The sequence below is a fragment of the Desmodus rotundus genome, chromosome 1 (genome assembly GCF_022682495.2).
Source record: "Desmodus rotundus isolate HL8 chromosome 1, HLdesRot8A.1, whole genome shotgun sequence".
Classification (NCBI taxonomy): Eukaryota; Metazoa; Chordata; class Mammalia; order Chiroptera; family Phyllostomidae; genus Desmodus; species Desmodus rotundus.
In genome coordinates this window covers 80,999,795-81,071,001 of record NC_071387.1, presented here as the reverse complement: position 1 = coordinate 81,071,001, position 71,207 = coordinate 80,999,795, and the positions used below count along the sequence as shown (strand labels likewise).

The 71,207-nt window shown below is 49.0% G+C and overlaps 1 protein-coding gene across 1 annotated transcript; it reads right to left on the bottom strand.

Annotated features, from left to right (window-relative positions):
* Positions 1-54,165: 54,165 nt before the first annotated feature.
* On the bottom strand, positions 54,166-57,817 carry BARX1 (BARX homeobox 1). The gene is made up of 4 exons (XM_024558297.3): positions 57,393-57,817; positions 55,377-55,668; positions 55,208-55,292; positions 54,166-54,847 (listed from the first exon to the last, which is right to left on the bottom strand). Exons 1-4 carry the CDS (start codon positions 57,613-57,615, stop codon positions 54,683-54,685), a joined length of 765 nt encoding a protein of 254 aa, XP_024414065.3. The 5' UTR covers positions 57,616-57,817; the 3' UTR covers positions 54,166-54,682.
* Between the last annotated feature and the right edge of the window lie 13,390 nt (positions 57,818-71,207).

Here is a 71,207-nt window from a genome sequence, read left to right as displayed (position 1 = left end):
TTTGGTGTGTTCATCCTTGGGTCCAATTTCTTTGGGACTGACTGAGCTTCCTGGACTTCCTGGAAGTCTATTTCCTTTGCCAGATTGGGGCAGTTTTCCTTCATTGTCTATTCAAATAAGTTTTCCATTTCTTGCTCTTCCTTTTCTCCTTCTGGCACCACTATGGTTTTGATGTTGGAACACTTAAAGTTGTCCTCAAGGTTCCTAAGCCTCTCCTCATTTTTTTGAATTATTATTTCTTTCCTCTGCTCTGGTTGAATGTTTATTTCTTCCTTCTGCTTCAAGTCATTGATTTGAGTCCCAATTTCCTTCCCTTCACCTTTGGTTCCCTGTATATTTTTCTTTATTTCACTTTGCATAGTCGTCACTTCTTCCTTTATTTTGCAACTGTACACAGTCACCTCTGTGAGCATCCTGATTACCAGCATTTTGAACGCTGCATCTGATAGGTCAGGGGTGTCAAACTCATTTTCACTGGGGACCACATCAGCCTTGTAGTTGCCTTCAAAGGGCTGAATGTAATTTTAGGACTATATAAATGTAACTACTCCTTAACAGTTAACTGAGAGCTTAGCGCTGCCGCCTGGTAGAAACAAGGTGCCAGGATGATAAGGTGGAGGGTGGGATTCTACCCGACTGCCTTGCATTTGCCACCTGTGAAATAGGTTGTCTATCTCCTTGTCGCTTAGTTCTTTTTCTGGAGTTTTGATCTGTTCTTTTAGTTGGCCATATTTCTTTTTCTCAGTGCACCTGTTACATTGTAAGGGGTGGAGTCTTAGGTATTCGCCACAGCAGGGCAACCCATTTCACTACCTCATGGTACTATATGTGGGGGAGGGGTCAGAGAGGAAACAATGCAACTTTCTGGGTTCTTACCCTGATTCCAGTCACTTCCCCTTTCTTTGAATGGACTGTCTTTACTCCATTCTATGTTCTTGCCTTCTCTGTCAAATATTAATTGACCATCTAAACTTGGGTTTATTTCTGTCCTCCCTATTCTGTTCTATTCATCTATATGTCTGGTTGTATGCCAGTACCATGCTGTTTTGATTACTATGGCCTTGTAGTATAGTTTCATATCAGGTAGCATAAGTCCTCCAACTTTGTTCTTCTTTCTCAATATTGCTGAGGCTTCAGGATATTTTGTGGTACCATATATATTTTTGGATTTTTTGTACTAGTTCTTCAAAATATGCTGTTGGTATTTTGACAGAGATTGTGTTGAATTTCTAGCTTGCTTTGAGTAGTATGGATATTTTAATAATATTAATTTTTCCTATCCATGAATGCAGTATATGCTTCAGTTTATTTGTGTGTATTTTTTATTTTTTTCTTCAGTGCCTTATAGTTTTTTAAAGTAAAGATCTTTTACATCCTTGGTTAAATTTATTACTAAGTATTTTATTTATTTTGAAGCAGTTGTGAATGGGATTGTTTTCTTAGATTTTGTTTCTGATAATTCATTCTTGGTTTACGCATATAAAAATGTAACTGATTTCTGGACTTCCAGTCAAGATGGAGGCATATGTAGATACACTGTGTCTCCTCGCAAAGTCAAAAGAAGGACAACAACAAATTTAAAAACCAAAAATAACCAGAACTGCCAGAAAATTGAACTGTATGGAAGTCTAACAACCAAGGAGTTAAAGAAGAAACATTTATTCACTCCGGTAGGAGAGGCAGAGAGGACACATGGCAAGGTGGCAGCTGGGGGAGTGGGCAGTTCCACATTTGCATGCAGATAAACTGGGAGGAACAAGGGAGGATCAAAACAGGCCCTGTAACCCAGGATTCCAGTGTGTGGGGGGGAAAGCCTTAAAAACCTCTGGTTGCAAAAAATTGCGGCAGTAGGAAAAACTCCCAGCCTTACAGGAGAGTTTGTTGGAGAGACCCAGAGGGTTCTGGAATATACACATGCCCACTCACCCAGAAATCAGCACCAGAAGGGCTCAATTTGTTTCTAGGTAGTGGGGGAAGTGATTGAAAGCCAACCAAGAGCTGAGCAAGTGGCATTGTTCCCTCTTTGACCCTTCCCCTATGTACAGTGCCACAATGTAGTAACATGGGTTGCCCCACCCTGGAGAGTACCTAAGGCTCCATGCCTTACAATAAAACAGGTGCACCCAGACAAGGAAATACAGCCCAAATGAAAGAATAGGTAAAATCTCCAAAAATAGAACTAAGCAATGAAGAGATAAAAAACCTATGACATGTAGAGTTCAAAATGCTGGTAATCAGGATGCTCACAGAGGTGACTGTGTACAGTTGCAAAATAAAGGAAGAAGTGACGACTATGCAAAGTGAAATAAAGAAAAATATACAGGGAACCAAAGGTGAAGGGAAGGAAATTGGGACTCAAATCAATGACTTGAAGCAGAAGGAAGAAATAAACATTCAACCAGAGCAGAGGAAAGAAATAATAATTCAAAAAAATGAGGAGAGGCTTAGGAACCTTGAGGACAACTTTAAGTGTTCCAACATCAAAACCATAGTGGTGCCAGAAGGAGAAAAGGAAGAGCAAGAAATGGAAAACTTATTTGAATAGACAATGAAGGAAAACTGCCCCAATCTGGCAAAGGAAATAGACTTCCAGGAAGTCCAGGAAGCTCAGTCAGTCCCAAAGAAATTGGACCCAAGGATGAACACACCAAAACACATCATAATTGAATTACCCAAAATTAAAGACAAGGAGAGAATCTTAAAAACAGCAAGAGAAAAGGAGAGAGTTACCTACCAAGGAGTTCCCATAAGACTATCAGCTGATTTCTCAAAAGAAACCTTGCAGGCAACAAGGGGCTGGAAAGAAGTATTCCAAGCCATGAAATGCAAGGACCTACATCCAAGATTACTCTATCCAGCAAAGCTATCATTTAGAATGAAAGGACAGATAAAATGCTTCCCAGATAAGGTCAAATTCAAGGAGCTCATCATCACCAAGCCCTTATTATATGAAATGCTAAAGGGACTTATCTAAGAAAAAGAAGATCAAAACTATGACCTGTAAAATGACAACAAACTCACAGCTATCAACAACTGAACCTAAAGAAAACAAAAACAAAAACACACTAAGCAAACAGTTAGAATAGGAACAGAATCACAGAAATGGAGATCACATGGAGGGTTACCAGTGGGGAGGGGGAGGGTGGAGAATGGGGGAGAAGGTACAGGGAGTAAGAAGCATAAGTGGTAGGTAGAAAATAAACAGGGGGATGTTAAGAATAGTATGAGAAATAGAAAGGCCAAAGAACTTATATATATGACCCATGGTCATGAACTAAGTGGGGAGAATGATGGTGGGAGGGGTGGTGCTAAGTGGAGGACAATAAAGGGTAGAAAAAATAAGACAACTGTAATAGCATAATAAATAAAATATATTTTAAAAAACAATAATTAAAATGTAACTTATTTCTGGATATTTATTTTGTGTTCTGGTGGTTTGCTGAACTCATTTATCAGTACTAGTAGTTGTTTTGGTGGAAGCTTTAGTGTTCTCTATATACAGTATTATGTCATCTGCAAATAATGAAAGCTTTACTTCTTTCCAATTTGGATGTCTTTTATTTCTTCCTCTTGTCTGATACCTGTGGATAGGACTTCCAGTACTATGTTGAATAAGAGAAGTGAAAGTGAACATCTGTATCTTGTTTCTGATCTTAAGGGATTTTAGTTTTCAGTTTTTAGTTTTTTTAGTTTTCCCCATTGAATAAAATGTTAGCTATGTGTTTGTTATATATGGCTTTCATTATGTTCAGGTATGTTTCTTCTATGCCCACTTTGCTGAAAATTATCATAAATGGGTGCTGGACTTTATCAAATGCTTTTTCTACATCTATTGATATGATCATGTGGTTTTTATTCTTCATTTTTGTTATGTGGTGTATCACATTTATTAATTCACAGGTATTGTACCAATCTTGCATCCCCAGAATGAATCTCATTTGATCATGGTGTATGATCTACTTAAGGTATTCCTGGATCCAGTTTGCTAATATTTTGTTGAGGACGTTTGCACCTATGTTAATCAGGGATATTGGCTTATAATTTTCTTTCTTGTTAGTGTCTTTATCTGGTTTTCAAATTAGCATAATGCTGACCTCATAAAATGAGTTTGGGAGTCTTGCTTCCTCTTGAATTTTTTGGACTAGGTTTAGAATAGGTGTTAGTCTTCTCTGAATGTTTGGTAAAATTCACCTGTGAAGCTATCCAGTCTAGGACTTTAGTTCGCTGGGAGATTTTTTAATTAATTCTTCAATATCATTAATTGTAATTGGTCTGTTCAGATTTTCTAATTTTTCCTGATTCAGTTTTGAAAGATTGTATGTTTATAGGAATTTATCCATTTCATCCAGGTTTCCCCATTTGTTGGCATATGCACATAGTTGTTCATGGTATTTTCTTACAATCCTTTGTATTTCTTGGTGTCAGTTTTTACTTCTCTTTCATTTATGACTTTACTTATTTGGGCTTTCTCTCTCTCCCTCTCTCTCTCATCTGATTAGACGTTTCTCAATCTTGTTTAGATTTTCAAAGATCCAGCTTTTGGTTTCTTTGTCTTTTTTTGTCTTTGTATTTTTTAGTCTCTATATCATTTATTTCTGCTCTAATCTTTATCATTTCCTCACTTCTACTCACTTTGGGATTTTTTAATTATTCTTTTTCTAGTTCCTTTAGGGAAAAAGGTAACTTGTTTGTATGAGATTTTTCTTGTTTCTTGAGGTAATCCTGTATTGCTATGAATTTTCACTAAGAGGGAAATTTATAGCTGTAAATGCTTACATTAAAAGATAAGAAGGATCAAAAATCAATAACCTAAGTTTATACTTTAAGGATCTAGGAAAAGAGAGCAAAGCAAAGCTAATAGGAAAAAAAAAAGAAAATAATAAAGTTGAAGCAGGGATCAATGAAAAAGAGAGTAGAAAGACAATAGAGAAAAATAAATGAAAAGAAAAGTTGGTTGCTATGAAATGAATTATGCCCTCCCCAAATTTCTTATGTTGAAGCCTTAACCCTGTCCTGACTGTATTTGGCAGTAAGGCCTTTCAGGAGGTAATTTATGTTAAATGAGGTCATAAGGGTGGGGCTTAATAACAGAGGGCTAGTGTCCTTGTAAGAATAGGAGCAAGCACACAGAAGAAAGACCATTTCCTTTTCTTATCTAATTGTTCTGGCTAGCCCAAGTGCAAAGTTGCATAGTAGTGGTAAAAATGAGCATTTTTGTTTTGTCCCTGATCTTAGAGGGGGTACATTTTCAGTCTTTCACCATTGAGGTTACCAGAGCCAAGACTGCACAGGAAAAACTTCATTGCTAGGTAGAAAAAGCATTTGGGGGCTGAGGCTATTTTCCTCAAGAGTAACCAGAGCCCTGGCTGGTGTGGCTGAATGGATTGAGCAGTGGCCTGGAAACCAAAGGGTTGCCAGTTCAACTCCCAGTCAGGGATCATGCCTGGGTTGCAGGCCAGGTCAGGTCTCCAGTAGGGGGCAAGCCAGAGGCTACCACACATTGATATTTTTCTCCCTCTCTTTCTCATTCCCTTCTCCTTTGTTTAAAATAAATAAATTAAAAAACAAGAGTAGCCACAGGCCTGTATTTGGGTAAAGCCACCAGCTTCTGTTTCCTTTATTTTTCTCTCTCAACAAATGATTTTCCTGTCCAGTGATAAAGTTCAAGTTGCTTCGTTAAGAGGACTTTCAAGACAGCAACAGAGTAAGTGGGGAGTAGGCACTCACCCCCTCCCAGGACCAAACTGGAATTACAACTAAATTATAGAAAAAACATCCTGAATAACCAACTGAAGACTAGCTGAAGAGAAGTTTTATAACCAAGGATTTACAGAGGAAGGTACATCAGGACTGGTAGGAAGAGCAGATGTGAAAAGGGCTGGCCCCACTCCCAAGAGCAGTGGCTGAGATTCTGGAGTGTTATCTCAGCTGCAGGGTTTCCCTATAAAACTGGGGTCTACACTCCAAACCAGGCTCTCCAGCCCAGAGCACTAGATCTGGGAAGAGGCATCCATATAATACCTTGCTGCGAAAAGCAGTGGGGGTTCTATTCAACATATGGTGTTGGGAAAACTGGATAGATAGCTGCAAAAAAAATTGAAGCTAGACCGCTTTCTTACACCGTACATGAGAATAAGTTCAAAATGGATTAAAGACTTGAATGTAAAACTCAAAGCCATAAAAATCCTAGAAGAAAACATAGCCAGTAAACCTCAGACATTTCTCTTAGCAATATTTTTTCTGATATACCTCCTCAGGCAAGGGAAACTAAAGGAAAAATAAACAAATGGGACTACATCAAACTAAGAAGTTTTTTCACAGCAAAGTAAACCATCAACAAAATGCAAAGAACCCACTGAGTGGGAGTGCGTATTCACCAATGATACATCTGATAAGGGGTTAATATCCAAAATTTGTAAAGAACCTATACAACTCAACACAAAAAAACAAACAATTCATTTTTTAAAATGAACACAGGACTTGAATAGACACTTCCCCAAAAAGGACATACAGATGGCCAATAGACATATGAAAAGATGCTCAACATCACTAGTCATCAGAGAAATGCAAATTAAAACCACAATGAGATATCATCTCACACCTGTCAGAATGCCCATTATCTATAAAGTAACAAACAACAAGTGTTGGCGAGGGTGTGGAGAAAAGGGAACCCTCACGTGCTGTTGATAGAAATGAAGATTGGTACAGCCACTGTGGAAAACAGTATGGAAGTTCCTTTAAAAATTAAAAATGAAACTGCCTTATGACTCAGCAATTCCACTTCTGGGTATATATCTTAAAAACTACAAAACACTAATTGGAAAGAATATATACACCCCTTTGTTCATTAAAGCATTATTTATAATAGCCAAGATTCGGAGGCAGCCAAGTATCCAACAGATGATTGGAGACAGGGGAGAGTAATGGCAGGGGGTGGGGTGGGAAACGGGGGCAACTGTAATTGAACAACAATAAAAAAAAATCTTTGGTACATTTACATAATAGAATACTACTTGGCCATAAACAAGAAATAAATCTTACCTTTTTGACAGCATAGATGGACTTGGACAGCATCTTGCTAAATGAAATAAGCCCATCAAAGAGAGACAACTGTCATGGGATTTCACTCATAGGTTGAACCTAATGAACAAAATGAGTAAGCTAAATAGAGACAGACTCATAGATTAAGGGTAAACTATCAGCTGATAGTCAAGGGGGTTAAAGGATTGGGTGGTAGATGTTGTGGAGGGATTGAGAAAAAAGAGAAAGAAAATAACTCAAGGACACAGACAACAGTGTGGTGATTGCCAGGGGGAGGTAGGTGAGGGAAGGTGGAGAAGGGTATGAGGGGATAAATGGTGATGGAAGGAGACTTGACTTGGAGTGACAAACACACAATACAGATATGTGTCTTGGAATTGTGCACCTTAAACCTGTACAACTTTGTTAAGCAGTGTCACCCCCAATAAATTCAATAAAAAGGAAAAAAGAGTCCTGGCCACAAGACTCAGTTAGTTGGACATCATCCCACAATGTGAAAGGTCACCAATTTGATTCCTGGGCAGGACAAATGCCTGGGTTGCGGGTTCAGTTCCCGGTCGGAGTGCATACAAGGGGCAGCCATTCGATGTTTCTTGCTTACATTGAGGTTTCTTTCCTTCTCTTTCTCCCTCCCTTCCCTACTCTCTAAATAAATAAATAAATATTTTTTTTAAAGAAAAGAAAAAAATGTGATCTATTACACAAATTGATTTTTTTATGTTTGAACCAATTTGCATTCCCAGGATACAGCCTAATTTATCATAGTGTATAGTCTTTTTACTGTTCTGTTGGATTCAGTTTGTTACTTGCTATGGATATTTGTGTGTGCCTCCCCATTCATATATTAAACCATTACACTGGCAATGTGATAGTGGAGCCTTTGGGAACTAATTAAGTTTAGATGAGCTCATGAAGGCGGGCTCCTTATGATTATACTAGTGCCTTTATAAGAAGAGAAAGACAGATCTCTCTGCGTTGTGGTTTCTGCAGGAAAGACAAGACAGAGTGAATGGGCTTAGGATTGTCCCATTTGAATCATTTTGGTGAGCTTTTGGTCACAGGGCTGTCCCAAGTTGTCTGGTACTTGGGGGCCTAGGGTGACAAGGGCAAGGAAGGAAATGGTGATTCATGCAGGGAAATTTGACTGTCCAATAAAGGAGCTGGTGGGACATGTGAATCTGGCCACAATAAGGGAAATGAATTGGAAGAGTTATCAGTTAGCTAATGCTGTATAACAAACTACCCCATAACTCAGAAAGCATTTGTCATTGCTCACAATGCTATGAGTCAGGTGGTAGTTTGTCGGTCTTGGCTGGACTAACTAGATGTCAGAAGAAAGTGTGGGCTGAGCAGGCATCTCCGCCGATCTTGGCATTTCACATGCCCAGTGTCTGACTGGCTGGAAGCTGATCTCAGATAGCCTCAGCTGGGGTGACAACTCTCTACTCCATGTGACTATCACCATCCAGCTAACTAGTCCAGGATGTTGTGATCAGTGCTGAGAGAGGTGGAGTATGCCAGACTCTGAGGCTTGGATCCAACACATTTTTAACATTTCATTTTGTCGACCAAACAAATGGTGAGCCTAGCCCAGATTCACAGGGCAAGACACTACCCACCCCTCCATGGGAGGAGCTGAAAGTCACTCTACAGAGGGCATGGATGCAGGAAGACCTAACAAATATTTCTGTAATCAATCTTGCACTGAACTTGGTGAGACTACACACTTATTTTATAAATAAAGTTTTATCAAGACACAGCCATACCCCTCTGTTTACAGTCGTCTCTGGCTACCTTCATGCTACTATATAGCAGGTAGAGTACTTGTGACAGAGATTTTAACTCACAAAGTGCTTCACAAAATTGTGCTGGCCCTGCTCCAACACAAAGAGAGAAGGACCAAAGGCACAGAGGCCTGTGGGATTCATGTAGAATGGCACAGGAGGCAGCTGAACCAGTCCAGGGTTAGCCTGGCCACACTGGGAAGGAAATCTGAGTCTGGGTAAGAGGCAGAAATCAGTGGCAACTCTAACTCCAGTGTCCCCACCCTTTCCTGGCTGTGTGACTATGGGTGGGCCACCTGACCAACCTGAGCTCAGCATCTGGGCATCTTTGGGCTTCAGAGGGAGAACCTGTAAAGCACCCTCTCCAGAACCTAGCCAGGTAAGTGCTCAGCAGAGCTCAGTCCACCAGGGTCTCCAGGGCCTCCAGGGCTGGAGTTCTTCAGGCTATAGGCCCCTCTCACCAACCTCTGCTCTACTGGGAGGGTGCATTCCTACATCCGCATCTGTGGGGAGATCGCCTTTCCTGTCTGTGTTCTGCTAATAAAGAGTAACACACTTGGCGAGGTTAGACAAACAGCGGGAGTGATTGACACCACCACAGCCCTTGGCCCAGTCACACGGCCGTCCAGCAAGCTGCTGAGAAAACACCATGCAGCTCCACATCCCTCAATGTTAGCTTTCAATTAGCCTCACTTTCTGCCCGTTAGTCACACTCTGTCTATCAAGGCTAGTGGGGAGGAGCCTACTCCCTGAAAGCCAGCCACTATGGGGCAGCGCTGCAAGACTCAGTGTCCCTTAATGTGCCCTAGTTGGTCCCCATCATCCCACTGAGCTGTGAGTGTGACTTCCTAAGACCCCACACTTAGGGCTCTGAGCCTACCTCTGCCTGGAGTCACAACCAGCCATCATGGGAGTTGAGGTGAACTGGTCCAGAGCCTGGATTTAATAGCTTCCTGGACATGTTCCATATGCCTCTGATCAGATAGCTACCTGGAGCCCAAGAGGAGTCCAGACTAGAGATGGACAGGAGGCAATCTTGTCTCCTGGCAAAAGGTCCAGCACACCAACTTGGCCCATTTCTATAATGGTCCTGCCCAGGATAGGAGGCCACACCCCTTACCCCTTGCTAGGGAGAGAATGAAAGGGCCCTGGGCTCTGCCTGGTCCTTCCCTCTCCCCCATAGTCAAAACGGTCACATGTCAGGGACATAAAGGGTGTGAACTCCAAACCCCATGCCCTTCCTGCCTTTCCCATGGGGCTTCCCTCTGCCTGCTCCCACCTCAGGTGCCATCTCTTCAGTTCCAGACCCTGGTCCTATTTATGTCACACAGCACTCTCCCAAGGGCTGCATACAGGCTGTCCATAGTCACTTCCCAAGCATCTTTGGAGGTGATACTCTGCAAAGCTGTGAGCAGGGTTCAAGGGTAGTGAGAAAGCAGGCATGGAAAGGTGTCCCAGAACTAAAATCTTAGTGTCCCAGAGTGGTGGGAACCTCATGGTGGTCTGATTCACCCCAGCAAGGCCCACCTCCTGTCTGTGAAACACATCTTTGTAAAGGTAGAAAAACTGAGGTTCAGTGTGGGCAAGCCAGCTGCCCAAAGCCCTTGAAGGTGAGCCAGTAATCTGACCTAGCCTCCACTCTGTTTTTCACCCACTAGTGAAATGGTTTTGCAGCCTTTGTGGCCCTCTTGGTCTTTCTATCCCATGCCCTCTTGTTTGGTGGCACGGTTGACAGCTTAGACTCATACAATGCTGGGCCCTGGCCACCCACTGAGTGTCTTTGGCCAAGGCACAGCTTGTTCAGGCCTCAGTTTCTCCATCTGTCCATGGAGATCCTGGTGGGAAGGGGCTGAAAGGCTCCAGATGGAAGGCCTCATGCTGCCTGCTTTCCCGACAAGGCTCTCTTCTCCCTCCTACCACTGGAGGGGAAATTACCCATTAATAAGAGAGAATTACAAACGCAGAGTCTGGCCCCACGCCCAAGGTCCTTGGGCAAGCAGGGAGGGAGGGAGCGTGCTGGAAGGGGAATTGGAAACAAATGCATGGGTGTTTTCTTTGGTGGATCCATAGTCCTCTCCCCACCCCCCGCTTCTACCGCTGTCCCAAATTTGGACTTATACGGAAACGGATTCCATGCCTGGGCTTCCCATGAACTCTCTTAATTCAATTGAGGGGCCATTATCAGCACCGGGTGTAATGGGCTGTTTCCGTAGCCTGGGGGAGGCCTGTGGAGGCAAGGGGTATGTTCATCTCTCCTCTGCAGGGGGAGAATAGGGGGACTGCTGGGCTGAAGTCTCTGTCCTGATAGGTGCCTAGAGGGCTGGAAGGGGAGTATGAAGCTCCTTTGGGTGGAGGGCACTAAACCCACAGGGGCAGAAGGCAAAGTAACAAACAGCAGGTGAGTCTGTGGCCAAAAAGACCACATAGGGTGGGGGTGGCCAGGGGTTCCATGGGACTTGGTGGGAGGTGTTGTCAAGGCCATGGGTGAGAGGATCCATGTGCCAGTATGCAGGGTCCCTCTTCCAGGAAGCACTTTCCCCATGCTCTATCCTAGTCTAGGGATTCTGTCTCACCTACCCAATCCCTGTACAGTGGCGCGTCTGCTCATTCTTTGGCTAATCCCCTCATTACCTCTTCCAGCAAGCCTTCCATGGGTCCATTCCAAAGTTCCCACTTCTGCCTTCATGGCAGAACCAGGGCAGGACCTGACTCAATACCAGATCCGGGAGGGAGAGGCTGAGGTACAGAGAGGGAAGAGGGGACTGGGTGGTTTCTCTTAATGGTGGGGAGTGCTCCAGGCTGGGGTGCCTTCTCCCAGATGGACAGCAGGGACCAAGCTCTGTCCCCAACCTCTCAGCCTCTCCTGAGTCCGTATCTATCAGAGGGGTGCTCATAGTCACCCTCGAAGACTGGGAGCAGTGAGAACATGAGCAGAGCTTAGCTAGGTTACTCTATGATGCTTTGTTTCTGCAGAACAGGTTCCCAGTCCATCCATAAGTACCAGCAGGAGGGACAAGTGGACCCCAGCACCAGCCCCATAGCATTCCCTCCAGAAGTGCAACACCGGTCCATATCCTGTCCCAGCAGAACCACGTCCCCCTGCCCCAACGGAAGCCATTGCCTCCTGGTCTAAGTGGGGAACCTGGTGAAGTTAGCGGTGGTGGGCAGCCCAGGCTTCAGAAAGCAAACCAAGTGGGGGTCTTTCTCCTGAATTGGATCTAGAGCAGAGGCTCCCATTGGCTAGGGGTGATGCCCAGAAGCCAAGGTAGGCTGACAGGGTGGGAGAAGTGCAGCTTAGGCCTGATATATGCTGGGCAGGTGCAGAAGAGAGGCAGCCACCCCAGTGTCCTCCAGGCTCCAGCATCTGTGGACATCTCTCTGGTTTTTCACACAAAATGGCTCAGCTCAGTAAACGCTCTGCATTCCCAGCCTCCTTGAAACCAAGTAGGGCTGCAGGACTAGTTTTGGCGGAAGGTCTATGGGCAGAGTGAGGGGTCTTTCTGCCAGGCTGGAGCAGAGAAGAGCCAGGTTCTACCTCCCCACTGGGGCCACAGGTGTCGCTGCAGAATGGTGGAGTTGCTGGAAGCCTGAGGCCCTGATTTTTTCTGTGGGGTGCAGAATCCCAGCCAATTTTTGCAAGATGGAGTGCATGTGTGAGAAATGGCCTTCTGGGTGTTAAGTTTGAAAATCAAGTCATTTGTTTTTGTAGCAGAACCTGACTTATCCTAACTCATACCAAGGATTGGGTCAGTACCAGAAATGGGGAGGTAATGGAAAACAACTGCAATGCGTGGCACTAGGGTGCTGGCAGTGGTGAAGGGCTTGGGCAGAAGGTGGGGTAAAATCCATATCAGAGATTGGAAAAACAATGGCCCACGTGATTACAGTGACATATAAGACTTTGAATGAGCGGTTCTAGGAGAAAAGGTGAGAAAAGCAGATGTTGGCAGTGTGTTAAGTGGTTACAGAAAAGATACGAACTTGGGAGAGAACTGGTTGGATTGCTAGCAGAACAGAAAGGAATAAGAGAGTTTCCAGAATGTCTGGTCTGGAAGAAATAGAAGACGAACTGCCTTCCGAACTCACAATACAAGGTGAGCCTGAGAGGTGTTTGAGGGACCATGCCTAGAAACATTGTGTAATCCATCAAATTTCCTCAGGCAAGATCAGGGTAAAAGTGCATCCATCCAGGGTAGCTCTATCCCCACAGAAGCCAGATAGCACAGAGAGAAATTATTTCCTGGGGCTAAATAATAAAACATCACAACCTGGGCAGTTTAAACAACAGACATTTATTCTTTCACAGTCTGGAGGCTGGAAGTCTGGTATCAAGGTGTCTTCAGGGTTGGTTTCCCCTGAGTCTTCTCTCCTTGGCATGTAGATGGCCATCTTCTCTTTGTATCTTCACATGGTCGCCCCTCTGTGTGTGTCTGTGTCCTAATATCCTTCTCTTTTAGGGACACCAGCCATGTTGGATTATGGCACACCCCAATGAACTTGTTTTACCTTAATCACCTCTATAAAGATCCCATCTCCAAACAGTTACATTCTGGGGTGCTGGGGGACACAATTCAGCCCACAGCACAAAGGGGACAGTGGGGGAGGAGGGATAAGTCTGAGGGCCAGAAAGCAAAGACATACAGCAGAGAGCTGAGAATTGTGTCTCAAAAGCTGCTGTGGTCATAGCAGTTGCATGGGTGCTGTTTGCACTGCCAAAGTCACAAGGCAAGTCCTGGGCTCCTAACCTTCCCCAGTGGAAGGAGGCCTGCAGGGGTCTACAAAGCAGCCAAAGAAAGCCCATAAGGCCAATGGAAGAGCAGACCCTCCTTGGGCAAACGGCCAGGGCCCAGGGCACCCAGAGGAAAAGGGAACTGTGTCCAGAGAGCAGAAGCAGGACCTGCTTAGGGCACCACACTCCCCACTTGGTGTGGGGCCCTGACATTGCTGTCGCCAATAGGACATACTCACTGGGAACCCCAGGAAAGAGGCCCTCTTACAAAGGAGGGACCTGAAATCCTGGAGGGCTACAAACGTTCTGAGGCTCTAAGTTTCTGTCACTCTATTAACCTGAGAGTACAAGTCTATTCTCAGGTGTTCCTGTTTCCAGATTTGGAGCTGGGTTCCCCAGGGGCAGAGCTGAGGGCCGGGTAGAGCCAGGCTGGGGACCTGAGTCCGAGCCCGTTCCAGCCCAGCCCACGGGGAAGGCAGCCAAGACCGGCAGAACTTCAAATGTTTGGAGGTTATTTTATTTTATTTTACATAAGTGGAGACAAAAATTGGTTTCTTATGTGGTCTTATGCTTTCCAAGTCATCACATCACTCCCGGCTCCTGCCACTCTGGATGGAGTCTGGATGGAAGAGGAGGGGTAGGTGGTGGGCTCTAAAGTTCCCTCCTCACAAAAAGCCACCTCCAGGGACAAGGCACAGCAGTATCAACCTGGCCATCAGTAACAGGCATTCTCCAGTCCAACCCCTCTGGGCCATCTGTTTGAATTGGGCAGGTTATCCAACCTCCCTGAGCCTCAGTCTACCAACTATTATTTAAGCTGTTTGGGATGTGAGTTTCTCACCACCCAGAAGTAATAGAGATACGTTATAATCCTACTTTATAGCTCACCTGGGCTTGGCCTGTTCCAGCTGGAGCTGGACTGGCTTCCTGTAAACCAGGATCCCTAAGGCAACCCTCTCCCTGCAAGGAAGCTCAGCCCACCCTGAGCAGGGGTCCTGATGGCCCAGGCTGGGGAACCAGTGTGTGTCCCCTGCTGCCCAGCTCTCCTTCTGAGGGGCCCTCAGTCACTGCCTCCCCTCCCTTTTCACCACCATCTGCTCCCAGCACTTGCCCTCAGTTTACCACTGATGTCCCCAGGGCCCCTGGAGAGAAGGCTCCCAGGGTGAGTACCCCAAATCTTTTGACTGTTCCCCCTGTTCCACTGTGTCCCCCGGATGGCTTTGTCCTCATGCTTTGCAAACTGCTGCCCTCAGGACAAATCACCCAAGGCCGTTGAGGTCCTGCCCCTGCCCACCCAGCAGCTTCATCTCCCTCACCCCTGATCCTGAAAACCTGTGCTCTATACGCTACCCCTCTGCCAGAAATGCCCTTCCTTCCTGTCTACTTTTCTTCCTCCTACCTTCCCTCACTCCCTCCCTCCCTCTCTCCCTCCTCTCCTCCTTTTCTTCCTTCATTACCTGCTTAGCTCAGGCACATCCCTGAATCTTCCAGACCCCCAACCCTATCACTCTCCAAGTCCCCAGAGCTCCCTGTGCTGTGTCTCTCAGGCCTTTCTTCCTGGCTTGTAGGTGTTGACAAGCCATATCAGTTAGCTCCTTTTGTATAACCAAGTACCCAGAACTTGATGGTCCAAATCCACAAGTGTTTGTTTTTGCTCATGAGTCTACTGGTCATCTAGTTCTCTCAATTTCTACTGATCTTGGCTGAACCCATGGAGGCATGTGTGGTCAGCTGGAAGTTTGGCTGGGAACTGGCTTGTTTAGGACAATCTCTGTACTCACTTTGTATGCTGCATAAAGAATTACCCCGCACTTATTGGCTTAAATAGCACCCATTTGTCAGCTCACTTCTGCAGTGTGGAAGTCCAGCATGGCATGTCTGGGTCCTCCATCCACTGTCTCACAAGGCTAAAATTGAAGTGTTGTCCAGCTGCATTCTCATCAAAGGCTCTAAGATAAACCCACCTCCAACCTCATCCTTTTTGCTGGCAGAACTGAGCTTCTTGAGACTATGGTCCTAGGGTCTTTATAAGTGGGACATCTACTGCCACAAGCAAGTCCCAGGCAGCTAAACCAAAAGGCCAAGAACTAGACTCCACATCTTGGTGGGAGGAGCTTAGTGGCCCCTGGGATGGGTATCCATTGCTGCCATCTCCCCACACTGGAACGGCCTGTTTCCGTGACCTCCACAAGCATTGGTCAGGGGCTGCTAATGAGATCAAGGGGCCATGGGGCTGGGCATATATCGCTTTCAAGGCAGGTATGTCAAAAGATCCTGTGGCCCCCTCCAGGCTCCCTTCATGGCCCTCCAGGGCAGAGGGCAACTGGGAATCATGTCCAGTCAGTAGCCCCAAGGGCATTAGAGCCCCTGCCATAATTGCTGGGACCACACAAAGGATGTTCACCACTGGTAATACAGCCTCCTTGTCCCAGGTACCCAGTAAGAGAGAGGCTGGCAGCGTGCCTGAAAGGTAACACCCCAGGCCTTCCACAGCTCTACCACATTCCCTTCTGTCTCATCTGCCAGCTAAGCAGAGAGGTGGGAGGGGTAGCCAGATCAGAGTTAGGCCAAGCCTCAGTGGGAAAGGAGCAGGGGTTATGCTGACCATGTGGGGCAGAGCTGGCTCAAGCTGCAGTACGGCTCCTGGGAAGACATGCCTGTGCCTACCACGCCTGCTCCTGGGCCCAAGCTCAACCATTCCTCATGGGTCAAACTAGCTTGAGACCCCTGGAGATCCACAAGGGAGCTTCACCATATACAGTGAAGCAGCCCAGGAATGCTGTTCAGCCATGAGGAATTCTGAGTCCAAGAGTGGGGTCATTTCAGAAGACTAGTTGTGGGGGGATATAGAGAGGGAATAGGAAAGAGGAGGAAAAGAAGGAGTGTAGGTTGAAGAGAAGGAATAACACATAGAGAGAAGGGAAGTAGCAAGAGGAATGGGCCACGCCAGGAAGGTGTCACCTTGCCAAGCATACATTTGCCTCAGGACCCTGGGTCCACAGGCCTCTGCTATTTCTACCACAGAGGGTCACAGGCTCAGGAAGCTCTTGGGCCAAGGCAGAGATGGGCAGGAGCATCCCTGTATCACAGGTGAGCTTTGAGGCCCCTCATGTGTGGCATCTGGTCTCAGAGGCTGACTTTTCCCTCTAGACCACTAGAGTCAGGGAAGCTTCTCTCCCCATCACAGGCAAGATTCAGATGCTGAAAAGGCCACCTGAACTTCCCTGTTTTGCCCTAGTCCCCTCAAGAAGACACATCCCTCATGGCTAAATGGACACATTTGGGGGCATTACCCAATGACACAACCCAAACTCTTCCCTAACCAGGGCTGCTGTCTGCCTACTTTGCAGTTATATACTAATCCAGTCAACAGACATCATGAGCACCTAGCAGCCGGGCTGCCTCAGTTTGCTCATCTGCAAATGGAGAATGGCAGTGCCTGCCTAGGGGACTTCCAGAAGAAATCAGGGACAACAGGGTGGTGCCAGGGTGGTGTGTACTCAGGGTTAGAGCCTAGGGTTTAGACTCTGGTCTTCTCTGTTTCCAGTTAGGTGACTTTTGCATGACAGTCAGAGAAACAAGGCCATTGGGAACAGGATGGTATGAGTATACCACGAGACCAGGGAGCCACCCTGAGAAGGAGCGATGACAGATGCCCAGCTATTACTGCGTCTGGAGCTGGGGCCTTTCCACTCACTGGGGGCAGAGGCAGTCCCAGCAAGGATTCACCCAAGGCGCTGCTGCTGTCGGGCCTGTCATTCAGACCTAATCCCTGCCCTTTGTCTGCCTGCCAAGGGGCTTTGGGCTGCCACCTGCCTGAGTCAGGTGATGTCACAGGGAAAGAATGTGGTGGGTGGGGGCAAGTGAAGGGAACTGGAGAGGCGCCAGTTTCCCACCTCGGGCAGGCAGTGGGCTTTTGGAGACAATGTAGCAACTCAGAATACCCCTTCCCACTCCAGGGGCCTTGAGTGTAATCCTGTTCTGCAGGTGGCAAGGTCTCCAAGAGGTCAAGGACTCAAGAGTCACAGAAACTTCCAGAGCCTTGGGCCACAAGCAGCCAGTTTATGGTTACCAATCCGTGCATGATACTGAACAGCAGGGCTATCTGTTTCCAGGGCTCTGTCAGCCCTGAGTTGGATGCAGAACCACATGGGCATTTTCTAAAAGAGCGTGGTGTTGGCTCCATGGGATTCGCAGGGAAGTGGGGGCCTGCCATCTTGTGGGATCAAAGTGGCAGCTGCCTCAGTCCTCCCTGAACCTCAGTTTCCCCATCTCTGAAGCAATTTTGATGTCTCCTATTGCTCTCCCACCAGCCCAGGAAATCCTGTCCAGTTTCCTTAATCTCCTCTGGTCACTCTTGGTCATCTCATTCTTGCAATATACCCCACCCCCTGCAGGGGTGGGACTGGCTCCCAAAGAGAAAGGGAGAAGAGGCTTCACATGCTCAGGTACAGGTGCTCTGTTCCTTGACCTGACGACTTCTCCCCTACCAGCCCCTCAGGGCTCTTCTCCAGAGGCTTTTGGGACCTTCCTCATGTAACCTGCTGAGGTTTTCTTCCCTCAGTCGTGTGATGACTGGTCATCCAGCCTCATTCCACATGGGGACTCCACCATTTCACAGGGCCTCAGCATTCTCAGTTGGGTCTTCTGCAAGCACCAAGAGATGATAAAAGATAGAGAGTCCAGGAGGTTGAGGGTCAAGCCCAGAAAGGCACGCATCTCTCCCCTTGCACTGCCAAAAACATTCATCCAGTCCTGGGATTGCAGGGAAAGGCACTCCTCTCACATTCCAAGGAAATGAAATGGGACACGTGGACTCTTCTCACCACACTTGGTGCATCCCATAACTCCTAGTCATCTTTTAGGAATGGAGATACTTGGTTGTAAATGAGTCTTATTTCAGAAATTAGAGTGTCTTATCCTGCAGAAAATGAAAGCTCCAAACTTGATCTGAATCACACCATCTCCCCTCCCCAGGAGCCAGGGCGGATTCCCTTCCTGGTCCCCAGTTGTCCAGTCTGAGCCTACCTGAGGGGGTAGGGGTGGGGGCTGTGAGTTCTTCTGCAATTGGTCTCACTCCTCTGAACCTGGCTGTGAGTGAGGTCAACTCTCAGAGCACATCTGTGGATGTTTGGGGGATGCTCTTGCTGCCTTCTCTCTGTGACTTCTCTGACACAGGCAATGCCACCTCTTTCCTTGACTCCCCTGTCTTCTCCCCTCAGCTCTCACTGCTGGTTTCATTGTCCAGTGTTGTGGACAGGATCCTGAGATGGGGCAGGGCCCACCCCAGAGGTCTTCTCCCCTGACTGTGACTGTAAACATCAATCAGTCAGTCCTGGGGGGACTTGACCTAATCGGGGATGGGAGACTTTAAAAGAAGGTGAATTGTCAGAGAGATGCACTCCTAATGGCCTGGGAGGGCACAGGCAGTAATGGTTTAAACTGTTTCTGGGGGCCATGCAGCCACATGGGTGGGCTCTGGGGACACCAGAAGCTGGAAGAGGCAGTAAGGACCTTCGTGAGAGTCTCTGGGAGAGCACTGCCTTGCCGACAGCATTATTTCAAAATCTGGCCTCCAGACCTAGGGGAAGACACATTTCTGTTTTAAGCCCCTAGATTTGTAGATTTCCCATGGAAGCCACAGAAACCAGTACAGACCCTGAGGTCTCATCAGTCGGCACCTCTTCTGTCTCTGTGGTCTGCCCTCCTGGAGGAGTCCACCAGGCAAGACTAGGTGAGGCCAGACAGCAAACAGTCCAGGCCACAGAACAGAGCCCAGCTGGATATGTGATTCTTGTTTCTGAGACCCTGTCTCTTGGATGCAAAGCACCTTCTCTCCTTCCACAGAGAAAAATGAAGATTCGGGTGTATGAACTCAAGGAGTCCAACAGAATTTGGGCATTCCTCCTCCTGACTAAGGAGAGATCGAGGCTCAGAGAGGGGAAGTGGGTTGCCCAAGAGCCAGCCATTATCCCCAGAAAACACTCAGAGGGTGCAGAAAGAGCAGGACAAGAATGTTAATTGCAGCCATGTTTTTGTAGCAAAACCCCAGACCAGCCTAAATGTGTCTTCGTCAATAGAGGTGTGACTAAATAAATTAGGAAGCCCTCTGAGGCTTTCTGCAGGTTTGGACAGGACAGGTCCCCAAGACACAGGGGGGAGTGGAGGAAACGACCTGCACAGGGAAGCACAAAAACATGATCCTGGGGAGCCTTTGACAGCCCCATAAATCCCGAGTCAAACAAACCCATCCCAGGAAGACATTTTTGAAACAATTGGGGAAATGTGAAGACTGATGGGGCATTAGATGTTATTAAGGAACGACTACTGATTTTGTTAAGTGTGCTGATGGAATGGTATTAAAGGAAGAAGGAGCCTTACCTCAGGGAGATGCTTGCAAATGAGACAGTGATGCCTGGGATTTGCTTGGAATAATCCTTTGGGAGAGGGGCATAAAGAATGGTCTTGAGAGGAGATAGGTGGGGCTTTGAAATGGGCACACATTTTGTTTATTTGAAAATTTCAACAAAAAAGTTAAACCCCATAAAACAATACTATATGTGTTCTACAGGTACACATGCAGATAAAACCAGACATGTTTTAATATCCAAAAGGATGTGCTCCAAATAGGCAAAGGTGGACCCCTGTGGAGGTGGGACAGGGGATTGGGAGGGTTGGCTATCCATGTAACTGTGAATCTTAACTTTTGAGCTTTTTAATTTTTTTACAAAAAGCATGCAGGAGATTTTATTCATGTACTTGAATGCTGCCCCAACCAAATAATCTAAGAGAAGAGAAAAGACTGGAGGTACAAAAGTTCACTTATAAAATGAGCTAGTTTTTGCATCTGCTGTACAGCATGGTGACTTTAGTTAACAATACTGTAATGTAAATTTGAAATTACCAGGAAGGTAGATCTTAAACATTCCACCACCACCACCACCAACAACAAAAAGTAACTATGTAAGGTGATAGATATGTTAATTAGCTTGATGTGGTAGTCATTTCACAATGTATACATATATCAAAACATCATGTTATACACCTTAAATATATGTAATATTCACTTGTCATTTTTTTTTAAAAAAAGAAAAACCTGGCGCTATAAGACTCCATGCTGGCTTGAGAGCAGGGCGTCCCCATGGACCCAACCACCGGCACTAGGTTCCTGAGAGGCAGCTGCCCCTTCAGTGCCTGCCAGTATCCATGAATCCACCTCCACCACTCCAGGGACAGGCAAGCACAAACATGGAGTGAAGAGTAGGGTCCCCACCAGCCATTTGGTTTTCAGTAACTCCAAGGGCAGAGGAGGGAAGTTCCCTGGGCAGAGGGGAGTTGGGGGAAGGCTGTGCATAGAACCAATGTGAATGCCAGGTTTGTTGCCCAATGATGTAGCTGGAGAGCCACTTCTGGGCTCAGTCTTCATAGTGGATGCGATAGTGTCCCTAAAAAGGTATATCCACTTGACATCCAAGAACATGACCCTATTTGGAAGTAGAATCTTTGTAGACGTGATTAGTAAGGGAGATCATACTCATCTTGGAGTAGGGTGTGCCCCAAACTCAATGACTGGTGTTGTTATACGAAAAGGAGATGCAGACACAGAGGCATACGAGAGGAGAGACCACAAAAAGACCAAGGCAGAGATTAGAGTGATGCAGCCACAAGCCCAGATACACCTGGAGCCCCCGAAAGCTGGAAGAGGAAAAAAGGAGCCTCCCCTAGACCCTCTGGAGGGAGCATGGCTGTGCAACATCTTGATCTCAGGCCTCCAGCCTCCAGAACTGAGAGAGGATAAATAACTTGTTTAAACCCCCAATTGATGGCACTTTGTCATGTTTACCCTAGGTTTAAATGGAGACCACAGCAGTGTGTGTGTTACAGATGTGTCTGTTCTTTGGGTAAACATAGGTGATATTCACTGAATAAAGGGCATATTGTGAGGATACCCTGAACAGAAGCTGGTGACAATGGTGCAAACCAGATCAGTCACTAGGGGTGGCTAGAAGCTTATTTGGACACAAGGCTTAAATGGCATGATTGGAATTCAATTTCCCTTCCCTCAGGCTCTGAAGATGGCACACTGGTTCTCTGCTGGGCCTCTGCCCTTGGGTGCTCTCTTAGCTGCCAGGACAAGGACTCTCGGTCAGGCCACATGGTCCTTCCAGGCACTCAACCACCTGCCCAACCACTGTGACTGGAAGTAACCAACTGACAGTGTGGGACCAGGTCATTTTCTACAGCCCTGGGGCAGGAATATAGAGGGCAAAGAGGAGGGCAGTTCCCCACACACTGCGGGTACCACAAACCAACAAACGTCTTTCACACGATGGTATCAGGGACAATGCTAATCAAGGAAGGACATCCACACAGAACTCATCTTCTTGATCCTTGTCTTGGGCAGCATAACAAATCACCACGGGCTAGGCATCGGAGATCAAGGCATCCACATACTCAGGTTCTGGTGACAGTTCACTTCCAGGTTGCAGACAGCAGCCTTCTCACTGTGTCCTCAGATGGCAAAAAGGGAGCTGTATCCTTGTGTCTCTTCCTCTTCTTGTAAGGACACCAGTCTTACAGGATTAGGGCCCCACCCTTACAACGTCATTTAACCTGAATCACCTCCTCACTGCTCCATCTCTAACACAGACAAACTGGAGATGGGAGGTTTGAACTTGTGGATCTGGGGGGCAGAACTCAGTCCACAGCTGTCCCTCTGCATTTCCCCTCTCAGCCTGTCCCCTGCCCCACTAGCCCCTAAAGACCCAGACCTGACCTGGTTCCCACCTTCTGTGAAAGGCTTTCCCCACCGTGTCATCAGAAGGACCTTCTCTGCGGCCTGGGACCATATGAACTTGCTGCTCCTTTGTCCCCATATCTTCTCCTCTCTGGAGGGAGGAGTCCTTTCCCCTCACCTCCCATATGGACTGGACTAGTGACTCCCTTGGATGAAAGGAAGATAGTAAGAGGGACCTTGCCTTGCAAGCTGGGTCTTTCAGAACCACTTCTTGGGACATTCCCTCTCAAAGTACTATGGCCTTCCAGGACACTAGGATTGGCAGCTTCCCCGGAACCCACCAAGATGAGAAGCCATGCCCCACTGAGAGTGGTAGAAATGGAGACCCAACCTCCAGCCAGGTGCAAGGTCTGTAAGTGGGACCGCCAGGAGCCATTGAGTTGGCCACCTGACACCACGTGGAACAGGAATGAGCAGTCCCTGCCCAGCTCCACCGAAATTGTAGAATCTGCAGCAATTAAATTATTGTTGTTGGAAATACTAAGTTTTGGGGTGGCTGTCACACAATATTAACTGATACAAATCTCCACTCACCTTTGGGGGCTGTGACCAAGGAAATGGGGTACATACTGAGCCATAGCTGCTGCCTTTTGTGCCTTAAAGAAAAGCTTCAGGATGGTGAGCAGGAGGTGAGGGAGAGAGCTCTGAGAGTGTGGGTCAACTTCTATCCCTACTCTAGACCTCAGGGTTGGATCAGACTCCTGACTTCCAGACATTATTTAGCCTTTCTAGTGAACATAGGCAATCTTCAGCAGCCAGAATCCACAACAACTACTTCTGGAAATAGCACCTGGTTTCCTCTCCACAATTCCCAGTTCCCTTGGACTACTGTTCCTGTTCCTGTCCTCACTGCTGTGGAGAAATTTAAGGGAGGACCCCTGAAATCTGACCTCAGAACAGAGCTCTGAGAACCTCTTCCCAAGGCATCCTTAACTGAGGGTTCTTTGCAGCCCACAGAAGCACAGCTAGTTACCTGGGATCAAGGTCAGGGTGCTGTATAATCTCAGCTCCCCTACTCATCACCTGTGCAACCTTGAGCAAGTTTCTTGCCCAGTCTGTGCCTCAGTTTCCTCATCTGTGCAATGGGCTATTCATGAATGTTGAGAGAATCCAATGGCAGGTGCCCAGCACACTATGAGCCATCATGCAGCCTGGGCCCATGTAGCTGTAGTGACATTATAACCATCAGTCCTGGTTTCAGGATCCCCCGGGGCTGGTCAAGTTACTGTCCCTTTCCAAACCTAGCACTCGGGCTGCTCCTCACCCTATAAAGTTCCAGTTCATGCCCTCCTTGCTAATAATGCTGGCAGCAAAGTTCCCCTGGTTGTCACAGCCCACACCAGCTTGGTGTCACTGTATAGAGACTTCTAATGGGAAACAAATAGATGAGCATCCCCATATACACACACTGGAGTAGGAGTGGCCAAAGGCCCGGCTCAGCCCCCAGCAGGCAGTACAGGAGCCCTGGCATTCATACACCCATCCTCTCCCCTGGGGAGACCAAGGCCAGAACACGCACTGTGGGAAGTCTTGTCAAGAGAAGACCATTGGGCAGGTGGTTTGAATGACTCCCATGGAGCACCTGCTCTGGGCCAGCCCTGTGTCTGGGGTCCTGTTGGCCACCAAACAGCACCAAACACCAATAGCATAGAAGTCAGAGCCCATAGCCACCCTCAGTATTAACTCAGTTCCCACTATGCAGGAGAGACGTAATGTTCCATTTCATCAATAAGCAAACTGAAGTTTAAAGAGCATCTCCAGTGGAATCAGTATTGGGTGCAGACAACTTGCTGTAAGTGGAAGCCCCATGCTGGTGAGCTGGCCCCACCATCCTACCTCACTCTACCTGGCCACACTCCACCTCTGGTCACCTTAGTGTGTTACAGGCAAAGTAGGGATCTGGACAGGATGGGGAGGCCCAGCACCTAATTCCCCTGCCCTAATTGAAGTAGTCAAGGGAAGTCAAGGCAGAGCCCAGTGTGCTGCCTGCCGAGACCTCACAACCACAGAGCCAGCAGTCATGTAAATGATTAATGTCAGCTCCTTGGAGGGCTGGGGTCCACAGGAAATTAGAGCTGATGAATTTAAGAGAGAAAGTCCTTATTTAAACAGAACTACTTTAGAAAATAAATACTGCTGAACTTGATGGTAAATAGAGATATTTGTGCAGAATGGAGGTAGAAATATGAATTTAATAAAGGTGCCTGCATGTGACCTTGCGAGCCAGTGTCACGGCAGTCCAGGCCCCTCAGAGCAGGGCTGGGCAGCCTGTTTCCTGTCCCACTCCACCACCAACTTGCCCTGTGACCTTGGAAGCTTATGTGCCCTCTGAGCATTGGAGTGGGCTGCAAACTGTCCTGCAGGCAAGTATTGAGCTGTAGGCTCACCGACGTTCCTGACCACAAACTCACAGACACCAAAGTCAAGGCCACTCAGGCTCTGAAGCTTCACTTTTGTTGCCCCCCACCTACTGGGGGTCCCTCCTATGTCTCCCTTCCTAACAACAGGGGAAGCCCATAATGGCCGACACTGTCCCATAAAGACAGGGTCAGCCCTCACCAGCACCCCAGGGTACCCCTCTCTACATGCACACAAGGACCCCACAGAAGCCAGTCATACTGCAAGCCCTGGCCTCTGCCGTTTCCCTCCTGGTAAAGCACCTGGCCCCTCAGGAAGCCCACAAAAACCCTTGACAGATATTCCAGTCATTCTAGGTCTAGCCAAGTGGTTGGAGAGCTTGGTGCTGAAACCCTCACAGTACCCTGAGAGGGATGTGCTTTCACCACCTCCACCTTTCAGGTAGGGAAACCCAGGCACAGAGAGGGTAAGAAACCCCCCTGAGGCTGCACAGCATTTGGCAACTCTGGGATGCACTGAGGTGGCTGGGGGTCTGCAGGGTAAGGTCTGCTTGAATGCTGAACCCGTGTCCCCACCAGACTCACAGGCCAGCTCAGCTGCTGGAGCTCAGCTGGAGTAAGTGGCCTACTACATGCACTCCTTTCTCAGATGAGAAGACTGAGCCCCCAGAGATGGCTGGCCAGAGGACCACCTTGCTGGGAGGTCTCGAGGCCCTCTGAGGATGACTGCACCCCCCAGCACTGGAGACCAGGCTTGGAGCAGTGAAACTGCTGTGTCAAAGTATGTGGATATGGTGATTTACACGGGCCTCCTAATCCACTGCCAGGCACCCTGACTCATGCAGCCTGGCACCCCTGCTTGCATCCGCAGGTGGACGGGCATTCACTGCGACGGCTGCACTGTTATTTTTTCATAAGCCTGCCTTGAAATTTGTCAAACCACATATTGTTCATGCACATGCCTGTCAGCAAAGCCTGGGCCAGATGGGCCGTCTCCCCCCATATGCTCCAGGCAGTGAAGTTACATACACATCGACTTCAGTTTTATGTCAAATCTTTAAAGGGGGAAATAAAAAAGAAGACGGAGGAGAGATTTTTTAAAAAGAAGGAAGAAAAAAGCCAGAGTCTGAACAGGCAGGACTGTGATGGTGCACAAATCCTAGCTCACCAGTGCCTGGGTTTTATATGGAAACTCAGGCAGCGGTAAATAGAACTCTGCTGTCAGGCATTCATTAGCGAGGTGTGCATAATTTATGTATTTAAGAGCTGCCTCAGCCAAGCTATCACACGGGGAGCATGCTTCATAGGTGTTAGTGTTTATATGGACAGTAAATAAATGTCAAACACACACAAAATCCACTCTCAGGCGAGCGCTGACGGGGCCCCATCCATCATCCACCCAGCTGGAGGCTTGGAGGGGCTGCCAAGACCTGAGGGTAGGCTGGGCTGGCAGTGGGGCTGGCAGGGCCGGAAAAGGCAGTGTGAAGGCAGGAGGCCTTGGGGCTTTCACACCTGCTCACAGGGGCAGAAGCCCCAAGCGGGTGTGGGGCCTGCCCATCACCTTTGTTCGTCCACATCAGGCCAGGTTGGGCTTGTGGCAAGGGCTCACCTGGGTAGGGTTGGAAGATCTGATCATCTCTGCTCAGCCAAGGCTGAGGGCCTGGAGCTGCCTCAGAGACCAGCGTGGTCAGGAGCTAATAATAGAAGATCTGCTGGGTGTTTCCATCCATTAGCCCACTGGTTCCTCACACTGCCTCCCAGGAAGGTCTTATGTTTAAAGGTTTAAAGCTATTTTTAATGAGAATTTTTTAGAAACACTTTTGCGTGGCCCACAATCAAAATTCACATGTGGGTAGAAAATCAGAGCCAGCTAACCACCCCATACCATCCCTATCCCACAGACTGGGTCTTCTGCAGTTCAGAGGGCCATTACAGAAAAGTGTGTACATACACAGCACCCCCTGCCCACATGCACACACACAGACAGCCTTGTCCCTGTTTTTCTCCCTAAAACCAAACCCCCAACTCAGCTGGCAGACACAGGAGCTATTCTACTCCCTGGGGGGCACGCCCCACCAAGTTCACGCCCCCAGTCTCCTAGCTGCCCACAGCCAGCCAAGGCTGAACTGATGTTCACACTGGAGGGCTGTTATGGGTGGAATTGTGTCCCCTCCAAATGCATATGTTGAAGTCCTGATCCATAGTACCTCAGAAGGTGACCTTATTTGGAAATAAGGGCATTGCAGAGATAAGCAGGTAATATGAGGTCATATTGGAGTACGTTTATATTTGAGAGGTGTGTGTGAGTGTAAGCAAGTGTGTATGAGTATATGTGTATGCTGTGACTATGAAAGGAACTTGCAAGGCAGAGGCAGAAGTCCAGTGGAGATGTTTGGCTTTCCACTACCCAAAATGGCACAGTCATGTGTCAGATGGTGCTGGGAGCCAGGGGATATGTCATGTAGGTAGGCGATTCCAGGAGACAGCCTGGGCTGCCACAAAGCACAAAAGCCTCTGCTCCCTGCACCATCCAGCAGGTCAGCAGGCAGCACAGCCCCAGAGCCAGAGCATTCACTGTCTGCTTCCCAGCCTTATGCCTGTTGACTTCTCAGAGGAGCCCATAGCTTCTGCCCACCAACAAATGGAGACCCCAGAGGGCTGGCTTCCCAGGAGCAGCCTTCACACAGCATTTCCCAAAGGCCTGGGTCCTTAGCAAGGAGAATTCCATGGCCATGAGTGGATGATGACTCGGGTCGCTCTCCTCCTCTGTGACAGGTGGCACCAAGAAGGCTACACCACAGGGCCCAGGACTGGGCTTCCTGCCACTGCCCTACCCCCACCTTTCAGAAACCACTATGAGGACCCCACTCACCTACCCACCCACAGCCCCTGACCCAGCCCCACCCCACCGACCTCACTGCTCCCTCCCCAGACCCACCCCACCCCTGACCTTTCTAAAGCCCAAATCAGATCTGCACCCTGATAGACACTTCACTTAGTGCATTCCCCTTCAACTCCTTTTGCACAGTAAGTAGTCACAAAAGGAATGGAGGGGGCTCTATATGAAGGTTTACTTATGTGGGAATGGTTTGCCTATCCTGCTGTCACCAAGGAGCCTTCAGACTCTCTTCCAGTTGTTGCCACTCTATGCCTGAGTTTCCCATGTGTATGGCAGATGTTGATGATCACACGGCTCCCCAGGGCTGCTCTGAGGGTAATGAGCTAGTGTACACCACCAACCCAGGGTGGGGCGCTGCCCTGAGTTGTGGGATTTGTCTGGCTTTTAGGAAACTGACCTGGTGGCTCTGTTGATGCTAAACAGCATTACCCAAAAATCCCCTCACTCATCATTAACCAAGTCATGGTGTTGTGACACCCCCAAAACAGAGGACTGCAGTCCCTCATCCTTCTAGATGTGGAACCCCTGATGCCCGGAACTGTATGACAGTGACATAGAGGAAAACAGCCTCCCCTGGGAGCCATGCTTTCTTTCTCCCATCTTTAGATTAAAAAGTGCAGTAGTTTCTGCCCTGGTCACTGTGGCTCAATTGGTTGGAACATCGTCCCATAAATCAAGAGGCTGTGGGTTCAATTCCTGTGAGGGCACATGCCTGGGTTGCGGGTTTGATCCCTGGTTGGAACACATATGGGAGGTAACTGATCAACATTTCCCTCATCGAGGTTTCTCTCTCTCTCTCTCTCTTCCCCCCTTCTTCTCTCTCTAAAAACAATGAGGATTAAAAATAAATAAGTGCAGTAGTTCTGGTTGCACCTGGCCCCTCCTGGCCCCTAGGCTGTACACAACCCACTGTGGAGATCCAAGCCCCCAGACATGTTTGTGATCAGTCTTCTTGTTTCTGCCTCATCCCCCTTCTCCCCTCCCAGACGTACTGAGCAGCTCTCTGCCCACCCCTCCCACCTGGCCAGTCCCCACCTCCCATCAGATGAGAGGTCATTCTTCTCGATCTGGTCACCTGGTCCTTTGGAACATGCTACCCCCCTTTGAGTCTGTGCTGGGTCTGTCTCCCCCAGCCACTCCATGCTGGGCTAGTGTTTGCCCCAGAGGACACTAGACCACATGGAGACTGGGGGACAGGTTGCTCTTGGCATCTGGTGGGTGCTGGTGGAAGGAGGCAACCCTGCAGGGCCCTGTGGCCCCACCACAGAGGATGATCCAGCTCCAGAGCTGAGCACTAGAGGGGTTTACTGAGAGGAGTGGCAGGCCAGGCCCCTTCACTGTCCCCTGTACCTCTTTTTGCTTTTCTCTTCCCTGATCCTCTTGCTAGAAGATAGCCAAGGAAAACACTCAGTAGTCCTCACTGACCAGAGTAGAGTACCAGCCTGGAAGGATTAGGTTTCATGGTAATTAGGTCCATTGGGGGAGTATGTGAGGGAGGCCAGGCTGCTGCCCACACAACAAGGATGGGGGGCAGGTAATGGGGAGAGGGGTGTTGGGGGCACAGGGTGAGGAGGGGTACCTTTGGATGTGTACTCGTCTATCTTTGTACAGGAGGGATCCAGACTAGACTCCTATGAGGTCCCTGGGCCTATGCCAGGTGGAGATGGACAGATGCCACTGTGCCCTTACACACAAGATGCCCTCGAGATCTCCATCCCATGAGCCATCACTGCACATGGTGCATGCCAATGAGAAAACCATAGGGGCTTCTAATCCCCTACTTCCCCAGTGGAGCCCACCTGGCCCCCAGAAAACCTTGGGGAACAGAGCCAGGGCAGGCAGCTTCTCTTCATCTCAGGGCACCGTTGCTCTCACCCATTTCCCTTGGCAAAGGCCTTGACTATCCTCACCACACCCAGCCCCTCTGTGAAGCAGCCATTTTTCTAGATAGAGAATCTGTCCATGTCCCTCTGTAAGGCCACAGAGTGACCCCAAAGCTGGCCTCAGCCCCTCAGCAATCTTGTCTCCCAAATCTGACACTGCAGCCTAAGAGTCCCACTAATTAAGTGTCTGTAGCTGACACGTGACCTTTGGTCAAATTTGTAAGAGGAATGGACACAAGAACTAAGATGGGCAGCCATGGGCTTAGGTCACAGGCTGGTAAGCCCCTGGTGTGTGGTGGTACTGGCTCCTGGCTTGGATGACTGCTGTCACATCTGGCCTTCCCACAGCTGTATAGGGCAGCTGAGCCAAGGTTGGAGTCAAGGGAGACAGGTGTGTGGCACCAGCCACATTGTATCATTTAAGTTCTACTGGCCGACACCACTCCAGCCTTTAGTACAACTGCGTGTGAATGTTCCAGCCTTTTATAAATAAGGCCATGCATGACAGAGCTTGTATGCCCAGACTGGGAATACTAACAGGGGAGTGGCCCAACGTGAAAAAGGGATCTGAACTGCATGGCTTGGATTGGAAGTCCAGTTGCTTCCACTCACAAGGATATCCTCTGATTTCAAACCCAATAGGACCTGGGCCTGACTGCCTAGCTCTTGTCATGATGCTCAATGAAGACATGTTGGAGGAATTATGTTTGTAGAAAGAAAGGAGCAAATGCTTTAACCCAGGCAACTCATGGCACAGGCTGGTGTCTCCACCTCTAAAATCTTAGAATAGTGGAAGAGACAACTCTATAGGTTTCTTTGCCCTCAGTTGGCCACTGAGTCTCTGCTGCACCCCCATCCTAGCACACATTCTGCCTCCACAGTGGTACCCAGCAAATATTTGATGACTGAATTTTAAATAAATGAGATGCAACCTCAGGACCTCAAAAAATATTTTGTTAGCAAAGCTCTACCATTATAGCATAGCCCTGATAACCACCTTCTGGTAGAAGACAAATGCATTACCTCCTTGTCCAAGACCTGTGGGGGCACACAGTGAGTGATGATCCTATATGATGAGCGATGAGCGTGAGTTCCTCACAGGACCTGCTGGCTACTCCTCCAATCCAAAGTGGAAAGTGAGCTCCTGGTGACTCCTGCAGGGAATGTGGGAGTCATTCAGAAGAGGCAGCATGAAAGAGTCAGACAGGATGGACCCTGAGATACCTGAAGGACTCCACCTGAAATCCTAGCACCCCTACTGTGAGCAGTGTGACCTGGCAGCTGTAGAAGAAACTGTTAGTGGTCCCCTCCTTCCACTTACCTTCTTCAGGCCCATCTGGTGATTTTCCTTGGGATTCCTCCTTCAGTTCTTGTGATTATAAGGGCTAACCAGGCCCTGAGATATGGGATGAATACATAGCCTGGCCCCCCCCCACCCCACCATGGTGACTGCTACAGGGATGAGCACAGGACCCCAGGACAGTCAGTCTCTCCTTTACTCGGGCTGTTGGAAAGTGAGATGTCTTCCCATAAGGTGGCTGCTGGGCTGGGAGGACAGCCTAGAGCCTCCCTACCAGCTTTCCCCCAGTATAACAAGGGTCATCAAAGGGGGTGGGGGGTGGCTCGAAGATATAGAGGAGGGGCACCCACTGAGAGCATTTGTTCCCTTTCCTGGATCTCCAAGCCCCTGGGCTTCTCAGTGATGTGAGCCAACCATTCCTTTCTATGTTCAAAGCAGTGAGGATTGGTTTCTGTCACTTGCAATCATGAGAGTCTGTGCTGTATCAAGTGGCTTAATTCCAACTTCCCATTTGTAAAACAGAGGCTGCACAACTTTTGCAGGACTGTCTATGAGGCAAACATTGCCACCTACACAATTCAATGCAAGGGTGACTGGCTCATGGACAGGGAGGTCAAAGCCATGGCTGGGAGCCACACATCTGACCAGAAACAGGGCTGAGCAACAGAAGGGTCAGTTGCCAAGTGGAGGGGAGGGACAGCACCTAGGAGTCCAGTTTGTGTCACGTAGTCAGTAAACCTTGGAAAGGATGGAGAAGAAGCAGAAAAAACCACTTAGTGCCCCCACAGAAAGTTATGCCCAAGAATTCCAAAAAGTAGACTACAGGAGTGGGGGTGAGGGAGGAGGAAGGATGAGGTGAATTCCAGCTGAGGAGTGGGGGAGGCTCCAGGGTAGAATTTCAGAATGTGGCCTCATCATTCAGCTCCTCCTTATTTCCTGCAAGCACACCCCTCCTCTGCCCTGCCCTGATCCCCAGGCCCCTCACACATGTTGGCCCTGACTTTGTTGGGTGACTTCCTGCTTTTCCTCCAAGCCCAGATCCAGGGTCTCCTCCTGCATCAGGAATTCTTGACATCTCTGAAGTCATCCTTCCCTGAGACAGACCTGATCCACCACAGTATTGTCATGAATCTCCTCCTGATTTTGTCCCCCCAGGAGGCACAGGCTCACTGGGCCTTAGGCCCAGCTCTGATGGCAGAGGGTGGGCACTGACAAGCCAGGATCTGGTTCATCTGACAACCATCTGGGACCCAGCAGCTCTCGTGGAAGGCCAACTCACAGAGGCATTCTGGTCGTTAAAAGATGACGAGAAGAAAGAAGTAACAAACAGTGAGAAAGAGGCGTGCTGGGAAACAGCACTTGGCTGGTGGAGTGGGTGGCTTCCCCCTCCTCTTCTGACTTTCCTGTCCTGCTCCATCTTGGTCAGACATTCAATACTTCCTTTTGGAGAACACATAGATTTGTTTGACTTGGAATATTGAATTTGGAGGCTGTTCAGCAATTTCAAATTTCAGGAGTGGGACGGTAGGGAGACACTGTAAATTAAAAAATTCTTTCCTCTTCAGTTTCTACCCAAGATTGTATATTTTTTTATGGCAAAATTAGGGATTAACTATAAACATCTGTTTGTTCAATACTGACATGGTTGTGAGAACAATGGCCAAACCATTGACATGGGGGATGTTAGGATACTGCAAGTCTATGGTGGAAAGTCTGGGCCTCCTGTGGAGAGGGTGAGAGAGTGGAGAAAGGAGAGGTATAGAGCAGGGACAAGGAGACAGAGGGGAGACCCAGGAGAAAGAGCAGGGAACCTTTCAGCACCCTAGAGTTCCTGCATAAACTTTAGCCTCAACTCATCTTCACCCCACCCCAGGCCTCCCCACCCTGCTTTTCTTACCCAGTCCTCATTGTTGAAGCCTCATTTCCTCACCAGCTTCCCAGGTCTTTCCTGAGCACCTCCTGTGCACCAGGCATTGTGCCAAGCTCTGGGATTGTGATAGAAGTATGGCTGCTGCACACTGTGTGGTAAAGTGCCACTGAGCAACTCATGGCATGATGAGTCAACTTATAACAGTGTTGATAAGTCAGTGCCTTGAGACACAGGGAGCTATGTCTATGAATGGCAGTGGCTGGTGGAGGCTTTTGGAGGAAAAGACTTTCAAGTAATGTTTGGAAGGATACAGAAGAATTAACTAGGCAAGGAAGTGGGGAGAAAATTCTGGTCAGAGGTGTGGCCTATTCGAAGGCCCTGAGGTGGGATAATGTGTAGATCTGGGGCTAAAACAAAGCCAGTGAGTACAGAGAGCATGTGGGGGTATAAGGATGTACATGGAGGCTTAAAGCCACCAGAACCTCCAAAGACTCCTAAGCAGGACCAGGGAACAAAGGAGATTCCACCAACAGCATTTAGGAAACAGACTGAAGGTGAAAAGAGAGCCGTCAGGAAACCTGACAGAAGGCCAGGATCTCTATAGAGGTGATGGCAACTCAGGTGAAGGCAGAAGTGGTGGATGACAATTTGATGAGACTCGGGCTTGGGGGAGGAAGGGTTAGAAGGAGAAGATGATGAGTCTGAGCTGCCTTTTGGATGTCCTGGGAAGAAATCAGGTCTGGCAGATTGAACCAGGGACAGGTCAGGCCAGGAGCACATATTTGTAGTTTTGAAAGAGAGGAATAGGGGTTGAAAGTAGATCCCCAAGGAGCCCTGCATGACAGAGTAGGAGCTGGAAGAGGATTCTGAGAGGATAAGGTAGTTGCATGGGAGATAACTAGGCAAGAGGGGTCATGGAATTGGGATGGTAGTTCAGGAAGGGGTTGAGGTCACCTATTGGGGAAGGTCAGAAAATAACCACTGACCACACTGCCTCTTGACACAAAGCACTAGAAGGAAGCCCTGGGTTTCAGTCAGCTCAGGCTGCATAATAAATACACAGACTGGGCATCTCCAGCAACAGAAATTTATTTTCTCACATTCCTAGAGGCTAGAAGTTTGAGATCAAGGTATCAGCAGGGTTGGTTTCCCCTGAGGTCTCTCTCCTTATCTTCACATTCTCATCCCTGTGTGTGGGTCTGTGTTTTGTTCTTATAAGGACACCAGCCACATTGGATCAGAGCCCATTCTAATGACCTCATTTTACTTTAATTACCTCTTTAACTCACCAAATACTGTCACATCCTGAGGTCCTAGGGGTTAGAACTAAACGTATTTTTACCATAACAATCCAGTGATTGCAGTCCTTAATATTAACCCAAAGGAATTGAGTTGAAAAATTATATCCACACAAAAACCTCCAAACAATGTTTATAGTAGTATTATTCATAATTACCAAAACTTGAAAGCAACTAAGATATCCTTCAGTAGATGAATGGGTAAATATACTGTGGTACATCCAGACAATGAAATATTACTAAGCACTAAAAAAAGCCCTGGCCAGCGTGGCTTAGTTGGTCAGAGAATCGTTCTGTTTACCAAAAGGTCTCGGGTTTGATTCCTGGTCAGGCCACATGACTAGGTTGCAGGTTCCATCCCTGGTCAGGATGCGGTTGGTGAGCATATGGGAGAAAACTGATAGATGTTTCTCTCTCACATCAATATTTCTCTCCCCATCTCTCTCCCTTGCCCCCTTTCTAAAAACAATAGCACACCCTTGGATGAAGATTTTTAAAAAAAGAACTATGAAGCCATGAAACACATGGAAGAATCTCAAATGTATATCACTAAGTGAAAGAAGGCAGTCTGAAAAGGCTACATACTGTATGATTCCAACGATATGACATTCTGGAAAAGGCAAAACTATGGAGAAGGTGAAAAGATCAGTGGATATAAGGATTAAGGGAGAGAGGAGGGATGAAGGCAGTGGATTTTTAGGGCATTGAAAATACTCTGTGTGATACTCTAGTGATGAACAGATGTCAATATACATTTGTCCAAACCCATAGAATGTACAACACCAAAAGAGTTTTAAGGTAAACTATGAACTCTGGGTGATAATTATGTATTAACGTAAGTTCATCAATTGTAACAGATGGATCACTGTGGTGGGGAGTATTGATAGTGGGGAAGGCTGTGCGTGGGGTAGGGGGGAGGCTATATTGGAAATCTTTGTATCTTCCCCTCAATTTTGTTGAGAACCCAAAACTACTTTAAATATAAAGTTTATTTTCAAAAAGACATTGCACATTTATGAAATATAGAAATAAGAAATTCTTGCTTTTTAAACAAAATAAAAGATCCACCAAACCCTCCAAAAGCAAACAGCTGTAAAGAGAAACATGAGTCAAACCATGGCGGATCAGGTCTGCAGGTAGGACAAGTATGAGGCTGAGGATGTGATGACCAGAGTGCCCTTACTCTGAAGTCTCTGCTGCAAGGAGAGGACACAGCTCCAAGGCTCAGACTCACTGTTTCATTCAGCATTCAAATATTGTGCATTGAGCACCTACTGTGCACTGGGCCTACTGTGTCCTGGTGTCAGGTCCTGAGTGTCCAGGATAGCACTGGCCCTGCCCTCTTAGGTCCCCAGTCAGCTGGGGAAACAGAAAATTGGACAAACAATGGTGCAACAGAATGACCTGCGAGAGCACCAAGGAGTCTTCCTCTCAGCCTCTGAAAAGCATCTCCACACTACTGGAGGCAGCCTCTAAATCAAATCTGAAGGAAAGCAGGAGTTCCCCCAAACAAGTGGTCAGGTGGGCAGCAAAGTGTCAAGGATGCAGCTGGCCAGGGTAGGGTGGGGGTGGCCTGGGATGGGAGACCCCGAGCACAATTTCTAAAAAAGGAGTTTTTCAACCACATTGGTATGATGATGTGTTGACAAAAACCATTATTAAAATAATGGCAAAAAGATGACAAAAAGAGGAGGCCTTGTGAAAGCAAGCCAGAGAGGCACATTTCTCCTTGTCCCCTATTACTCTGGGGCCCTTTCCCTGGGGCAGTCTGAGGAATGGCCTAGCAGTGCACACCAGCTCCCAGCAGATAGGAAGGTGGGGCATGAAGGGGACTGGTCATGCCACAGGGACCAGGTTCTCTTTGCAACCCATGCAGTGACAAAAGCATTTATCCAGAATATGTACAGACTTCTACAATTTAATAAGAAAAAAGAAACCAGATAACCCCCAAACGAAACTGGACCAAAGTCTTGAATAAGCATTTTACAAAGAGCATATACACATGGCATTAAACTTAGGAAAAGCCACTAACTGCAAATTAAAATCCCACTGAGCCACCACTATAGCCACGGAACTGGTAGCATGAAAGAGACTCACAGTGCCACATGCAGGGACTAGAGGATTCCTGCTCTGGAGAGCTGTTGACAGTTTCTACCTGAGCTGAACCTGCACACATTTGTGGCCCAGGAGTTCTCAACTAAAACATGGGCAATATATCCACCAAGCAAAATTTGGTCAATCAACACATCTGTCCAGTCAGCCCCAAATATTTATCAGACACCTGCTATGTGCCAGGCATTGTCCTGGAAGCTGAGGACACAAGGGCTTGGAGATTTCATTCTAGAAGGGGAACAGACATAAACAAGAGGAAATAAAAACAATGGATAATGTGTCCCACAGAGAGAACACTGGAGCAGGGAAGGGAGGAAGTGAGCTGGGGTGCTTGTCTGAAAGCTATAATGTGTGTGGGAAGGGCAGAGGGCCTTACAGAGAAGACAGCTTCTGAGAGGCAGAGGGAGTTGGCTGTCTTTTTACATGTCCGGAGGGGCAGCACACCTGGCAGAGGGAACAGCCCAGGCAAAGTCCCTGGGGAAGGTGTTGGAGAAAGGGCTCAGAGACCAGTGTGGCTAGAGGTTTGAAGAAGAAGTGGGTGTGAAGGGAATCAGAAGGATCCAAGGGCCTTAATGAGAGCAAGAAGGAAGGTAGGGTTCATTCACCTGTCCACCTCTCCATCAACATGAGCTGATGGAGGCAGAGCTGGCTCTCATTCACCTTTGCATCTCTGGAGTACTAAACTGACTCTTTGCAGGTTCTCAAAAACACAGTAAGTTAAGTTGGCCCCACGGGGTCAGGACTTGGCTGCCTGGTCCACTCCTGTGTCTACACAGGACCTGACATTTCTCACCTGACCAGCCCTTTCCCTGGGGCCTTACAGCAGGTCCTGGAGTCCCCAGGTGGGCATCTCATGCTGCTGTGTGCAGGAGGCCAACAGTATACATGCTCAAGCCCTGAGGTCTGCAGCACTCCAGAGAGAACCTCTAGGCACAGGCGCCACCCGAATCCCGTGTAGCAGAGCTGCCCTCCACACTGTTTACCATTCTGGGTCCCTATAAATACTCCAGCCTCATGGAGAGCCTCCGGATCATATGATGACCAGCCTAAATAAGATGCCTTTAATAAGAAGAAACACATGGCCCCATTTATACACAAGTGTGTAAAATATATTAAAATAATTTTAAATGCATGAGTCACTCAGAGAGAGTGTGTTTTTTAAAAACTCACAAACAGCACTTTGTAGTGAAGACGGCAGTGAACAGTGGCTTGTCCTGCAGACAAGGACCAGCAGGGAATGGGGAGGAATATGTGTGGGACACCCTTCCATGTGCCCACTAGAAGTCAGCATTCCTTACAGAGAGACACCGAGTGCATGCTTGCACCCAAGCAGTAAATGGTATTGCCCAGGTTGGAGCCTGAGTCCTCCTCAATTTCTATACTTCAGCCACCAGCACAGACACCACAGGCAGAGAGGGTGGCCTTGCAGTTAGGGGGCCTAGAAATGACACCCTGGGTCTTATCCACTCATCTAGCTTCAGTTTTCTCGTTTATGGACTAGAAAGACAAACCCTGACTCTAAGGGCTAGAGGTGCCTTCAGATTTAGACTTACCTGCCACAGCAGTCTTCCTAGGGACAGCCCCTTTGCATTGTACACCTCCTGTGATGAAACACTCAACCCCTCTGAGGCATCCTTGTCCCCTCTCTTTGTGGGCACTAGCCTCCTGGAGAAAAGAGAGCACATCGGGCTCCATGCAGAATGAAACCCCCAGCTTGCCCCAGCTCTTCACCAACCCATAACTTTGGAGGTTAGGGTTTCAACATATGAATTGGGGTTGGGGGACAGGTTCAGTCCATAATACCTAGCATCCTACACTTGCAGACACAGCGATGCGCTGAGTAATGACGTTTCAGTCAACAACAGACTGCATAGATGGCAGTGGTCCATTATATGGAAGATACAAAACATTCTTATGTTCTAGTGATGCTTTAGCCATAGCACAATGAATTACTCACATGCTTGTGGTGATACTGGTATAAACAAACCTACTGTGCTTCCAGTCATATAAAAAGACAGCACATATAATTATGTACAGAACATAACACTTAATAATGATAATAAATAACTGCTATTGGTTTATGTATTTACCATGCCATGGTTTTTACCATTGTTTTTAGAGTGCACTCCTTCAACTTTTAAAAACTAATTTGCTGTAGCAAATTATTATATGAGTCTGTGCATGCAACAGATTCATATATTTCCTGTTTACTGTGTTTCTTGATCACATCATTTTTTTCCTATGCTTAATTTAATCTCGTATTATTTTGTATAGTAGCAGGCCCTACACATTTGTAACCATGATAATGAAATTGCCCAACAACACATTTCTCAGAACATATCCCAGTTGTTAAGCGGTTCGTGAGTGTAATGACTTTTTCTTGATATCATAAAATCTCCAGTTTTCAAATAGTTGAAGTGTTTCAATCCATTGTAGTTATTATTATTGGTCAAATTATCCCATATTTAGCCATGAGAGGCCCTTTTACTGGCCCTTGCATTCTTGGCACTGCGCCCATTAGTCCTTGTCACTTCCTTGTTGCCAGTGATGACGAAAAGATCCAGGCTCAACTTATATATTTTCTACCCCAGACATACACCAGCCATTTTTTACGGATCTCTGATTCCTTTTAGTAGAAATGATATTTATAGTCCACAGTGAGGGTACTAGGTGTACTCTTGTGACTGGGTGTATTGTACCTATGGATATTCAGTGAATAAAGTGAGAACATATGTATTATTTAACAATTTTTATTGTGCTAAAATACATATAACAAAATTTATCATTGATCATTTTTAAGTGTAGAGTTCAGTGGAATTAGATACATTCACGTAGTTGTAGAGCCATCACCATCACCCATCCCTATGACACTTTTCCTTTTAGAATACTGTACCCATTAAACATTACCTCCCCAATGCCCTCTTGCCCAGCCCCTAGCAACCACCATTCTACTTTCTGTCTATATATATTTGGCTATTCTAGAAACCTTATATAAGTGGAATGATACAATATTTGTCTTTTTGTGACTGACTTCTTTCATGTAGCATAATGTCCTCAAGGTTCATCATTATTGTAGCATGTGTCAGAATTTCCTTTTTTATTTTTTATTGTTGTTCAGATACAATTGCCTCCATTTTCCCACCACCACCTGCCCCCAGCCCACCCACCCACACCTCCCATCCTCAATCCCACCACCCTTTGGCTTTGTCCATGGGTCCTTTATATATGTTCCTTGATGACCCTTGACCTTCTTTCCCCAGTTATCCCCTCCTCTTTCCCCTCTGGTTACTGTTAGTTTGTTCTTTATTTCAATGTCTCTGGTTATATTTTGCTTGCTTGTTTGTTTTGTGATTAGGTTTCACTTACAGGTGAGATTATATGGTATTTGTCTTTCACCAGCAGGCTTATTTCACTTAGCATAATGCTCTCCAGTTCCATCCACACTGTTGCAAAGGGTAGGAGCTCCTTCTTTCTTTCTGCTGTGTAGTATTCTATCATGTAAATGCACCATAGTTTTTTGATCCAATAATTTACTGATGGATACTTAGGTTTCTTCCAATACTTGGCTATTTTAAATTGTGCTGCAATGAATCTTGGGGTTATACATTCTTTTGGATTGGTGTTTCAGGATTCTTAGAGTATAATCCCAGCAGTGGAATTGCTAGGTCAAAAGGCAGTTTCATTTTAGTTTTTACAGGGAATTCCATACTGTTTTCCATAGTGGCTGTACCAGTCCGCATTCCCACCAACAGTGCACTAGGGTTCCCTTTTCTCCACAACCTCACCAGCACATGTTGTTTGTTGATTTGTTTATGATGGCCTTCCTAATTGATGTGAGGTGGTATTTGATTGTGGTTTTAATTTGCATCTCTCTGATAGCTACTGGTGTTGAGCATCCTTTCATATGTCTATGGGCCCTCTGTAAGTCCTCCTTGGAGAAGTGTCTGTTCAAGTCCTTTGCCTGTTTTATAATTGGGTTGTTTGTCTTCCTGGAGTGGAGTTGTGTGAGTTCTTTATATATTTTGGAGATCAAGCCCTTGTCTGAGGTATCATTGCCAAATATATTTTCCCATACTATTGGTTCCCTTTTAATTTTGCTGATATTTTCTTTAGCCATGTAGAAGCTTTTTATTTTGATGAAGTCCCATTTGTTTATTCTTTCCTTTATGTCCCTTGCTCTAGGGGACATACCAATGATAATATTGCTGTGTGGAATATCTCAGGTTTTCCTGCCTATGTTCTCCTCTAGGACATTTATGGTGTCATGACTTATATTTAAGTCTTTTATCCACCTTGAGTTTATTTCTGTGTATGAAATTAAGTTGGTGATCGAGTTTTGTTTTCTTGCATGTAGCTGTCAAGATCTCCCAACACCACTTGTTGAAGAGGCTATTTTTACTCCATTTTATGCTTCTGTTACCTTCGTCAAATATTGTATAATATTTGTATAACTTTGTATAATATTGTCAAATATTAATTGTCCGTAGAGACTTGCATTTATTTCTGGGCTCTCTATTCTGTTCCATTGGTCTATGTGCCTGTTTTTCTGCCAGTACCAGACTGTTTTGATTACCATGTCCTTGTAATATAGTTTGATATCAGGTATTGTGATCCCTCTTACTTTGTTCTTCTTTCTCAAAATTACTGTGACTATTTGGGGTCGTTTTTGGTTCCATATAAATTTTTGAAATGTTTGTTCTACATCTGTGAAATATGTCATTGATAGTTTAATAGGGATTGCATTGAATCTATAAATTGCTTTGGGTACTATGGCCATTTTGATGATGTTAATTCTTCCAGTCCATGAACACAGTATATGCTTCCATTTGTTTGTGTCTTCCTTAATTTCTTTCTTCAGTTTATGTAGTTTTCTGAGTACAGGTCTTCTACCTCCTTGGTTAGGTTTATTCCTAGCTTGTTGCTATAGAAAATGGGATTTTCCCCCCTGATTTATGTTTCTGATATGTCATTGTCACTGTAAAAATATTCCTTTGATTTGTAAATAGGACTTTGTATACTGCTGCTTTGCCAAGTTCACTTAATAGGTAGAGTAGTTTTTTGGTGGAGTCTACAGGATTCTCTATGTATACTATCAAGTCATCTGCCCACAATGACAGTTTTACTTCCTCCTTTCCAATTTGGATGCCTTTTTTTTCTGGTCTGATTGCTGTGGCTAAGACTTCCAATACCAGGTTGAATAGAAGTAGTGAAAGCAGGCATCCTTGTCTCCTTCCTGATCTTAGTGGAAAAGCTTTTAGTTTTTGTCCATTGAGTATGATATTGGCTGAAGGTCTCTCATATATGGCCTCTATTATGTTGAGGTATGTTTCCTCTACTCCCGCTTTGCTGAGTGTTTTTATCATAAACGGGTGCTGTACCTTCTCAAATGCTTTTTCCACATCTATTGATATGATCATGTGATTTTTGTCTTTTCATTTGTTTATGTGATGTATTGCATTTATTGATTTGTGAATATTGTACCATCCTTGCCTATCTGGGATCTATCCCACTTGATCATAGTGTATGATCTTTCTTATGTATTGCTGGATGTGGTTTGCCAATATTTTGTTGAGGATTTTAATGTCTATGTTTTCATCAGCGATGTTGGCCTGTAGTTTTCTTTCTTTGTTGTGTCTTTATCTGGTTTTGGGATTAGGACAATGCTGGCTTCAAAAAGAGTCTGGAAGTCTTCCCTCTTCTCAGATTTTTTTGAATAGTCTCAGAAAGATATGAGTTAGTTCTTCCTTAAATGTTTTGTAAAATTCTCCTGTGAAACTGTCCTGTCCAGGGCTTTTTTTGTCCTGTGCTGGCAGTTTTTTGATTACTGCTTCTGCTTTTTCATTCAGTTTCGGAAGATTACATTTTTCTAAAAATTTGTCCATTTCATCCGGGTTTTCAAATTTCTTCACATATAATTGTTAGCAGTAATTTCTTACAATCCTTTGTATTTCTATGGTTTCAGTTGTCATTTTTCTTCTTTCATTTCTGATTTTATTTATTTGTATCCTCTCCCTTTTCATTCTGATGAATTTATTTAAAGTCTTGTCAATTCTGTTTATCTTTTCAATGAACCAGCTCCTGGATTTATTGATCCTTTGAATTGTGCTTTTAATCTCTATGCCATTTAATTCTGCTCTGATATTTATTATTTTGTTCCTTCTACTTGCTCTGGGCTTTGTTGTTGTTCCTTCAGTTCTTGTAGATGTAGGGTTAAGTTGTTTATTTGAAATGTTTTTATCTTTTTTAGGTAGGCCTGAACTTTTTAGGTAGGTCTTATATCATTATGAACTTCCCTCTCACGACTGCCTTTGTCGTGTCCCATAGGTTTTGGAGTGTTGTTTGTTCATTTGAATTTGTTTCCAGAAACTTTTTGATTTCTTCCTTGATCTCATTATTAACTCATTCATTATTTAATAGCATGATATTCAGTTTCCATGAATCTGAATGCCTTTGACTTTTTTCCTTGAGGTTGGTTTCTAATTTCAAGCCATAGTGGCTTGAGAAAATACTTGATATGATTTCAATTTTTTTGAATTTGTTGAGGCTTGTTTTATGTGCTATCATGTGGTCTATCTTTGAAAATATTCCATGTGCATTTGAAAAGAATGTGTATTTTTCTTCTTTGGGATGAAAGTTTCTATATATATCAGTTAAGTCCATTTGATCTAATGCATCATTCAGTTCCCCAATATCTTTGCTGATATTTTGTTTGAAAGAGCTATCTGTTGTTGCTGGTGGGGTGTTTACATCCCCTACTATGATTGTGTTACTGCCAATATCTCTCTTGAAGTTCTCCAAGATTTTTCTTATATATTTGGGTGCTCTTATGTTGGGTGCATATATTTTTACAATATTTATGTCTTCTTGATGGATTTCGCCCTTGAATATTATGAAGTGTCCTTCTGTGTGTCTTTTTATGGCCTTTGTTTTGAAATCTATATTGTCTGATGTAAGTATTGCTACCTGGCTTTTTTTTTTCTTGTCTATTTGCTTGGAATATTTTTTCCAACACTTCACCTTCAGTGTATGTAACTATTTTGTTCTGAGGTGGGTCTCTTGTGGGCCGTATATGTGTGGGTCATGTTTTCTCATCCATACAACTATTCTGTGTCTTTTGATTGGAGCATTTAATCCATTTACCTTTAAGGTTATTATTAATAGGTACTTAGCCATTGCCAATTTACCCTCTTTGTACCTGTGTTCCTCTCTCTCTCTCTCTCTCTCTCTCTCTCTCTCACTCTTTTTCTTTATCTTCTTAAAGCAGTCACTTTACTGTATCTTGCAATGATGGTTTGGTGGAGGTGTATTTTTTTAGCCTTCTTTTGTCTGGGAAACTCCTGTCATTTTAATTATGAAGAGTCTTGGAGTGGACCTCTCTGGATTCTTCATGATTGGGACCATCTCTTCTTCCTGGACTTGAGTGATTTTTTCTCTCATCAAATTAGGAAAGTTTTCCATCATTACTTTTTCAAATAGGTTTTCTTTCCCTTGTTCCTCTTCTTCTCCTTCTGGTACCCCTATTATACAGATAGTATTACATTTCATGCTGTCCTGCAGTTCCCTTAACATCTCTTCATTCTTTTTGGATATCTTTTTCCTTTTCTTGCTCTCTCTGAGAGCTTTTTTTTCTGCCTTGTCCTCCAGCTTGCTGATTTGATCCTCTGCTTCATCTAGCCTGCTTTTGATTCCTTCTACTGTGTTCTTCAATTCAGAAATTGTATTCTTCATTTCCTCTTGGCTCCTGTTGATTGTTTCTATTTCCTTTTTCATGCTGATAGAGTTTGCAGTAAGTTCCTCATAGTTTCCCTGTAGTTTTTTGGTAATTCTCAGTGAACTCATTGAGCTTCCTTATAACCATTGTTTTGAACTCAATATCTGATAGTTACTTGCCTCTATTTCTTTTAGCATTATTTCTGAGAATTAGTCCTTTCTTTTTAATTGGGGATTATTCTTTGTCTCTCCATTATTTGTGAGACTGTTCTTGTTTGCTTCTGCTTCTTAAATTGATCTGTTTTGACTCCCTGACTTTATGGTGTGAACTTCTATGGTAGGAGACTTATGAGATTCAGTGATATAGTCTCCTTGATCTCCTGAACTTGATGATCTTGGGATGCCCTTTATGCCATTTCTGTTAGCTTTCTAGATGTAATTAGGTTTTGATTGTTGTTGGGTTGTTTCTTGATGGGTCCTTCCTTCCAGCTGGTTGACTGAGGTTCACTCTTGTCACCACATCTTGTGTGCTGTTGTGCAGGTGCTGCCAGAACAAAACCACAAAGCCCTGGAAACAAAGCCACACCCGCAAAAATAATCCCCCCCCACCGTAATCCCACTACCAACAGCAAATGAACCAGTATTAATAAAGGTGTAAAGTGATTAAGACTATTATAAAAAAGGAGAATGAATATGAGATGACCTACTGAAACAAAAATGATTTTGAGAGAATAGAGGGAGGAGCACTACTGAGATTTGTGAATCAGAGCAATGAGAAGAGAGAATGTAAAATTTACATCATGAATAAAAAAGGGAATGAAGAAGGCAGAATATGCACAAAACTGATGGATAAGAAATGAGTGTTAAAAAGCTATACAGGGAAGAAAATATTGCAAATCATGGAGAAGACTACAGTGGATTTTGCCTCAGTAGCCTCTAGTGTTCACCACTGTTTTTTCTTTCTGGATCTGCCTCTGGTGATGTTGATGCCATTTGACCTTAGGCAGCCTATTCAAGACTTCCAGGAATCTACTGTCTCTCGCTGTCTCCTTCAGTTGTTAATCTAGTCACTCTGCACTCAACAGTCATGCTTAAGCACCATAGGATGGGGTAGAATCCCTCCTGGAGCTGGGGCTATTGTTTCCCCTCAGGCTGATGTCACTTGGAGGGGAGTGGTCTGCCTGAGCAGGATGGCTGCTGCTGTATGGGAGATGACTCAGCACTAGGATCCTGGCATCTACTGTCTCAGTTCTCTCCCCAGAGCTTCTGTACCCAGTCTCTCCTCAGGTGTCTCTAGTCCAATCTGCCCCCACTTTTCCTGGAGCCCAGGGTAAGTGGCTCCAAATAAAAGTGTGTGCATTGGTCTTTTAAACGACTCTTTGCATCTCCAGCCATCTGTCTCTGGCAGAGAACAACCCTGTCGCTTTTCACCACTGGTTGTTATCTGTGTACGTTTTTGGCTCTGGTGCTCTAGGCTGGGGATCCTGGCTTAGGGGTGAGACCCCACTCTTCCCAGGAGGACCAAATGGCCACTTAATTATCCCTCTGGCACTGACATCTGTGGGCATCCAGCCACCCTTCTCGAGTCTCCACCATACTCCTTACCAGTCAGGTTGTGCTGAAGCTGATTCTGCTGTCTGTGCAAGGTTATAAGGCTTCTCTCTCACTATTGTTCAGTTGTTTGTTCTGGGTGATTTCTCCATAATTTAGTTGTAATTCCAGCTTGGTCCTGGGAGGAGGTTAGTGTGGCTTCCATTCACTCCTCCGCCAACTTGCCAAAAACCAAAATTTCCTTTTTTAAGGCTGAATAATATTCCATTGTATGTATGGGCCACATTTTGTTTATCCATTCACCAGTTGATAGACAACCTGGATTGTTTCCACCTTTTGGTTGTTCAGAATAATGATGCCATAAATATGGGTATAAACATAGGTGCAAGTAACTTTTTGTTGCAGTATCAAAGGAGGGAATGAGCACGTGAGTGCATGAATGAATGAATGGTGCATGCTCAGAGCACCTAGGCCTGGGATTTCTCCCACAGACCCCGTGGCATGGCTTCTGCATCCTCCCTCCTTCCCCATGGATTCCACTTGTGCCACTGGGCAGGGTTATGGCTACAGACAAACAAACTTCCCCTTCTTTTGAAGGGCTCCTACTAATTTGTTTCATACAATTCTAAAGGTCTAGTTGACAAGCAGGAAGCACAGGCAGATATCTTGAATTTTCTCAGCAGCAGTAGTTGGCATCACACAGACAAAACATGCGGGCAGCACTGGTGTCCTCTGCTTTCTTTTTTCTTCCGTCTGTCTTCTGCTTCCTTCCCTCACCCTCCTCCTTCTTTTCACAAACCAAGGTGGCTATTGCACAGTAGAAGCAAAGCCACCAGCTGCTTGAAGGTGGACATATAGCTCCCGAGGATTCCAGCAGCTGTGAGTTGGGAAGGGTCCTCAGAAAATATCCATTTTGTCCAATAATCTTAAACCTCATTAAACAGCTATTCTCTTGTTCCCATAAAATCCTACCATATCCCTGATAACTCAGAGCTGTGGGTGGAGCTGCTCTGTTGTTACTTCTCATGGCTTTCATGGAGTTCACCCTATGCACTCATTACAGAGGGCAAAACACCACACACCAGACAAAGGGTGTAGTGTCTAGCAAGTTCCTCTTGGGATCAACTGGTGGTGAAGGGCTGTGTTTTCCCATCTACTCCCTGGCAGCCACTGGTCGAGGTTTACTCATTGGGAGCATGGGTTGTGACTCCCTGCAATGGTGGCCTTGTAGCAGAAGCCCTCAGCCAATGGGAAGCCAGCACTTACAAGTAGAAGTTGTCCTGGCTCATCATTCACTCATTCATTCATTCGTTCATTGCAGGCCTGACATTTTGTACTCACAGCCTGGAGGGGATGTGCATTAGTGTCCAGGTTCTAGGAAGGCTCAATGGACATGAAAGCATCCCGAGATGCCCAACCCAGACAGGGTTAAAGTCAGAAGAACCTCTGGAGAAACTGTGCTTGAAAAATATCTGAGGTTGGCCAATCAAAGAAGAGCAGAAATGATGCCTCAGGCAGGGGAATAGGACATCATTCTGCATGATGAGAGGGTCTGGACTTGGGGCAACCCACAGGATGAGACAGGAAGTGCCAGGCTGAGGGTGGTAACAGGAGAGGGTGAATAGGTAGTTTGGGGGATTGGGTACTAGGCTAGGCCGGGGGAATGGGAACTACTGAAGAGCAAGGTAGAAATGACACAGCCCTGAGTCCCACACTTCAGTGAGTGGAGCCCATCCCAGGCCCATACCCAGTCGTACAAAGACCTGCTAATCATCCTGTCACTGCCTCAGTTTACCACCATGAGGCACTAGGAGAAAGGGGAACTTCATTCTAGAGCCTGTTGGAGGCAAGGCCAGGCTATCGTCATAGGATATCTTCATACACAACTTCAGCACATAGGTGGGGGTGGGGTGTTGGCCGAGGATCTCCCTGCCTGTAATGGTTTTCACTCTTGAGGCCCACAGATGCTTCTTGTGTATTCAGCACATGTCCCAGGCAGTGTCCAGGAATGAAGGGACAGGGGTGGAAAGATAGGCAAGGTCCAGGAATGATGGGGCAAGGGTGGCAGGATATGCAGGGTCGTTGCCCTCACAAGGAAGCCATATCAGTGGGAGACATGGCCAGAGATCTATCAACTGATGACCTCTTTAAAAACTGCACATGATGGTAAATCACACTAACTCTAAAAATCCTTGTGAGGAAATCCTGCTTGCTAAGCATGCTAAGCAGTCAGGAATTATAAAGATGACATGAAATTTTTGTTAATAGTCCTTAATTTAAAGAGAGGGAAACTGAGGCACAGAGAGGACAGGTAACTAACCAGAGGTCATACAGCCAATGAGTGACAAATTTGGGATTTGAACCTCAGTCAGTCTGGCTTAGATCCCAGAATCTTAACCACTGAGCCAAGCTACCCCTACTATTCCCACCTCCTTTGTGGGGACCTACTCAGGCTTGAGGATACAGAGCTAACATAGGCAGTTGGCCTGAATTTACACCTCAGCTTCACCTGTGTGAACATGGGCAAGTCATCCTTTTTCTGTGCTTTAGGTTCCTCATCTGAGAAATGGACTCTTCAGTCAGCTGAGGAGGATTAACCAAGACAGCCAGTACCTGGCATGCATGTTTTATAAATGGTGAAGCTGGTGTAGGCACACTTACAATCTCAGGGAAGGCCCTGGGTTGTGGTGGCACTCCAAGACTTGGGGATTGCCCTGACTGTTGTGGCTCAGTTAGTTGGAGAATTTTCTCTCTCTCCTCTCTCTCTCTCTCTCTCTCCCCTATCACCCCACTCCTCCTCCCCACACCCCCTCTCTAAAAAAAATACTATAAATAGTGTGAAAAGAGAAAAAAGACTGGGGACTACATCCCCATGAGGCACCCTGGAAGGTGCCTGGCTCCAGGGCCAGCCCAAACCCCTCCACGTCCCACTGTGCCCACAACCAGCCTCTGTTAAGTCAGGACAGAAGAACCCTGCACAGACCCTGGAAGAAAAAGAATGCAGTCAAGTACCCTCCCAACTCTGGGAGTTTTCTGAGCATTTGCCATAGGCATTAGAAACAGCAGAAACCAGGAGTCTGCAAGATGAGTGTTCCTTGTTGCAAAGGAGAATGCCAGGTGCAGAGGAGCTGCTGCCGGGGGCCTCAGGCTGGAACAGGACTGATGGAGACAGGCATGCCCCAAGACAGACTAAGGCAAATGCACAGGGCATCATAGCAGAGATGAATGCCATCAGCAAGGCAAAGGCAATCAAAGAAGACAGCCCTGGGAATGGTGTGGTAGACCAGGGTGGAGAAAGAAGGACAGGGCAGCAGGGGAGGTCAGGGAAGGACACATTCTGGGAACAGAATGTGCAAGGGTCCTGAGGAAAAGGAGGGCTTGGTGTTTGAGAGGCTGAAACATAAGTGAGTCATGGGCAAATGTACCTTAGATTGCTTCTATTCTCCCCACCATCTACCAGGCAATACTCAATCCTGCCCAAAGTCACATGGTAGTCTGGGGAAGAGTGTGCCCCAGAAAGAAGCCCATTTCTGCAATCACTTCCCTCCACCCCTTCCTCTTTCCACCTTCCTCTCCTTCCCACCCCTTTGTCTTCTGTCTCTTCACCTCTGCAGACTTCACCCCTCATGCCTCTCTCTGCCTCTCTCTCTCTCTCTGCTTTTCTCTATATATCTCTCTCCCCCCTTCTCTCCCTCTCTCCCTCTCTCTCCTTCCTCTTTTCTCTCTCTCCTCTCTTTGGGTTTCTGTCTTTCTAATCCCCAACCTACAGCCACCCCCACCCAGGCCCCACAACCCCCAGGAACTGTTCCACCTCCACCTGCCCCTTCCCCAGCAAGCACTGCCTCCAGTATCTTGGCCCTCACTAATGCGTTTCGCATGGCTTGTCAGTCAAACGAATTTCTAATGTCCTTAAAGCACGCAGAAAATTGCATCCTTATGAAAAGGGGAAAAAAGCAAATTGCCTGTTGGAGGTGGAGCTGCCAGGGCTCTGGCAATGCACACCAAGTTCAGAGGGGCTGGGCTGGTGGAGGTGTCTGCCTGGGGCTCGATCCAGGATGCAGTCTCCTCCCCACTGCCTCCCAGGCAGTGCGTAGGTCCACTGTCTCACCTTTTTACCCTCTACCCTTGCCCATCCCTCCACACTGCTCCCTCCACTCTGAAAGTCCCCCCACACCTTTAAGGCCAAGCTCCTAACTGCCTCAGGGCCTTTGCATATGCTTTGCCAGCTACCTGGCACACACTCTTCTTGTCATTCAGGTCTCAATTGAAGCATCAGTTCCTAAAAGACCCTTCCTGACCACCCTGACTAAAGCCGCCATTCATTCATTGTCTATCACCTGCTTTATTTTCTACGTGGCATTTGTTGATTCCTGAAATCATCATTTGGATTTAATTGTGGCTTCTTTGCTATCCATCTAAGCCTCCTCACCTCCAGTGTGAACACCTTGGGTTAGAGGCTGTGTGCCCCTTGCTTGGCACAGTGCCTGGCACAAAGCAGGTATTTAATAAATACTTGATGAACAAATGGATTACAGACAAGCAGAGGCCGTTGGGGACCCTGAGACATCTGGGACACCACACCCCAAACTGAACCTTGAGGCTGTTGGGTAAGAGACAGTGGAGACCCCTAGAGCTGAAGTCAGACCCAAATTCTGCAGCTAATAGTTGTGTGTCCCTAGGCAAGTTGCCTCACATCTCTGAGTTTTATTTTCATCTGAGAAATGGGAGTAGGGCACCTACCTTACTGGATCAAGGAAGCAAGGCTGGGCCTGAGTCCCAGCACTGTGAACTGCCTGCCACACTCAGTAAGTATTTGTTAAGTGAATGAATGGCCTCAGTAAGTGTTTGATTGACATCAGAGTCTGTGATGCCATTGATGTCAGACATCATTATTTCCCGAAGCACAAAAAAGAAAAATTTTAAGAACATTGCCAGTGAAGCCCTGACCCAATGCTTATTTCTCTTTCTGGCCTATTTGGACACAGATGTTTATCACAGATCACTGCTAAGTTTACATAAAAAGGAAACTATGAGGAAAATCAGTGGGTTAAGGTGTTCCTATAACTTCCTGGAGGTCAGAGTTGCCTTTGGAAGGACCGTCTCCAGCATTCCACAGCGCCATCCCAGCTGACCACTGCCTCACAGGTGAGCCAGCCAAGTTCCCTCCATGCTGCTGCCCCTTGTCTTTCTGCACCTAGAGGAAGATCCTCTCTCCCTCGCAGACTTCTTGGCTTTCTCCATCTAGGCTTGGTGCCTGAGTGGCAAAGGACGCCCTTTGTCCAGCTTGGAACACCTCCCTCAGGTACAATCACATGCTGCAGGCACAGGACCCACAATGCTTGGGACCTCCCTCACAAACTGCCACATGAACCAAAATTTGAGAAACCAGAAGATGTGGTCTTAAAGCTGATGATACTCGGTAATACAGTGTGAGAACTAAGACGAAGGGAACTTTTGAAGTCATACAAGTGAGAGGACCACTGCAAAGTCAGGGAGTGGTCAGAATGGAAGGTCCTGCCAAGTCAGGTGCCTCCACCAGGCCTTACTTCAAACAGAAGGTGGACCCACCTTCTCCTACACTAAGTGCGGAGAGCTTGGCCCAGAGCCAGGCAGACTTAGTCTGCAAGGCCTTGTCACTGCAGTCACTTTTCTGGCCCACCCACCAGCGGGGAGTGAGGATCTGCACCTCCCTTACACCCTTAAAGTAGAGTTGGAGAGGTGGTTTGAGAAATTTCCTTCGGCTCTCAGAGCCTGGGGCAAGTTGAGCTGGAGGGCCGGTAGGTGTCTGGTACTCCTTAGCCTGGCTTTGGCCCCTGAAAACCTGGGCGTGGAGAGGCCATGAGGACAGAGGCTCAGGGGATCAACTGGTCCTCTCTCCGGACAAGGGAACTCAATCAAGGATATCATTTTGGATCGGGGGTTCCTCTCCAGTGCAGAAACGAAATCAGGCAGCGGGACAAACGAAAATGAAAGCGATGCCAAGTTTCTCCTCAGAACCTGGAGCTCCGGGAGGGTGCCAGGTTGAGAGCTTTGAGCTGCCTCGGTCTCTTCACAGGTGCAGTAAAAGAGCTCCCTCCGCCCCAGGAGATGCGGTGAATGTACCCTGGGTCCACGGTTCTCTCCTTCCACCGTATGGGTTCCCACCATTGACCCTCCAGGAGAATCCAGACCAGGGGAAGGGAAACCAAAGTAACCTTTATTTTTTACAGAGTGGGGAGGCAGGGGGAGGGATGCCCCCCCCGCACCGCGTCTGGCCGCGCCTGTCACATTCTGTCCCCGCCGACTCCCCGCGGAACCAGCTGCAAGTCGGAGACTGAAATGAACTTCAGATACCAGGCCCGCCGCTTCCCGCCTGCCTCTCTCCAAACCTTCCCGAGTGCCGGCTCGAGCTGAAGGGCACCAGATCTAGGCTCCCATTTCCATCGCCTTGGTCAGGCTTGGGGGCCCCGGGTCGGGATGCAATCCCCCATCCCCTCACTTCAGCCAACCCTCCCCTAACATCTCTGCTAAGGCACCCCAACCCCTTCCCCAAGTGTAAACTTCGAGCGTGTTTGTGGCGCTGCTGCCAAGCTAGTCCTGGTGCTCAGCACACATGCCGCCGGGGCTCTTAACGTCGGGAGGGTCCTGGCCACCCCCGCGCAGCCTCCACTCCCCACAAGTCCAAGGCTTTTGCGAAACACCCAAACCGCCCCCTCCCCCCTCCTCCCCCGCACGCCGGCTGGAGGCTCTGGAGGCAAAGGGCTGCGGCGAACTCCTTCGCTTACTCGAGCAGTCTCCAGGTTTCGTTTCCCAGGACCTTGGATAGGAGAAGAGATGTGAGCGGTGGGAGGACAGGCGAAGGGGCAAGGGGACTTTCTTCTAAACCCGGGTCCTGGATTGAGGGGAGGGGTTGCTGGAGGGCGGGAATGAGGCCTTATGCACTGGCGGCTTGGGTGGCTAGAGCGGGGTGGCCGGGGTCGGTAACACTCAGGCCGGGCGCAAAGCTTCACCTCAGTGGATGGGGGACAATTCTGTACCTACAGTTGTGGCTGTGAGGGCTGCGGTCCTCGCTTTGGAATCCGGTGTCGGTCGTTTACCTTCGCACCTTCACTCTCCCGGTAGCGGGCCAGTCTGTCCAGTCTCATGGACTCGGTCTGCCGTGGTCAGCTCGTCCCCTGTCTCCAAGGAGTTCAGCGGTGCAGACAGTGACAGAAACCTCTTCCACCCCGCCAACACCGGAATCTAGGCCCCTTCGTGGAGGGCCAAGCTCCCCCACTGATCAGCTATTGTTGAGACAACCGTGCCTGCCTCAGGTTTCCTATCTGCCTTGCAGGCTCTATTCGATGGAACGTTGCAGCCCCTATGCTCTGTTGTGGGATTCACTGAACGTCGCCCTCTTAAAGCCCTGGTCCTTGGCAGCTGATTAGTCCAGTCCACTGAGGAGGTTCTGTGGGGGAAAAGCAGTAGAACCACAGGGTAATCTGCATAAGGTCACGTCCCTCAGATTTAGTAAAACCTGAGACTTGGAACGGTCTCGGGGGAATGTGGGTCAGAACCTCCTTCTGAACCTCCTTTCTTCTACTACTCTGCATGGTTGACAAAGGCCGTAGCTGGAATCTCAGTCCCCCAGGTCCAGCCCAGACAGAACTTCTAGGACCTTCACATCCTTCCTGTTTGCTGTGGGAGGGTTAAGTGCATGCCTCACTTGGCTAGCTTGGGCCTTGAGTAGGAAGATTCCCAGAAGACTGAGGACCACTACATGGAGTGGACCCAGGGCAGCAGGAAGCATGCTGGTTTTCACTCTTCCTGATTTTAAGTCAAACCCTGAGGTGCTCAGGCACCAGAAATTCAAGTGCAGGTTTCAGGAAGGGTAAGTCAAGGTATGATTAGAAAAGGAAGCTACAGCCACTACAGGTAGAGGCCATAGTTGTTCTTACATTCTTCTGACACAAAGCTTGCATCTGAGCATGATGTTCTTCTTTCCCGAGTATTTGCCACTTGCAAGGATCTGGTTTCAAATCCTTATCCTGCTTGGAACTGTACAGGGCCAAGTTGTTGGGGCCTCTCCCCCAGCTTTAAACAGGAAAGTGGCCATCTCCCAAACCCATACTGTGGCCCTTGTCTTAGTAGGAAGAGCAAGGACCCAACCCACACTCGAGCCCCCAGCCCAGCTTAGACTCAAAATAAAGCATCTGAAGCCTTCCCGCAAGGAGGGGGCATCTAGGGCAAGGCCCCACCAAGATGTGCCCCTGGAAACCATGCCCTTGCCAGAGCTCCGGCAGCTTGCAGTCCTCAGCCAGAATCAGCAACCCTCACTGCCCCGAGGCTCTCCCGCCAGGCGCCTCCACCCTGACTGAGTATGCCTCCAGAGAACGTGAAAACTCGGAGGCTGTCACTTCTGGGCTGGAGCTGCCGCTGGTGGTGTCCTCTGTGAGAACCTCAAGTTCTCAGCTCCTGTTGGCCTCAGGAAGTCAAGAGCTCTCGGTCAAGAGCACCACAATCGGTCCTTAAAGTCTTAGGACACTGAACAAAAAGCCGAGGAGGCTATCAGGCCCTGCCACTTCCTAAGTGAACCCCGAGGTGGCCTGGGGCTCCCGTTCTTTTGACGGACCCAACCCCTATAAAGACTGCATGCTATGCCTGAGCGCTCTGGGCTGAGCAGTTTAGACTAAACCTGCAGCCCAGAGGAAAGCGATTTTGAGGATCCTGCAGCCCCAGCCACAGCCATCCATGCTCAGCATGCGTCCAGTGGTGCAGGTCAGGGATCGCTCCTACATGATTCAGGAAAGAATATTTCAGAAGCCACTGATATCTCTCTTAACTCCACCCCACCCCAGCACATATTCAGAAACCCCTAATTTAGACCCATTGTGTCATAAAATATTTTATTGGAAAAAAATCACTGTCTTCGCAAGAGAGGGGTAGGGGCCCCCAAAACGTTAGGGACCCTGCCTCAGGGCTGAGCTGCCAGGTTGTCCTGTATGTGGTCTCTGGCCATGGTGGCCTGTGCGGCCACAGGGTCCCCGACGCTTGGAAGCTGGTGTGTGCCTGAGGCCTCCTGCCCGAGGGACGTCCGAGGCGGGTGGGGTGCGGTAAGGAGAGGGGTGTAAATGTACATGGTGCGCCTGGTGCGCAGAGCTCTGGGCAGAGGCGACTTTGGGTCGCTGGTGTGAGTCTCCAGGCTACTGGTGCACTGGGGCCCGGGTTGGCTTCAGGATCTGTGTCCTTCCTTGTTTGGCCCCTAACTGTCCTCATTCAAGGTAATAATAAAACGTTTACAAAGCAGACAGCGTGAAGGCAGAAGGGCCGGCTCGCGGCTTCTCCCGGACTGAAAGGGGCCGCAGTGGCGCAGTGGGTCCCTGGACTGCACACTCAGTCTTCACGGCCCTGGTCGCTGGCCTCGCCTGGCGGCTCTGCCGGCTTCTCAGCCTCCTTGGCTCGTTCCTGCTCAGTGAGCTGCTCACTGGTGGGGATGGAGTTCTTCTTGGGCCGTCCTTTGGGCTTGGTGGGGGACTCCAGGCCACCGCCTTGCAACACCTAGGCGGGGACACGGGCACGGGTGAGCTGGGACACAGTGTCCTACGACCTGTGCTGGGCAGAGCCTGAAGGGTCCGACAGGCCACGCCTAACCCAGGGAAATGGCGACCATTTGCGCGTGCCTGGGGGAAACCGACCAGAGGCCGGGCCAGGGGTTCAAGACTGCCAGGAAGCAGAGGGTGCAGCGGGGCACCAAGAAATGTGGGCTGAGAGAGGGCACCCAGAGGGACAGAGAGAGCAGAGCGGGAGCAGGCGCGAAGGACTTGGGGGTGGGGCGGGGCGGGAAGCAGCTCTTGAAGAGCCCAGGGGCCTGGCAGCAACTGGGAGCAAAAGCGAAGAAGCCACCAACCGAACACTCACTATTTTCTTCCACTTCATCCTCCGATTCTGGTACCAAGTCTTCACCTGCAACTGGCTCAGACCCAGCGACTCAGCGAGATCTATTCTGGAAAAAGCAGGGTGCACCCTCAGCAGGGTGAACAGCAGCCCCTCCCAACTGCCCGATGAGCTAGGCCTGGCCCCATGATACCTGTCCGGGGTGGAGAGGTACTTCTGCTTCTCGAAGCGTTTCTCTAGGCCCATCAGCTGCAGCTCGGTGAACACGGTACGGCTCCGACGCCCCTTCTTGGCCTTGGTGCCTGACTCCCCGGTGCCCGGTGCCTCTAGCTTCCCACGGAGCTGCAGCTCCAGAGGCAGGTGCGGTGTGCCCGCAACGCTGGGTAGCCCAGGACCACTGGCCAGCAGCGCTGAGCCCAACCCGGAACAGCCAAGTGGTGCCAGCGGGAACTTAAACACTGCCGCTTGCTCGGCCTTCAACACCGCTGCAGGGAAAAGAATAGGGGGCCTGATGAGGTCAGGCCCTGCTCCTCCCGGCAGAGACACCCTCGGCATTCCCTGCTGCCAGCCAAGGGCTAGCGCCCGGCCAGCACCACCCAGCACAAAATTCTCTTCCCTAGCTGCGAAACCCAAGATTTAAGCCACGCCTAGGGTGACTGGCTCCAAAGCCAGTGTCCCCCAGTCTGGGAATGGGGACCTACCCCACCTCGGACTCTGCGCTGGTGTTCCTCTGCCTATGCCGCCTTTGAGATTTCGGGATTCTCAATGAACAAGTTCGAACCTACAAGGTGCACACAGTGTTTCACAGAAAATGGAAACCAAAAAGAAAAGGCATCGAGATAGGAAGATGAGCATTTGCCCAGTCAAGTCGGCATTGCTGTGTTCAGGAAAAGAATATCGATGGAGTAAGCAGGTCTAATTCTCCTGTATGGGCACAACAGCCATGGGCAGACTGGGTCCACAGCAAGGGGGAGGTTTGAGCCCTTCCCAAAAATGTCCAAGCACCCCCCGAATCCCAAAATCGTTCTTCCTGTTTTTTCTGTGTAGTATTTACCCTGTAAAGATATTTCGATTTTCATTACTTGTAAATGATTTTTTTTTGCCCGCTTCAAACGAATTATTAACCACAGTGCAGCTGGAGGCAACACGGAGCGGTGAGGCTGCATCAAAGTTGGGTTTAAAACGAACAAACTGGCCCTGCTACCCCGTGGGAGTGCAGAGCACAGGCTGTAGGGTGACCGGGGCCCAAGAAGATGGCTGGCAGGACTGGGGTCCGGCTAGAACAAGGCGGCCTCCTTTCCCCACAGTCGTCCCACTGCCGGGCAGGTGCTGTCCCATGGAGTCCGCGAGGGCTGGCCGAGGTTCAGCATAAGTGTGAGAGGGGAGCCGGAGGGACCCAGAGGGAATGCAGGAGAGGGAAGGCAACCCCGCCCCACTGAGAGAGGCCAAGAGAGGTGGATGTAGGGTGAAGAGAATTGGGGAAAGGCAGGAAGAACACGGGGTGCGGCGGAGAGGGCACTGGCCGGGCAAGGCAGGCCCCACCAAGGAAGGAAGAGAGTCCAGAGGATCAGAAAAGGCCCCGGTGGGCAGCTCAAGCTCCACGGAGGGGCCGCAGACCTGGAAGCGGAAGGGCCAGTCGGGCAGCGGCTCACAGTCAGGCGTCTGGTCTCCAGGCAAGGCTAAGGGGTGTCCGTGCTGCAGTGCAGGCTAGTCTGTCGCCCGCCTGAGCCCAAGGGCTTCGGGAGGCTTCGGGCCGGCTCGGGCCTGAGTCAGGCCCCTGCACAGCACTCGGAGATGCAGGGCTCTTCCCCAAGGTCCGGATTACCCGCCGAGGGCAGTACCAGGCAACCCCGGCCATTGCCGGCCAGTCCTTTGCGGCGAAGGCCCATGCACCCGCGGCCTGAGGTCGCTCTGACTCGCAACCTGAGGTTAGCAGTGTAGACCTTTGCCCGCGTTGGGAATCCGACCTCGGTGCGCGGGGCTGGAGGCCGCAGGGTAGCAGGGAAGGAGAGAACAAACACCCTCCCCGCCGGCCTGGCCCGGCCCGGGCACGAGGCCTGGTTCTCGAAACGCCCGGCTTCTGCCTCTCTGCTTTCCGGCCGGGCGCACAGGGAACCACCGGGAGTCCACGCGCCCAGAGGTGCGTCCTCACGACGGCGTGTCTTATCCCCTCCCTCCCAGCCGCCGGCACCCGAGGCCCCGCACGTACCCAGGTGGTTGTGGAAGGGCCGCGCGGCCAGCAGCGCCTGGACGCCGAACTTGAGAAGCTCGCCTGCGGCGGCTGCGGCGGCGGCGGGTGCGGCGCCCTTGGGCCCTGGTGGCTCAGTGAGGATCTCTTCTATCATGAAGCTGCGGTATCGGTGCGGCCTGTGGTCGACGCAGCCCTCGGGCGGCCCGAAGCGCGCAGCGCCCGGCTCCCCCGGCCGCTGCATCGCGGCTCCCGCAGCTCAGCAGCAGCAGTGGCTCCAGCGCAGGGCCCGCACGGGGCTCTAGGCCGGCCCGCAGCTCCCGGCGGCGCAGGGGTGCCGGCTCATGCCCCCTCCCCCGCCGGCAGGCCGGGCGGAGGCACAGGGCGCGGGCGGGGCGCGCGGGGCTCGGCCGGTCGGACCCGGGACTGCGCCCCCGCCCCGCACCGCTGTGCCCCTAGCACAGCCGGCCTCGCGTCACCGCCCCGCCCCGCCCAGCAGCCCCGCCCAGCGCGGCCAGCCGCCCCCCGCCCACCACCCAACCCCGTCCTACCCTACCCTACCCTACCCTGTCCTACCCTACTCTAAGCTGAGCCCGAGGGAGGGCCGGAGAAGGGAAGACGGGAGGGAGGGGGCCTCGAGAAGGGCCTGCGGACCCAGACCAAGGGAGACCCAGCGGAGCGCACACCCAGGAAGGCGAGAGCAGGAGAGATCGGGAGAGGAGACCCCCAACGAAGGGAGCAAAGGGATCGAGAGAGGTGAGAGAGGGCCAAACGGAGACAGCAAAGGGCCACCCAAGATGCGAGACGGAGATATGAGGGTGCCAGGGACGTCGACCAAGCGCAAAAAGAGACCAACAGAGGCGCTGGAGCCAACCGGGCCGTGACGTGCCGGCGGGCACATAGGCAAAGCAGGGCAGAAAAAGAAGGCATTAAAAGAAAACAGGGGACATCTAGGAAGGGGAGCAGCCTGGGCTGGGGTTAAAGGAGCCCGGGAGAGGTCGGGAGAAAAAGAGGCAAAAGCCACGTGGCTTGGCTGGGAAAGGGTTGGCGGTGCGCAGCCTCCCGGCCAGGGCGCCCACTGGCAAGGGAGACGCAGTAGGCAGGGGTGCAACTGGTAGAGCAGAGGCTGTACCTGTGCACTCCCGCCTCAGTTTATCAGACAGGGCTTCATTTCTCTCCTCCCCTCCCGCAGCTGCCCAGAAAGGAAAACTTTATCCAGCCTCAATCTGCTTATATTGCCAAATGGTTCCTGGACACATCCTCCTTGGCAATTCCAGGGAACTGGGGGGTGGGTTTTATCCCCATAGACAGAGGAAGGGATGGATAAGAGGAAAAGGAAAGGCTACATTCCATCTTTTCTCAGCATTGGAGCCTTATTAAGGTTCAGGAAGGCTGTAGCATACTCTAGCTCCTTCTCATCGTTGCAGGAATATAAACTCTAGCCATGGGGAGAACCCCAAACCTCACCTCTCCTCTAAGCTTCTCTCTTTGCCCCTGCCACTCAGGACAGGCCACTGTCCTGTTCTGGGCCTCAGCGTCCTAACCTGTCTGAAGGAGATGCTGACACTTGGCTCCAGTCGGGTTGTGAGGATTGAGTGGGGGTCCTGCACATGCTGACCCCACATGGTCTGTTAGAGAGAGATACCTAGTTCATTCATCAGGACAAGGAGGGTCAGGGGAAGGTGGATGGGGATGGGGAATCCTGGGAGCTAAGAGAGGGTGCCTACCACCCCTGAGGAGTTCCACACTGGGGTCCTGGGCCACTTCTCCTTCCTATGTGAGCTTGGCTTGGGGCTTCAGTGGTCACTTCAGGGGAAGTAGAGCCTACCATACCCAAGGTCCTGCTGCACCTCAAGGTAATGCAGTTTCTGTAACTCCAGGCACTAGCAGGGAGATCCTCAGTCTGGCCCCAGGTCCTAGCACCTGCCCCAGACTTTGTGTGGATTAGGAAATGACTAAGATTCTTTGTCCACAGGGACAAAGACTGTCTTACCAGAGGCTGGCAAGACTAGGACCCTAAGAGCCCAGCTGCCTCTACCCACAGCTGTTAAGAGACTTCCACTGGGGCTGCCCCTTTCTGAATCTCAGTCATCATCAGCACAGAAAGGTGGCCTCCAGGTGCTCCACCCATGTGGTACTGTGAGTCACCAGGCTCTTCAGAAGGGGATGGTGTGGGACCTCACTGAGAGTGATGGTGTCTCACAAAAGGCAGGCCTCCCTCCCAGGGAGAGGTGGAGAAACAGTGGATAGAGCCAGCCTTGGTTGGTCCAGAAGCTGCCAAGCAAACAGAAAAGCCAGTGTCTCCTGGTGTTTGTCACCCTCTACAACCACCTACTTTCTCAGATGGGGAAACTGAGGCCCAGCAGAGGGAAGGCAATGGACCAAGGACCACAGTAAGTAGGGTTGGTTTTCTCTTGCTTCCTGTAAATATAGCATGGGACCCATTTTTTTTCACCCACCCTCCCACCCCCGCTGCACTCAGGAGAACCTACCCAATGTCTCCTCCTTTTCCTGTTTCCACATCTTCCCAAGGAAATAGCCTGGGGGTGGTAGTTTCATTGGAGGGCCAGGCCCAGACACTCCACTCCATCCCTTCACTTCTTCCTTGGACCCCTGCCTGAAGCTGCCAGCTCTGACACATCTCTGCCCCCATGCAGGGGCTCAGATCCTGCAGAGAGAGAGCTTAGGTCCCAGACCAGAGGGCTTGAGGATCATATTGATCAGCCCTCACCAAACCTATTTTGGCCCTGGGGTAACTCAGATTTAAGGGTAGGAGGTCATTTTTAGAATCGAGGCCTCACTCTAGATTTGGGAGACCCGAAGACTAGTGCAGTCCAGCCCCCAACTCTATTTCACTGGCGCGGAGGCTTTCCGAGTGACCCCGCCCCCGCCCCCTCGCCTTGAACAGGGGCCAGGGCTTTTTCCCTGTGGCCAGGAGAATCCTGAGCGCAGGGGCGGCCCCCCAGGGAATGAGGCCCTGGGGTTCTTTGGGGGAATGGCCGGCAGGCCTTGACAGGCCCCTAGGACTGAGAGAGCCCGGCCTCCACCTTGTCAGCCCCCCAGCCACCCCCCTCAGCGGGTAGGCCTCCGATCGCCTCCGCTGGACGAGGTCTCCCTGCAGCGCCATTCCAAAGCAGAGCCACCCGCAGAGAAACAAACCCCTTTTAGGCGAAAAAGTGCGCACAAACAGCCTCCTTTGCTCCGGGAATTGCCGCGTTGGCGCTGGCGCAGGGTTTTCTCAGAGTGGGATCTATTCCGCCGAGAACAGAGGCCCAAAGAAGGGAAGCCCCTGGTCAGGGCGGCCTCCGGACCCCCCCCCCCAACGCGATCCCAGTCAGCGGACTCATCCCAGAGGCGAAGCCACCCCGCCCAACGCCTGCGACCCTCCGGGCCTCCTGCCGCCGCTGCGAAAATCCCGGAAACCGTCTGCTCGCAGCGGGCGCTGTGGAAAAGGTGACTTCAGCGCCCGAGGCCAACCGCCCTTTCCCGCGGCCAGCCACGGGGGCTGCGGGCAGGAGGAGGCCCGGCGCCGCCCCGACGCCGGGTGGGCTCCCTCCCCACCGCTTCTCAGCTTCTCTCCCAGAGCCTCGAAGAGAAGGTGACGACGGGGAGGGGGTACCTCCATCCTTAATCCAACCTCTCCGAGCCAGGGCACAGGTGCCAGACCCTCCCCTCTTCCTGCGCAGCCTTCCACTTCCTTCAGCACCTCCGAGGAGGTTCTGAAGTCTGGGTGGGCGGGGGGGCGGGGAGGGGGGAGCCCGAGCCCCAGGACGCACAGGCAGTTTGAGTCCGGGAGGAGGCAGGCGGGCAAGGTGGAGGCCTGGATCTGGGTGCTTCTGCATTGCCTGCAGGGTCCTGGCTGCTTCCAGTCCCCGCGCTGACCCTCACTGGTTTCCAGAGTCTCCTCTCCTAGTTGCCTCCGGTTTCTGTTTCACTCCGCAAAACGCAGTCGGGGCGGGAATGGAGGGGCGGTTTCTTCTGGATCGATAGGCTCACCTCCGATTGCAACCGTCCAGCAGCTGCCCGCAGGGACCACCACCACCAGTTGATGGACCGGGAAGCCGAGCCCGAGGGGCCCTGCCAACCCGGCCCCCTTGCACTCCCGCGCCCCGCGGTGGCATCGGCGTCTGGAATGAAGCTTGTCCTCCTCTCCCTTTCTTTCCGTCAGCCTTCGGTTTTGATTGCACCCGGCCCAGGCAGGCCTACGGCGGTGACAGTAGCTCTAGGGCGGGTGCGCGGGTTGGTCTCGCGGATGCCGCCTTGACCCGGCCAGGAGGGAACCGTCCGGCTCGCGGCCCGCACCCCGTTCTTGCTTGGGAGCTTGCAACTAAAACTGGAGACACTCGTCTTGCTTTCAAAACAGGAATTCTCTGGGTTATAAAACTACCCACTCCTCACATTCGCAGGCCGAAGCTCCCAAGGACCGCTCTGTAACCTTCCCGTTGTAAAAGCGGGTGTCTGCGATGCCTTCCCGTACGAGAGTTTGAGTCAACTGTGGACTTTTCGTTTTGAATTATTTCAAACCCCTGTGAGCTCGGGGCTCGAATCGTGTTTTGGGACAGCGTCTTAAGACCCCTCCCTCTCCTGTTCAAATTCTCCCTCTTCAAGTAATTTACAAGTTTTTACCTTTGGAATTGTTGACTTTTTAAAATGTTATTTTATTTAGAAGTGTGCTTTTAAAAATATCCATAGGTAGGCAATAACTGCTTTGACCCATAAAAAATCGGTTCTTGGTGCCCCCGGGGACCCAGGGCGATTCTGCTGGACACAGCGCAGCCCCAGGGCCCCTCCCTGGGAGGGCCCCAAGTCCATTTCACGCCCACACCTCCGAGGGCGCTACGGCTGTCGATGCTACATTGGATCTGAGTCCTGGAGGCCACTCCCGGGGCAAGGAAGTCGTGGCCGCCGGCACCTCGGTGTGGGCTCCTCCACGCAGCGCCAGCGGAAGCTCCCGGACTTGTCCTGCCTGAGTTGTGGGGGCTGAACAGCAGAGAGGAGGGTGCCAAGGCCGGGACGCTGGGACTGACTCCTGCCCTGGCTCGGAAAGTTCCAGCCTTCAGGAGAGAGTGAGTGTCGTATGGGTGACTCCATCCCGACAGGTGCCAGGTCGCCAGCTTTCGCCTGAGCTCTTGGAACCTGAAGACGCGGAGGACTGCCTTCACGACGCAAAGAGAAGGCCCCCTGAGGAGGGCCGGGTCTCTGCAGCTGCAAAAGCCAGATGAGCGTGAAAATGGCTAGAGATTTTCCTTTCCTTCTTTTTTCTTTTCCTTCCTTCTTTGCTCTTTCCCTTCCCTCTTGCCTGCCCCCATTTAGTCCCTTCTTTCTTTTATTAACTCTCCCTTCTCTGCCAGCATCACATTCTTTTGCTCTCACTCTCCTTCCTTACTGCTCTCCTCTCCCTTTCCCAATTTCCTTCTGTCAGAAAAAGGGCCAAGCCACAGTCTGTCCCCTAATAATAAAGAGGAGGCCCCAAACTTACTGTCATTCCACTCCCCCAGTTGTTAAATGTAGATCTCTTGAAGGGTTCCGTGACCTGTTTACTTGGGTCAAAGATCGCTCCCAGCCAGCAGGGCAGCCTGGTGAGGGGCAGGGGGAGGGGCCAAACCCCAGTTAAGCAAGGCATCCTAGCCCTGACTCCCAGCCAGGTGAAGGGGGACCACTACACCTCCTCTAGGATGTCTTCCAGAAGCAGGTGGGAGGCCAAATCACATTGCCTGTTCCAGCAGGGACTCACACTGGTCTCTCCACCTGGCATAGAAGTTCCTTCTCCACTTGAGAAACAGAAAGAGGCCACAGCTGCCCAATCCCCTCAGAAGCCAGGCCAGGACTGACCTCTGGTTCCTGGGCTCCAGGCCAGCCCTCCTCCCTCCTGCTGGTCTGAGCAAGAGGAATGAGCCAGAAGCCTGGTGCCCCATCCAGAGTTACTGAGCTTTCCTGTGCGCCTGCCCCCGCCCATCACACCTGTGCTTTCTGCACCCTCTTGTACTTGCTTCTCAGTGCCAGGGTGCCAGAACAGGCTCAGAGGTCCTGCTCACAAATGCTCAAATGCCATGCAGAGCACACAGGGGACTCCACAATGAGCCCAGGACCTCTAGCTTCAGGTTCTTTCCTGCTTCAGACCTTGAGCAACCCCCATTCCCTGACCAAGCCTCAGTTTCCCCATATGAAAAGATGACAGGGGGTGGACTGGGTGCACCCTCCTTACCAATTTTAAGAGACTAGATCAGGACTCACAAAACTTTTTCTGTAAAGGGCCAGGTAATTAAGTAGTTTAGGTTCTGCCAGCCATGCAGTTCTGTTGCAGCAAAGCCACTCTGCTGTTAGCGTGAAAGCGGCCGTAGGTGGTAGGTAAGTGATGAGCATGGCAGCACTCCCATCAAACTTCATTCATGTACAGTGCCACTTGACCTTCTTGTGATTTTCACATGTCATGAGATACTGTTTTTGTTTTGATTTATTTCAACCATTTAAAAATGTAAAAACCATTCTCAGTTTACAGCCATACAGAACAGTCAGTGGGCTATAGTTTGCCAATTCCTGATCTAGATTTAGTTTTTTTTATTGTATAAATGTATCCACTTACATATCAGAAGCGTTATCTTATCTAAAAATATTAGAATTAAAATTTTATTCATACTATTGGGGCTTCAGAAACAAATCATCTGGTACATTTCCTACTCCCATGTCTGAATTCTCAACGATGTAATATCTTCTGATACTAATATACCTACACCCTGGGCTGGATGCTTTACAGTCATCTCGTTTAATCCCATAATAGTCTTTGGAGTAGAGATTACTCATGCCACTTTCCAGCTCTTTGCACACCCCAGTGGCAGGGTGTTCACTCCTTTAAATGGCAGCCCTAATAGACTCTGAGGGCTGCTGATAGCCCAGTGATCTGGCCAGCAGTACCCAGAGGGTGAAGGCCACCATGGATGTGTGTACTCCTTCTGGTCCAGTACTCTCAATTCCATCTAAATCCTCTCCAGCTGGTGAAATGTGGATGGACCAGAAGGCCATGGCCTTGATTTTCTGGGAGTTTCCCAAACCCCGAGCCTCTGCAGGCCTTTGCAGCTGCCAAGGGATAAATGTTCCAAGGAATAAGCAAAGGGAAAGAATATGACAGGAAAATAACTATTATAAATGCGTTACTAAAAGTGTTTTCAGGAAATCTTGCTTATTGGATACCTCAATCGCTTCTGCAGCCTCATAGGCTCTTGCGCCCTCTGCTGGCCAAATGGAGTCCTAACCAGGCTTGCTAAGACCCTCTTTTCCTCTGAAAGGAAAACCCATCCAAGGACTTTCTCCCCCTTTATGTACCAGACACCTGCAGGACGCGAGGATACAAAGAAAAAAAAAACGGCATTTCATCTGTCCTCAAGAAGTGAAACAGATGTGCTCACAAATGACAGGAAAGCTGTAGGATGAGCAGGTAGATGGGTGGCAGGCGCAGATAGGCACTCACAGCTTCTGGAGGGTTGTGTTCTAATAGTGAGCTGGCTGTGTGTGTCCGTTGTTAAATGTTTGGATATTTTTAGTGCCAGCCAAAGGTCCATGGGGAAGTTTCCTACTGCTGAGGAGTCTTTCAGTTCAGTTACAGGCTCCACATGTACTACTCAACTTACAATAGTACCAGGAGCTGCCTGAGGAGCACATACCCTGTGACTCATTGTGCCTCCCCCTTATAAGTATCTCATTTCATCTCAGGTCTAGGAAGAGGACACTTGACTCTTAATTTACAAGCAAGGGAAGAGGGGCAACCTAATTTGCCCAAGTGGCAGAGCCAGGGTTTGAGGCAGCCCTCCCTCCACAGCACCGCTGTGGCCTTTTGGGGTCCTCCCCCATTTTCTCTCCAGCCCTTATTGCTACTGAGGTTCAGACTGGTAGCTTTAGTGGCCAAAGTTTAGTTCTAGCCAGCGTCCACAAGTCCACTACACTTACTGTGTCCAAAAATGGGCTCCTTATCACTTGCCTCTCCCAGGCTATTTTTCCTGCTCCCAGTGCCTGGGCTGGTGCAGAAAAGCAGCTGAAGAAGCCATAGGTGTGGACACACCTCACTGACCATTGACCAGAGAGAGCCCTGGGAGGCAGGGCCTGCTCCTGCCAGAGCAAACAACAGGCAAGGTATCCCTAGTGGGAGGGCAGGGGAGCCAGGTTATACAGCCCCTTCCACAGGATGGCCCCCATGCTGGCCCCAACCCAGGCCCATCCCAGCTGTCTAGGAGAGCAGATAGCTTCCAATGGTAGAGGGTGACATAAGGTGGTGGCTTTGGGAAAGAGGCCACTCTGAGAATCCAAAGAGGAGCCAGGAAAGGCAGGGGAGGAGGTGGCTGAGGAAGTGTCTGTCCTGATATGGCAGGTTGGCACCAGGAGGCAGAGGAGCACCATTTGCTAGGTCTGGGAAGCCCTCTGGAACCCTGAGCTCAGAGGGGGTGTCAAAGACCTGGGAAGTCTGGATACCAACCACTTTGAGGCTAAAAGGCTTATCCCAGAAAGCCTGTTCCCAAATGGTTTTGCATTCTATGGTGCCCACAGCAGCTTCCTCTCAGCCAGGGAGGTATACTTGCAGCCCCTCCTGGTGCCTAGAGGTAGCTATCAGAGACCCCGGGAAAGGTCTGGAGATGTCTGTTATCACCACATAACTCCCAGGGGTGTCAATAACTGTGCTCCTGGTTGTGCAGTATACAACCCACAGCAGTCCTGCCAGTTATTTGCTTCCTTCTGTTCTCATAGATCAAAATGGGGTTGTAGAAACTGTTATCATTAAGTTCTAGAACATTCTGTATGCCCCTTTCCCAGATGATAACCTACACACTGAAACAAGGGAGGACAATATATCCTATGTACACACTTCATGTTAAAAATCTACCTTAATTTAGAAATCTAGTGACTTGCTGTTTTATGCTTCTATTGCAGATTAGAGCAAAATTTATCTCTGGGAATTTTGAGTGAGGAAAGTGTGGCAGGCCAAATTTTATGACTGCCCCCTGTTGTACATGCCCTGTATTACCCCCCAGCCCCTAGCCCCTCCCCCCAACCCCAGAATGTGGGCTGACCTATCCTGTGATAGGCTATCACTGCCCTGATCCAGTTACCTTAAGAGGAAAAAAAAAAAAAGCTAATGTAATTAAGGTCCCTAATGGGTTGCTGTCGAATTGATCCACAGGGCCAGGACTCCAGGGTAGACTCCAGGATAGCCTCCAGGAGCAGGGAGCGAGGAAACAGATTCTACTGACAGTCTGAGTGACCTTCCAAGTGGGCCCATCCTCCACTGGGCCTCCAGATAAGACCACAGCCCAGTCAGTGCCCTGACTGCCACTCTGTGAGACCCAGAGCAGAGCACCCAGCTAAGCCCTGCCTGGACTCCTGACCCACAGATACCCTGAGATAACAAGTATGTGCTGTTTTAAGCCACTACGCTTGTGGCAATTTGTTTTGCTACAACAGAAACTAATTTAGTAAGGGTTGTGCCTGGGCAAAACCTGACTTCAGCCTCAGTGGAGAAAATACAAGAGAACAAGACACCACTTTAGGAACCTTTGCTCTCTACCGTGACCCAGGGCAAAGCTGGGAGTCTCCCTGCTGAAGGACTATGACGCACCTTTATCCCTAGTGTGTGTGCCTGCTGCTGTCTGAGGAGGCCCTTTTGGCAAGAAGCTGGCTGCAGTGTGGGCAGGACCTATGTGGTGCTTCCTTGTTTGGGGTGGAGAACAACAGGGTTAATTCTAATTGTCCTGTGTCCTCATGTCTTGCAACTGCCATCTTGCTGTGAGTAAGAGTGAATCCAAGGAAGGCCCCATTGAGAGAAGGATGGCTGTCCCTAACATTCTTGAGGCTGCAGAGCTGGCTGGACACAGATATCGGGGGATGAGTGGTGTCCGGCTCCACTTTATTCCACCCCTCCCCATTCCAGTTAACTCTCCTGTGCTCTGGGATACAGGAAAAAACAGCAAATGGAAGTTAACCTCACTCTCAGACTCCAGGTCTGGTGCACTGGGGCCCTGCTCTGCTACCACAACTAGAGTTTGCTCTGCAGCCAGGTTTTAGCCTCCCACCCCCACCCCTATTCTTGTGGCAAATGCACTGCCCACAGAGACCTCTCCTCCACTGCCTCCCAATGACGCAGTTAAGTTGTGGGTCCCATTCTCTGCCTGCTACATCTGGATCTCGATTCCCACCATGTGCCCAATGTGGCTTGTGTGATGGGACCATCCTTCCTGCTGGATGGGCCTGGGCCCTGGTCAGTGTGGTTTTGATACCCAGATGGCCCTGCTATAGCCCTCACTGTCCTCTTCTCACACCCAAAACATTTGGAGGAAAGCAGGGTGGCCTGTGGATGAGTGGCAGACCTTGGCAAATTTCTATCAGAGCGAATTGCAGACTGTGAACAGCTGGAGTGAACATAGCACTAATGACATTGTATCACAGTGTGGATGTTATTTTTTTAAATCTTTCTGATTAAGTCCTGTCTCCATTTGCCACTGGGGTGGCTTCACTGTGCTAACAGGCTGGCCACTCTCCTCTCAGTGGACAAGGCCTGCCTCAGCCCCAGGACCAGGCAGGCATCAGTGCCCACGATTGCAGACAGTGTTGTGTTGAAACTGGATTCATCTTAATAATTAACTACTTCCCATCTTTGGTAAGTGATGCTGGGGTTTTTTATTACTTAAAGTGTGGGTGCATTTTAAATGCATTTATTTATTAAGAAAAGCATTTTCATTTAAAAGAAAAAAAAAAACTCAGATCAATAATAGCCCAGGTGGTTCTTAAGGAAACAGCACGATCATAGAGGTGGAGTGAGTGGGGCAGCTTAGATCGGGGCTTACTCTCGTGATCTGGGGCACAGGCCTTCTCTGTGCCTCAGTTTCTTCAAGTAAGAAAGGAGGATAAACATCGGGAGGATATTCACAAAGCCTTCAGCCAGGGCTTTAAATAGAATTGTGTTTGTTAAATAGAATTGACCCCTGGAGTTTGGAAACCTGCACAGGGCACCCTCTGAGCCACAGGGTGGCAGATGCCTCCCAGCAGAAATCACCTCACCCTTCCAGATGCTGCTGGTGGACCTGTGTGAGGGGGGCTGCCCCAGCACTGTGGTCCACAGCCTGATTTTCCTCTGTCACTTGCTTTTCTTGTTCCTTGACAGGACCTTTAGCTCATGATTGGAGGAAGTGACTGGCACATTAGTGTCTGACAGGGGGCTTCACCCAGTCAGTGAATGTGAACAAATAAAGTGAACAAATGAAGCCCTAGGAAGGCTCCAAACTGTGCCCTGGCCATGTAGCTATCTTGACGTGCTTGCTGTGGAAAAAGCCCTGAGCTCTTGGGGGTGGGAGACATGGGCCAGCCTCTGGCAGGGGTCACCCAAATCTAGCTGAACACGACTCCTTGGAAGGAGCCCTACAACAGAGTGAGACAGCAGGGTCCCAAGCCTGTGCCCAAGAGACTGTCCAACATAAGTGCCTAACTCAATGCCCGGATGCTTCCTGATAGTCAGTGAAGTGAACCTGCCTGCGAGGTGGTAGCCAGGTGGTAGCCAGCCAGCCATTGGCCAGCCTGGAGCACTGTGATGGGTGCACAAGGCTGGGGACTTCTGAGACTGGCTGCCCTCCTGGGAGCTGACCTGAGCAGTGTGAGATGTGAAGTGTGCTGGGTGGGTGAGGGAAGTATCTGAGGGAGACTGAAGCAAGGAGGCCATGTTGTTCTTGAAAATGTACAGTTCTGGGAGTGAGGCAAGACGTCATGGAAGTTCAAGGACTACAGCCCCACATAACATCTGGCAGTGATAATCAGCAGTATTCTGCCACCACGGAGAGACAGAAGTCGGCTAGAAATCCAGGTGCTGTCTTAAAAGGCCAGCAGAAAAAAATCTCATTCACAGCTACTCACCCTGGGCTCCGACAGAAGGAGAGTGGATGGAAGCAGCCTGAAGTCGTGTGCGGACAGACTGTGTTGTGTGGTTCTGAGGAGAGAGCTGAAGGGACAGCTTCCAGGGTCCCTGTGCTGAGTCCCTCTCCCACACCACCCATAGACACCATCTTTTCAGGGTCAAGCACTCTCCTCCATACTGCATCAGCCTGGGGAAATGCACTAGTCCCACCCTCCTGACTTCCAGTGGCCCTATGGCATCTCCTATGCCAAGCTTTTGACTTACATAGGAGTCAGTTGGCTATGGCCAGCCTGGGCCCTTGGGCAGTCTCTCTTGGGAGGCTCTCAAGGAGGTCTGTGCAGGCTTGGGGAGAGACTGAGTTTTGTGGAGCTAGTGCAGCATCCATTTTTCCCTCGCAGGCCTGACCAGCACTACCATTCCTGTGGAGAGCCCTCCCTTCCCATGGCTAACTCTTGGTCTGTTTGGGCCTGATAAACTGCTGGCCTCATGCTGACAACTCCCTGAGAGCCTGTCCCACCACAATGGTCCATGGTGGTGGCTGATCTTGGCATACCTTGAGACTTTTGCTGAGTGACCTCATTCCAGCACAGGCACTGAGTTTGATTTTATATCAATAGGCACTGCACTACCACTTGCCCTGGTGACTACCCTGAATACCTGGTGACTCACTGACAACCTACCTCGTGCAATTTGCTTACCACCAGAGGCTCTTTCAGTAACTGAGCCTAACAGGCAGCTAGTGGAGGAGAATTGCAGGGTGTCTCCAGCCTTTTACTTACACCCCCACCCTGCAGTGCTGGTGGAAGCCAGCCAGTCTTGGTACACTGCTTGTCCTCTCTGGCCCCTCCCATGTACATTCAAGACCAACAGAGGCAGCCACAAACTTTAGATAGTTTTGTAGCTTCAAACAGGCAGCACAGGGCCAGTTACAGGTAGAACCTGACATTAACCAGCACCCAGTGGCGGGATTCAGACCACATCAGAACACAGCACAATTAGCTCCCCAAGTGGCACACCCAAAGGGAGATCTTGGCAGCCATCAGACCCTGCTGGGGAAAATCTGCTTCCTGGGTCAGCCGCCACTCAGCAGCTTGTACAATGTGATTAAAGTTGATCCTCATAGTCAGCCAGCCCAAGGGTCAACCACACCTACAAATGTACCAACAGCAACCAAGATTCAACTACAGTAGGAGGGTTCACAAAACCCACATAAAGGACACTGCTGGAGCACCAGGCTCAGGTGATCAGGGAGACTGCCATTGAACCCCACAAGATACCTACTACATAAGGTCACCATACTGAGACTAGGAGGCATAGCAGGTCTACCTAACACACATAAATAAATACAGAGAGAGAGCCAAAATGGGAATACAATGAAAGACACTCCAAATGAAAGAATAAGATAAATCCCCAGAAATAGAACTAAATGAAATGGAGGCAAGTAGGCTACCAGATACAAAGCTCAAAACAATGGTTATAAGGATGCTCCAGGAACTTACAGAAAGAATGAATAAATTCAGTCAGAACTTAAACAAAGAGACACTAAACATAAAAAAAGAAAGAAAGAAACCACAAAAAATGAACCAGTCAGAAATGAAGAATACAATATCTAAAATGAAGAATGTGCTAGAAGGAATCAATAACAGGCTAGATGAAGCAGAACATCAAATCAGAAATTTGAAAGAGAAGGTAGCAGAAAATGCCCAACCAGAGCAGCAAAAAGAAAAAAATATTTTTTAAAAATGAGAGTAGTTTAAGGGACCTTTGGGAAAACAAACATAAAAAACATCTACATGATAAGGGTGCCTGAAGAAAAAGAGAGAGAGCAAAGGATTAAAAACCTTTAATTATTAATTGTTATTTGAAGAAATAATGACTGAAAACTTCACTAATCTGATAAAGGAAAAGAAAACACAAGTCCAGGAAGTACAGAGAGTCCCAAACAAGAT

Excerpts from the sequence above, each read along its gene's own strand:
- BARX1 (XM_024558297.3), bottom strand. The coding sequence starts at position 57,615 with ATGCAGCGGCCGGGGGAGCCGGGCGCTGCGCGCTTCGGGCCGCCCGAG. Across the intron at positions 55,669-57,392 it reads GCCCTTCCACAACCACCTGG|CGGTGTTGAAGGCCGAGCAA; the intron begins GTACGTGCGGGG and ends TTTTCCCTGCAG. Across the intron at positions 54,848-55,207 it reads GGATGAAGTGGAAGAAAATA|GTGTTGCAAGGCGGTGGCCT; the intron begins GTGAGTGTTCGG and ends GTCCCCGCCTAG.